Source organism: Lutra lutra, chromosome 5, assembly GCF_902655055.1.
Source record: "Lutra lutra chromosome 5, mLutLut1.2, whole genome shotgun sequence".
In the NCBI taxonomy this organism is placed as follows: Eukaryota; Metazoa; Chordata; class Mammalia; order Carnivora; family Mustelidae; genus Lutra; species Lutra lutra.
Genome location: NC_062282.1, coordinates 128,828,007 through 128,900,095, shown reverse-complemented (window position 1 = coordinate 128,900,095; position 72,089 = coordinate 128,828,007).

The following is a 72,089-nucleotide window of genomic DNA, read 5'->3' as shown; positions in this document are numbered from 1 at the left end:
TTACGTTCATCTCTAGGTCTTTGTTCTGTCTGCATATTCTGAGACATCTGACATTTGACATAGCTACCAGACTCATTGGTAGTTTGTCATTGATATCAATCTCAATGACAATACTGAGTAATGTATATGGAGTATAAATTTAAAAACTTAATAAACAGCCAAAACATAGATTCTAACACATGATTTATTCTATTTATCATTAAGACATATGCAAATATCTTACTACCCCTACTGTAAATGAATAATAATCTTACCAATTAAATATTTACATCAAAATGGGATTTAACTTTTTAAATTATTCAAAGTTGGTGGCCTATGTAGTTCCCTAAATGCCAAATACTTGAGATAAGCCATTCTGGAGATTGTTAATGTAAGATATTTTTCACACAGGTAGAAAAGTATTTCTCCTTTATCTCCCTGTCTGTGACCACAGTCAGTATAAGCAATGATCTAAAAAGCAGTAAAGATGCAGAATTAGGTAAGCTGCTCAAAATTTCTAATTTTTAATAATACAAATCAGGTGTTTTCCTTATTTCTCCATACCCATTCCTTATTCTGTCTTTTTCTCAATATGATTTTAGTCTCTGATTGTGCATTTTTATCATAATTATCCAGATTCCATGATTTATTTTATTCTCCACCTGCATATCCATGAAGTGTTTTCTCATAATACTTATAAAATTTATCTCCCTCTCCCCCACTTTCAGGCACTCATTAATTCATACCTATATTGAACATAAAATTTCCAGTTATTGTGGAGTTTTTATAATCTGTTTTCCATCAATATTTGATAAATGTTTGGATGCTATGTTGTTTGGTACACAGGGTCATCATGCCTTCTTGACCGAGTCATTGTTTTATCAGTATATGTCTCTGTTCTCTAGAAATACTTTTTTTCTCATTCTGTGCAATTTTTAACTTTTTATTTTCAATTGAAATATGGTTGACAAAGTATATCAGTTGTACAACATAGTGTTTGGACAATTATAAACATTAGTAAGTACTCACCCCTATAAGCATAGTTACTATTGTCACCATACAATGTTGATATAATATTACTGATTATGTTCTCAATGCTAAACTTCACATCCTTGTGAATTCGTTCCTTTAAAACTGGAAGTTTGTACCTCTCAATCCCTTTCATCTATTTCACCTATTGCTGCACTGTCTTCCCCTCTGGGAACTACCAGTTCTCTATATTCATTATATGGTTTCCATTGTTTTTTGTTTCTTCAATTCTTTTTTTAGAGTATACATGTATTATTTGTCTTGTTCTGACTTATTGGACTTAGCCTCAAACCCTCTATGTTGTTGTTAAGGGGAAGAAGACTTTGTTTTATTTTATTGCTGGTTAAAGTTCCATCGTTTTTATCCATTTATCTATCAATGGATGAGTAAGTTGCTTCCATATCTTGGCTATTATAAATAATGCTGCAATAACCATAGGGGCAGATATCTCTTTTTGATTTAGTGTTTTCATTTTCTTCATGTAAGTACAGAAATGGGAATAATAGGTCATATGCTATTTCCTTTAATTTTAATATTTTGAGGAAACTCCATACTGTTTTCCATAGCGGCTATATCAATTTACATTCTGACCTACAGTGCATGAGGGGTCCCTTTTTCTCACAGCCTAATCCAATAGTTGTTACTTCTTTTCTTTTTTTTTTTAATACGGGCTATTCTGACTAGCCTGAGATGATATCTTATTATGATTTTGATTTGCATTTCCCTAATGATTAGTGATGTCGAGTCTTTTTCCATATGTCTGTTGGCCATCTGTATGTCTTCTTTGGGAAAATGTCTAGTCAGATCTTGCCATTTTTTAAACTAAATTTCAACTTATGCTAATTTTTAAGTATGCATACATAATGTAAACTCACCCATGTGACATATGTACACACATACATTAGAAGAAACTTTAACAATAACAACTATTCTTTTTTTTTCCTACACTGAACATGTATCTACTCAATAATGTCTTTTTTATTAACATATAATGTATTATTTGCTTCAGGGGTACAGGTCTATGAATCATCAGGCTTACACAATTCACAGTGCTCACCATTTAGCACATACCCTCCCCAATGTCCATAACCCAGCCAGCCTCTCCCTCCTCCCCACCCCCCAGAAACCCTTAGTTTGTTTCCTGAGATTAAGAATCTGTTATGGTGGGGTGCCTGGGTGGCTCAGTGGGTTAAGCCTCTGCCTTCGGCTCAGGTCATGATCTCAGGGTCCTGGGATCGAGTCCTGCATCAGGCTCTCTGCTCAGCGGAGGACTGCTTCCTCCTCTATCTCTCTCTCTGCCTGCCTCTCTGCCTGCTTGTGATCTCTCTCTGTGAAATAAATAAATAAATAAATAAATAAATAAATAAATAAATAAAAAAAAATCTGTTATGGTTTGTCTCCATCCATGATCCCATCTTATTTCATTTTTTCCCTCCCTACCCACCATGACCTCCCACCCTGCCTCTCAAATTCCTCATATCAGAGAGATCAAAGGATAATTATCTTTCTCTGATTGACCTATTTCCTTTAGCATAATATGCTTGGGTTCCATCCATGTCATTGCAAATGGCAAGATTTTGGGTTTTTGATGATTGCATAGTATTCCATTGTATGTATGTGTGTATGTATGTATGTATATATGTGTATATATAGTATGTGTGTGTGTGTGTGTGTGTGTATAAAGAAGATGTGAGATATATATATAAAGATATATATATCTTTATACACACATATATATATATAGAGAGAGATATCTCTCTCTCTCTCTTTCTCTCTCTATATATAGATAGGTAAAGAAGTTGTGAGATATATATCTCCTTTATATCTACCCATTCATCTGTTGATGAACAACATCTAGGTTCTTTCCATAATTTGACTACTGTGGACATTTGTGCTATAAACATTCGGGTGCACATAGCCCTTCAGATCACTACATCTCTATCTTTAGGGTAAATACCCAGTAGTGCAATTGTTGGGTCATAGGTTAATTCTATTTTCAAATTTTTGAGGGACCTCCTTACTGTTTTCCAGAATGGCTACACCAGCTTGCGTTCCCACCAACAGTGTGGGAGGGTTCCCCTTTCTCCACATACTGGCAACACCTGTTGATTCCTGAATGGTTAGTTTTAGCCATTCTGACTGGCATGAGGAGGTATCTCACTGTGGTTTTGATTTGTATTTCTCTGATGCCAAGTGATATTGAACACTTTTTCATGTGTCTGTTAGCCATTTGGATGTCTTCATTGCAGAATGTCTATTCATGTCTTCTGCCCATTTCTTGATTGGATTATTTGTTCTTTGGGTGTTGAGTTTGATAAATTCTTTATAGATTTTGGATACTAGCCCCTTTATCTGATATGTCATTTGCGAATATCTTCTCCCATTCTGTCAGTCATCTTTTGGTTTTGTTGACTGTTTCCTTTGCTGTGAAAAAGCTTTTTTTTTTTTTTTAAAGATTTTATTTATTTATTTGACAGAGAGAAATCACAAGTAGGCAGAGAGGCAGGCAGAGAGAGAGGAGGAAGCAGGCTCCCTAATGAGCAGAAAGCCCGACGCGGGGCTTGAACCCAGGACCTGGGATCATGACCTGAGCCGAAGGCAGCGGCCCAACCCACTGAGCCACCCAGGGGCCCCTGAAAAAGCTTTTGGTCTTGATGAAGTCCCAGTAGTTCATTTTTGCCCTTGCTTCCCTTGCTTTTGGTGATGTTTCTAGGAAGAAGTTGCTGTGGCTGAGGTCAAAGAGGTTGCTGCCTATGTTCTCCTCATGGATTTTGATGGATTCCTGTCACATTGAGGTCTTTCATCCATTTTAAGTCTATTTTTGTGTGTGGTGTAAGGAAATGGTCCGGTTTCATTCTTCTGCATGAGGCTGTACAATTTTCCCAACACCATTTGTTGAAGGGACCGTCTTTTTTTCCTTTGGACATTCTTTCCTGCTTTGTTGAAGATTAGTTGACCATAGAGTTGGGGGTCCATTTCTGGGCTCTCTCTTCTGTTCCATTGATTGCTGTGTCTGTTTTTGTGCCAGTACCATACTGTCTTGATGATGACAGCTTTCTTTGTAATAGAGCTTGAAGTCTGGAATTGTGATGCCACCAACTTTGGCTTTCTTTTTCAACATTCCTCTGGCTATTTGGGGTCTTTTCCGATTCCATATAGATTTTAGGATTATTTGTTCCATTTCTTTGAAAACAGTTGATGGTATTTTGATAGGGATTGCATTAAATGTGTAGATTGCTTTAGGTAGCATAGACATTTTCACAGTATTTGTTCTTCCAATCCATTAGCATGGAACATTTTTCCATTTTTTTGTGTCTTATCAAGTTCATTCATAAATACTTCATATTTTTCTGAGTACAAGTTCCTTGCCTCTTTGGTTAGGTTTATTCCTAGGTATTTTGTGGGTTTGGGTGCAATTGCAAATGGGATTGACTCCTTAATCTCTCTTTCTTCTGTCTTGTTGATGTATAGAAATGCAACATATTTCTGTGCATTGATTTTATATTTTAACACTTTTCTGAATTCCTATGTGAGGTCTAGCAATTTTAGAGTGGAGTCATTTAGGTTTTCCAAATAAAGTATCATATCATCTACAAAGAGTGGGAATACGACTTTGCCAATTCAGATGCCTTTTATTTCTTTTTGCTGTCTGATTGTTGAAACTAGGACTTCTATACTATGTTGAATAGCAATGGTGATAATGGACATTCCTACCATGTTCCTGACCTTAATGGAAAAGCTCTCAATTTTTTCCCATTTAGAATGATATTCACTGTAGGTTTTTCATAGATGGCTTTGATGATATTGAGGTATGTACCCTCTAGCCCTACACTGTGAAGAGTTTGTTTTGTTTTTTTCTGTGAAGAGTTTTGATCAAGAAAGGATGCCTTACTTTGTCAAATGCTTTTTCTGCATCTATTCAGACTATCATATGGTTCTTGTTCTTTCTTTTTTTAATGTATTGTATCACAGTGATTGATTTACAGATGTTGAACCAAACTTCCATCCCAGGAATAAATCCCACTTGGTCGTGGTGAATAATCTTTTTAATGTGCTGTTGGATCCTATTGGCTAATATTTTGGTGAGAATTTTTGAATTCATGTTCATTGGGGATATTGATCTATAATTGTCCTTTTTGATGGGGTCTTTGATTTGGGGATCAAGGTAATGCTGGCCTCATAAAATGAATTTGGAAGTTTTCCTTCAACTTCTATTTTTTGGAACAGTTTCTGGACAATACGTATTAATTCTTCTTTAACTGTTTGGTAGAATTCCCCTGGGAAGTCATCTGGCCTTGGGCTCTTGTTTGTTGGGAGATTTTTGATGACTGCTTCAATCTCCTTACTGGTTATGGGTCTGTTCATGTTTTCTATTTGTTCCTAGTTCAGTTTTGGTGGTTTATATATCACTAGGAATGCATCCATTTCTTCCACATTGTCAAAGTTGCTGCTATATAGTTGCTTATAATATGTTCTTATAATTGTTTGTATTTCTTTGGTGTTGGTTATGATCTTTCCTCTTTCATTCATGATTTTATTAATTTGGGTCCTTTCTCTTTTTGATAAGTCTAGCCAGGGGTTTATCAATCTTATTAATTCTTTTAAAGACCAGCTCCTAGTTTCATTGATTTGTTCTACTGTTCTTTTGGTTTCTCTTTCATTGATTTCTGTTCTGATCTTTATTATTTCTCTTCTCATGCTGGGTTTAGGCTTTCTCTGCTCTTCTTTCTCCAACTCTTTTAGGTGTAGAGTTAGGTTCTGTACTTGAGACCTTTCTTGTTTCTTGAGAAAGGCTTGTATCTCTATATAGTTTCCTCTCAAGACTGCCTCTGCTACATCCCAAATATTTTTAACTGTTGTGTTTTCATTTACATTTGTTTCCATGATTTTTAAAAAAATTATTCTTTAATTTCCTGGTTGACCCATTCATTCTTTAGTAAGATGCTCTTTAGCCTCCATGTATTTGAGTTCTTTCAAACTTTCCTCTTGGGGTTGAGTTCTAGTTTCAAAACATTGTGGTCTGGGGCACCTGGGTGGCTCAGTGGGTTAAAGCCTCTGCCTTCAGCTCAGGTCATGGTCCCAGTGTCCTGGGATCGAGCCCCACATCAGGCTCTGGCTCTGCAGGGAGCCTGCTTCCCCCTCTCTCTCTATCTGTCTGCCTCTCTGCCTACTTGTGATCTCTGTCTGTCAAATAAATAAATAAAAAAAATCTTTAAAAAAACAAAAAAAAAAAAAAAAAAAAACATTGTGGTCTGAAAATATGCAGGGAATGATCCTAGTCTTTTGGTACCAGTTAAGACCTAACTTGTGACTCAGGATGTGATGTATTCTGGAGAATGTTCCATGTGCACTAGAGAAGAATGTATATTCTGTTGCTTTGGGATGGAATGTTCTGAATATACCTGTGATGTCCGTCTGGTCCAATGTGTCATTTAAAACCTTTATTTCCTGGTTGATCTTTTGCATGTATGATCTGTCCATATCAGTGAGGTGATGTTAAAGTCCCTTATGATTATTGTATTATTGTTGATGTGTTTCTTTGATTTTGTTATTAATTGGTTTATATAGTTGGCTGCTCCCATGGTAGGGGCATAGATATTTAAAATTGTTAGATCTTCTTGTTGGACAGACCCTTTGAGTACGATATAGTGTCCTTCCTCATCTCTTATTATAGTCTTTGGCTTAAAATCTAATTGATCTGATATAAGGATTGCCACCCCAGCTTTCTTTTGATGTCCATTAGCATGGTAAATTGTTTTCCACCCCCTCACTTTAAATCTGAAGGTGTCTTTGGGTATAAAATGAGTTTCTTGTAGACGGCCTATTGATGGGTTTTGGTTTTTTTTTTTAATCCATTCTGATACACTGTGTGTTTTGACTGGGGCATTTAGCCTATTTACATTCAGGGTAACTATTGAAAGATATGAATTTACTGCCCTTGCATTGCCTGAAAGGTGAGTGTTACTATGTATTGTCTCTGTTACTTACTGGTCTATTACTTTTAGGCTCTCTCTGCTTAGAGGAACAATTTCAATATTTCCTGTAGGGCTGGTTTAGTGTTTGTGAATTCTTTTAGTTTTTGTTTGTCCTGGAAGCTTTTTATCTCTCCTTCTATGTTCAGTGATAGCCTACATGGATATAGTATTCTTTACTGCATATTTTTCTCATTTAATGCTCTGAACATATCATGCCAGTCCTTTCTGGCCTGTCAGGTCTCTGCGGATAGGTTTACTGTCAATCTAATATTTCTAACCTTGTATGTTACCAACCTCTTGTCCTGAGCTGCTTTCAGGATTTTCTCTTTGTCACTGAGACTTGTACATTTTACTGTTAGGTGACAGGGTGTGGACCTATTTTTTCTGATTTTATGGGGGGGGTTCCCTCTGGGCCTCCTGGATTTTAATGCTTGTTTCATTCACCAAATTAGGGAAATTCTCTGCTATAATTTGCTCCAATATACCTTCTGCCCTGCTATCTTTTTCTTCTTCTTCTGGGATCCCAATTATTCTAATATTGTTTCATCTTATGATATCACTCATCTCTAGATTTCTCCCCTTATGTTCCAGTAGTTGTTTCTCTCTCTTTTTCTCACCTTTTTTATTCTCCATCATTTGGTCTTCTATATCAGTAATTCTCTCTTCTGCCTCATTTATCATAGCAGTAAGAGCCTCCATCTTTTATTGCACCTCATTAATAGCTTTTTTTATTTCAACTTGTTTAGATTTAGTTACTTTATTTCCCTGGAAAGGGATTCTCTACTATCTTCCTGCCTTTTTAGAGCCCAGCTAGTATCTTGATAATCAACATTCTGAACTCTAGTTCTGACATCTTACTAATGTCTGTATTGATTAGGTCCCTAGCCATTGGTACTGCCTCTTGGTTTTGTTTTGTTTTGTCTTTTGAGGTGAGTTTTTCCACTGTGTCATTTTATCCAGATAAGAATAGATGAATGAGGGAACAGAATACTAAAAGGGTAGCAATGACCCCAGAAAAATATACACTAACCAAATCGGAAGAGACCCAAAACAGTGGAGAAGAAAGGAGAAAAAAAAATAAAAGGAAAAAAATATATATGTTAAACCCGTGAGCAGAACAGGACCACACACTTATATTTTGGTCTCTTAGAAGAATCTGCCTCCTAACATTTTAAAGAAAGAAAAAACTTATATATGTATATACAAAAATAAAGGTAAACATGATGAAGGGATGGAATATGACTAAAGATGAAAATTTTAAAAAGATTCTAAGAAAGGAATTGATAAGAAGTTGGTCGAAAAAAGAAAGAGGAAAGAATGTGATTAGGCTGAAGACTAGAACAAAGCCGTGTGCTAGATTTAGGGTATATTTTGATCTGTTAGAAGAAACTGTACCCAAAATTTTAAAGAAAGAGAAACCTATATGTATACAAAAAATAAGGTTAAATACAATGAAAGGATAGAATATGACTACATGAATAGAATACAAAAATTTAAAAAGAATTTTTTAAAGGTATTGATAAAAGTTAAAAAAACATTAAAATAAGAAAGAGGAAAAATTTTAAAAATAAGAAAAAAATTTAAAACATTTAACTTTGAAAGACTAAGGAATCATGGGGAAAAAGGCATGACTTCTATGTGCGGTTTTCCTGTGGTTCTGAAGTTTTGCAGTTTTCATTGATCGGTGAACTTGATCTTGTCTGAATGTTCTTACTGATCTTCTGGGGGAGGGGGCTGTTGCAGTGATTCTCAAATGTCTGCCTGAGATGGAACTGTACCACCCTTGCCTGGGGCCAGGCTAAGTAATCTGCCCATGTTTGTTCTCAGTAGCTTTTGTTCCCTGATGCTTTCTGTACAGCTTTGGAGGAGCAGAGTGAAAATGGCAGCCTCCCAATGTCTGGCCCTGTAGGAGCCGAGATCTCAGGGCTCCCAACCTCATGCACCCTCAGAGAAAAGCAGTCAATCACTCCCATGTCCCTGGTCTCCTGCTGCAATCTGTGCTTACCCAGCCTGTGACTGAGTGTTTCTATCTCTGGTGCATGGCCCAGTTTGGAGTCTCCAAACCCAACAGATTCCTGCAGCATGTTCCTGTGCTGTTCCTTCCAGAGGAGGAAGGAGGGGATCTCCCTGGATCTGCCACTTGTGGGGTCCTTGCTCAAAAGCAGTGGCCTGACTGTGCTTTGGATCGTGGTTTAAGGTAATTCCGAGCTGAGAGCCCACTCCTCAGCTCTGTCTCTGCAGCCAGCTTATGCACTGATATCTGGGAGCTCTGCCACACTCAGACAACCCTGGTCTTTTTGTGACCCTGCTGGTCCTGAAACCACATTGTCCCCACATGGGCTCCACTTCCACTTACCTCTGGAGCAACATCCCTCAGTGGAGCAGACTTCTAAAAGTTCCGATTTTGTGCTCCACTGCTCTACTGCATGTAGTGAGCCAGCCCCTCCCCCGGCAGTTTCTCTTCCTGTATGTCACCTTGATTCCCTTCTCCTGCACATCCTACTTTCCAGAAAGTGGTTGCTTTTCTGTCCCTAGAATTGCTACTCTTCTTCTCTTTGATCTCCTGTTGAGTTTGTAGGTATTCAGAATGGTTTGATAACTATCTAGCTGAACCCCTGGGACCTGATGATATTTAGGTCTCCTACTCCTCTGCCATGTTGCTCCTCCCTCAGATCTTGCTATTTTTTAACCAAGTTATTTGGGTATTCTGGTATTTTATGAGCTCCTCGTGTATTTCAGTTATTGATACATTATCAGATACATTATTTGCAAATATCTTCTCCTATTCAGAAGGTTGCCTTTTCATTTTGTTGATGGTTTCCTTTGTTGTGCAAATGTTTTTTAGTTTGGTAAGTCATATTTGTTTATTTTTTCTTTTTCCTTTCGTGGAGAGACAGATTCAGAAAAATTTGCTAAAGACAATGTCCAAAAGACTACTGACTGTTTTCCTAAAAAACAGACTCTCTTTGTCCATTGTATATTCTTGCCTCCTTTGTCATAGTTTATTAGAGTATATAACTGTGGGCTTATGTCTGGACTCTCTACTCTATTCCATTGGTGTTTATGTCTGTCTTTGTGCTGGCATCATTCTGTGTTGATTACTATAGCTTCTTTTTTTTTTTTTTTTTAAAGATTTTATTTATTTATTTGACAGACAGAGGTCACAAGCAGGCAGAGAGGCAGGCAGAGAGAGAGGAGGAAGCAGGCTCCCTGCTGAGCAGAGAGCCCGATGCGGGGCTTGATCCCAGGACCCTGAGATCATGACCCGAGCCGAAGGCAGCGGCTTAACCCACTGAGCCACCCAGGCGCCCCACTATAGCTTCTTATTATACTTTTAATCTGGGATTGTGAAACCTCCAGATTTGTTCATTGTTTACAAGATTGCTTTGGTTCTTTGGGATACTTTCTGGTGCTATAAAATTTTGGGATTATTTGTTCTAGTTCTGTGAAAAAATACCATTGGAATTTTGACAGGGATTGCACTGAATCTGTAGATTTCTTTGGGTACTATGGACATTTTAATACTAATTCTTTAAATCATTGAGTATGGCATATCTGCACTTGTTTGTGTACTTTTCAATTTTTTTTTCATCAGTGTTTTATAGTTTTCAGAGTGCAGGTCTTTCACTTACCTGGTTAAATTTATTCCTTGGTATTTTATTCTTTCTAACACAATCATAAATAAGATTGTTTTATTTTATTTTTTCAAGCTAATTATTAGCTTATAGAAATGCAACATATTTCTATATATTGTATCCTACAATTTTACTGAATTTATTCTAATTTTTTTTTTGGTGGAGGTTTATTGTTTTCTATATATAGTACCATATAATCTGCAAATACTGACAGTTTTACTTCTTCTTTACTCCTTTGAATGACTTTTATTTTATATCTTGTCTGATTACTGTGACTAGGGCTTCCACTACTATATTGAATGAAAAGGGTGACAGTGGACATCTCTGTCTTGTTCCTGATCCTAGAGAAAAAGTTTACAGTGATATTACCTGTGAGAGTGATATTACCTGTGATAAATGATATGTGTGATATATGTCATATATAGCCTTTATTATGTTGAGTATGTTCCCTCCATATGCACTTTGTTGATAATTTTTATCATGAATGTGTGTTGAATTATGCAAGGTGTTTTTCTGCATCAATTGAGGTGATCATATGATTTTTATCTTTACTTTTGTTAATACAGTATATTATGCTGATTTATTTGCTTATATTGAATTATGCTTCCATCCTTGGAATAAATCCTCTTGATTGTAGTAAATGATCCTTTTAATGTATTGTTGTATTTGACTTGCTTGTATATATTTTTTAAAGATTTCATTTATTTATTTGTCAGAACACAAGCAGGAGGAGCAGTAGGCAGAGGGAAAAAAGGAGGCTCCCAGTTGAGCAAGGAACCTGATGTGGGACTCAATCCCAGGACCCTGGAATCATGACCTAAGCCAAAGGCAGATGCTTAACCAACTGAGCCTTCAGGTCTCCTCCTGGCTTATAGTTTGTCAAGGATTTTTAATCTGTGTATCAAGGATATTGATTGGTCTTTTTCTTTTTTTTTTTTTTTTTTTTTTTTTGTAATTTCTTTGTGTGGTTTTGTTTATCAGGATAATGCTGGTCTTGTATAATGAGTTTGGAAGCATTCATTCCTCTTCTGTATTTTGGAATAGTTCGAGAAGAATAGGTTTTAACTCTTTTCAATTTTTGTTAGGCTTCACCTCTGAAGCCATGTGGTCCTGGACTTATGTTTCTTATGAGTCTTTTTGATCGCATACTTTATAAGGAATTAATCTGTTACCTTTACTATATGTTTGTCTTTACCTGTGAAAAATTTTCCTTCATTATTTTTTACTTCTGGCCTTTTCTTTTCCATTTAAAGGAGTCTCTCTAGGGCACCTGGGTGGCTCAGTTGGCTAAGCAACTAAGCAACTGACTTCAGCTCAGGTCATAATTCTGGTGTCCCAGGATCGAGTCCCACATTGGGCTCCCTGCTTGGCAGGGAGTCTGCTCCTCCCTATGACCCTCCCCCCTCTCAGGCTCTCTCTTTCTCATTCTATCAAATAAATAAATAAAAATCGTAAAAAAAAAGTCCCTCTAACATTTTATGTAAGAATTATTGTGTAGTGACAAATTCCTTTAAGTTTTGCCTTTCTAAGAAACTATCTCCCCTTCAGTTCTAAATGATAACCTTTATAAGGTAAATATTCTCTTTTTTAAAAGATTTTATTTATCCATTTGACAGAGAGCACAAGCAGGAAGAGTGGCAGGGAGAGGGAGAAGCAGACTCCCCACTGAGCAGAGCACCCAACATGGGGCTCAATCCCAGGTCCAGGACCATGATCTGAGCTGAAGGCAGGTGCTTAACTGACACAGCTACCCAGCTGCCCCCCAACAAGGATAAGTATTCTTTTTTTTTTTTAAGATTTTATTTATTTATTTGACAGACAGAGATCATAAGTAGGCAGAGAGGCAGGCAGAGAGAGAGGGGGAAGCAGGCTCCCCGCTGAGCAGAGAGCGCAATGTGGGTCTCAATCCCAGGACCCTGGGATCATGACCTGAGCTGAAAGCAGAGGCTTTAACCCGCTGAGCCACCCAGGCACCCCAAGGATAAGTATTCTTGATTGTAGAATTTCCTTTCACCACTTTGGATATATCTTACTATTTCTTCTGGCCTTCAAATTTCTGCTGAAAACTCAGGTGGTAGTCTTAGGGGGCTTACCTTGTATATAATTTTGCTTTTCTCTTGTTGCTTCTAAGAATCTTTCTTTCTCTTTAATCTTTGCCATTTTAATTATTTTTGTCTTGATGTGTATCTCCTTGGCTTAATCTCTTAGGGACTCTGTGCTTCCTGGGCCTGGCGGTCTGTTTCCTTTCCTAGATTAGGATTTTAAAGGCAGTAGACTTATGTAGAGAGTGTCCTGTGGGGCCTAATAACACAATCCCTCCTAGTCACCAGAACCAGGTCCTCCAGGGATGTTCCATGTGTGGACTACATGCACCCACTTTTGCTACTGGGCCACAATTGCTGTGGGCACCCTATGGGACAGGGCTGTCCCACATTGTGCCTGGCAGTAGGCTTAGCTGTAGTTTCGCTGGAAGTGCCTGGGCTTGCGCCTAACCCAGGTGCATGTAGTAAACAGCTGTTGTTCTGTTGGGTTGCTGATGGGTTGAGATATCTCCTCCTATAGCTGGCAGAGTGTCTGATGTAGCTGCTGTGGGTGTGCTAGTAGGCAGGGCTGTCCCTCAACCAGGACGGGGTGACTTTGGGAGTGTGCGGAGGGGGCTCTGGTTCTAGCTAGGGCTGCCTGCTGGGTGTGGAGGGAGGTGTGGTCGTCATTTTGGAGGGATGCTAGTCCTGACCAAGTCTGCTCATCATGTGTAGCTGAGCAGGAAAAACTTTGTAGGGGTGCTTGCAATGGGGGGAAGGATGAGTGGGCTGGGTCTGCATGGGAACCAGGGGACAGGGCAAGCATTGCTAGAAAGGTAGATGGAAAATGTCAGAACCAGCATCTACAAGCAGGCTGAAGGAGGACAAGAAAAATGGCACTACTGGCACTTTTGTTTTTTGAATGAAGCTCCTGTAATACCTCCTTCTCTGGCATACATCCTCAAATTAGTCTATAAATCTCCTTAAAATATCACCGAGGTACTTTTGAAACTGCTGATTCTGTGCTGGGTCTCCAATAGACAGATACAGCATAGCGGCCCTCTAAGAATAGTCTTAGTTTTGTAAAGCCTTTCCATTCTCTCAGAGTTAAGCCCCACTGATTTTTAAAGCCACGTATTATGGGGCCTTATATTCCCAGTGTAATATTTTAATGGTTAATAAGATATCTGTTAGTTTTTTTTTATTAATTCTATTCAAATGATAACTAAGTACTTTACAAACAGTGTAATAACTTTACAAGAGTACAATTAGTTTCACTTTTTGTCTTATTAACTTGTCTTATATTTTATCCTATAAACTTAAAATAAATGGTCATTGTTTCTACTTTAAAGGTGCTATAAACTTTTTTAAACATTGATACAATATTGCATTTTTCTGGTTCTCTTCATTTCTTTTTGCAGTTTTACAGTTTATGTGATATCATTTTACATCAGTGTGAGTAACTTCTGTTAGTTTTCATTGTAGCTTAGTGTTCCTGATGACACATTGTCTCAGTTTATGTCTCTGAAAATATCTTCATCTCTCTTATAGTAAGAAATTATAGTTGAATATAGAACTCTAGACACAGTTTTCATGTTTGAGAACTTTCAAAATAACTCTATTATTTTCTGCACTCTTTCTGTTCAAAATTGGCCTTTGTTTTATTGTTTAACATATTTATTTTTTCTCTAACTGCATACAAAAATATGCACTTTATGTTGTGATTTGATTTTTATTTTTTCAGCAATTGAGATACAATATGCCGATATGATTGGATGTGATTCTTAAGTGACCCATTAAGTTTTTATTTCATTGACTCTTTGTCTATGAGTATAGACTCATTGTATATGACTTTGTATTGTATAGTCATTGTATATGACTCTTTGTCTTTTATTATGACTCTTTGTCTATATCTATCTACAAATTTGGAAAACTTATGGTCAGCAAATCTGTAATATATTTTCTGATGTAATAATTCTGCAATATATTTTGATTTATTTTCTTTCCCTTTTCCTTCTGAGATTTAAATTGCACTCATTTTGGACCATATACTATTACTCTATGTATCTTGGACACATTGTTTTATTTTCTATTTTATTCACTTCCTTTTCATTCCAATTTTAGTTATGTGTGCCGCTGAAGTGAACACATTAAGTCTACCTTTTCAAACACCTTTTGTAGCTATTTTTATCATAGTTATTTTAAAACACTATCTGAAAAAATTAAAAAAAATCTGATAAAACCATCTGGTCAATCTCTGGGTCTATTTGTATCAACTATTCCTTTTCTTGATGATGAGACACAGCTTTTTCATTTATATATTTTTTCTAAATTTTACACTATATATTTTATGTAAAAGACTACTAGATATCAAAGTAAATAATATATATCCTTAGACAACATTACATCAATTTTTGGGTTTTGATGCTACAGTGGGGTACTGAATGAATCTAATCTGCAATCGAACTTGCTCAGGCTTTGTTAAAACCTTAGGTTGATTCAGTTTACTACTGACTTAAAATGTTTGGATGCTTATTTTGGACTATTTCTTCAACAGGTTTTGTCTTCTTTGAACTGTCAAGGTTTGAGGAATATCGTTAAGCTTTATAAGATATCCATCAGCTTTTTACATAATGAGAGATCTCTACTTTGGATTCTGGCTGTCAGTTTTATGGGTTGTTGGCAAATTCTCTCTGCTTTCTATTCTCATCCGTGTCTTTGTGTCTTTTGGGCCATCTCTCTGTGCTCTGTTATTAGCCTCCCACCTTATATTTTGTAAGGGCCCAGAATGGCTTAGAGAGTACTTTCTCAGCAGTCCTAGCTCATTTTCCATAGTTAAAAGCCTGATGTGTCTAAAGGAGTTTTTCTTTCAGATATCCTGACTTGACCCCAGTCTTCTATAGGTGGACTGTAGGATTACACAGGACTATAAGACTTACATAGATTTATTTCAGCTCCCTCTTCTGTTCTATCTTTTAGTAGGTAAAAACTTTTTTTTATAAGTTAAATCATCACCCACTTTTGCTTTTCCTCATCTAGGGCAGATTTCTCTTTGTCTGGACCTGCCACCACAGATAAGGGGAGTTGTACTTTTTTTCTCTTTTATGAAGGGCTTGCCCTTTTCTGGAATTCAGTTTGTTTATTTGTTTATATATTTAGTCACATCTTCATGGTGAAGTTGAAATCTATAACTTTTAGTGTTTCTATCTTGATTTGAGTGAGAATCAAAGTTTCTTTTTATTTTCCTCACAGTAATCGGGCATGAAAGTCACCTGGACATTAGAGTTTGCAAATGTGTTTCAGACATTTTAATTTACCTCCTTCAGTGAAAATGACAGATCAACATGTCTTTAATTGCAAAACCAACATCTTAAGTCCATGTTTATTCTGGGACTTAAATCCTGTTTCTGCAATTCTTTATTGGGCAAATCTACCTATCTATCTATCTATCTATCTATCATCTGTCATCATCTGTCATCTATCTGCCATCATCTGTCATCTATCTAACATCTATCATCTTTTATCTGTCATCTATTTATCTATATATAAATATATATTATATATATTATATATATCTATTTATGGTACATAAATAGATAGATGATAGATGGTATCATCTGTCATCTATTTATCTATATATAAATATAGATAATATAATATATAATAATAATATAATATATATAATTTATATTAATTTATAATATAATATATATTATATATATAATATAAATATCATTATTTGAGGAACCATATACTGTCTTTGAATATTCAAATTAGAAGTAACCAATAATCTACAAACAGGATTTGTAAATTAGCCACAATAGCCACAGTTGGCTTTGGCTATATGCAAATACATTTTAGAATTTAAGTATATATTCTCTCACCATATGTTTGAACAACATTTACGTTTTAAACAATGTCACAATTAATTTCATAAGTCATGAGTTAACATTAATTTTATGGAGCTACCATTCTTGATAATTTTAAACTTTTCTGTGGTTAAATATAGTTTTTAGTCAAACATTTGTTATTACTACTTTCAATAACATTTAAAAAATTCAGTTTTGAGTTCACCTGCAACAAAAATACAGGGCTACATGTATCTCTTTGTACAAACAGACCAGCTAGAAGAACCAAGTATACTGTTAAAAATCCTCAAATAATGATAGTCTTGGGCAAATATTTACTTTTTATCCAAATTTTTGTGTGAGTAAAAATGGTAGTGTTGGCATCTAAAAGAATGATTTGATAATTAGATGAAATAATACATGGAAAGTGTATAGTCTAATATCTGAAACATAATTGGGTATTTATATTTGTATATTTTATATTATAGTACTATAAAAAGTCTTCACTTGTCCTTTTTACCTAGAGAAATTTATTTCCAGTTAAATTAGTAACAACAGATTCTTAAAATTACAGACAGGAGCACATATATTATAATTACATATAAAGAGAATAAGTGATTGCTCATAGATACAGAACTACTTTGTCTCAGAGTTGGCACATCAATCTCAGTCTTTAAATTCCATGGTTAATGTAGTTTCTGCCTTGTTTCAAACAATGAAAATATTCCATTCTTCTCTGTCCTATTATTTTTTTTATCATTTTAAGCTATATGTATTTGAAAAGTAAAATAATTATTTTTATGTTTCAACCAAATAGAATAAAACATTATAGATTCAATACCACCTTCAAATAATTTAAATTCACACAGTTCAATAAGAATTAATTTTTTTAAAATGGCATGGTGATACTATATATATATACACATATGTGTGTATATATATTTATGAAATGTATATGTGTATAAATATATATACATACACATATATAAATTTAATGTATCTCTAGGAAAACTACTGTAGTTTTAAGATAGGATTCAAATTATGTGGGTTCTTTTGCAAACATTTTAATCTAATACATCTCTAGGAAAATTACTGTACTTTTAAGACAGGATTCAAATTAAATGGGTTATTTTGTGAACTCTTCCTTACCTTTGATGGAATATACAATTTTCTTTTATTACTATTGAAAAAAATATCAGTGTGTAGATTTAAAATTACTACCAACTTCAACATGCATTTCTTCATGTTTTTCTTGCATGACTTCTAGGTTTAAGGTATTGTGTTATAAATTATTACATGCTATCAAGGATGTGAAAATAGAAATGTACTTGTGACTATTGTCCTTTTACTTAATTAAAATCCTTTAATTATGATCTTTATATAACATATACTGTTTTCTGGATAACATTAAACATTGAAACTTGTTAGCTGAAGGACACATTTACCATGAGGTTAGTGAAACTTAAGACACTGAGTTGTTTATTCTCCTTTCAAGAACCTGAAAAAGGTCCTAATATTATCTTTACCTAGTCATATGCATTTTTGTAAAATTTGTCTCAGTAAACTATTGAAACATTTAGTTGGTAAGCCATTTACATTTCACCTTACTCTCTGACAAAAGTCACATTTCATTTTGGGTGCTTTGTAGTGACCATATTTGGCAATTTGGGGTTGTAGTTAAAACTTGATTTGGGAATATATTAAGCTATTAGCTCTAGAATTGGAGAGAAGGTGTACATTATGACATTTGAGATGATATTGTGAAAAAATATTCTTAAAAGAAAAAAATATATATATATTCTTTAAAAAAAATATGTGAAATTCCTTGGGCTTCTCTCAGAGCTTTGTGCAAGTTAGGAGTCCTAAAAAATTTAGGCTTTATAAGTTCAATGTTAAATTCACTTCCCTTGAGATATAAGTATATAGCCTGCAATCACAACGCTGTTTAGTTAATCTTGCTAGAAGGTTTTCTAGGATAGTAAGCAATAAATCTTACTAAGGCTAATCATCTTAAAATTACAGAATAATGTACACCTTTGTATTCAATGTATCACCAGGCTTTTGCTTTTGTAATCCCAAAACACAGTAGTCTACGTTTACTTATTTTTTTTTTAAGATTTTATTTATTTATTTGACAAAGACACAGTGAGAGAGGGAACGTGGCAGGGGGAGCGGCAGAGGGAAAAGCAGGTTTCCCGTGGAACAAGGAGCCCAATGCGGGGTTTGATCCCAGGACCCTGGAATCATGCCCTGGGCCAAGAGTAGACACTGAACAACTGAGCCACCCAGGCACCCCAGTAGTCTACCTTTAGTCAATGTTGAGAACTGGACACAATTTACCATTTTTTCTCTTCAAGTCCCGAACTTCTTATGGTGACAAAGTCTCAATACATGTACTTTTGCTCTGTAATAGCCTTGTCTAATTATAACAGTACAGGTTCTTACTAATTTTTAACAAATATAACATAAAATACTAAAGCACCAAAGATAAATTCACAGTATGCCATTCCAAGAAGGATATTGATGGTAAACATGTAGAGTCAGTTCGAAGATTAAGATTACTACTTACACAAGATGAATTGAAATATCCTGAAATCTTTCATCCACATATAAAGAAATTTGGTGGCTTTCTCTTCTCAAATTTGGAAAAAAATTCTGAAATTTTGTGATATTGTGAATAATAACTTAGGAATTAGAAAATCTGTTGTAAACCATTGTTTTGTTTTGTTTTTTAAGCCATTAACTATGTTAGGGACACCTGGGTGACTGCATCAGTTAAGCATCTAACTTTTGGTTTTCGCTCAGGTCATGATCTTGTGGGTCATGGGGTCAAGCCCCAGGTCAGGCTCCACCACTGGGGGGAGTCTGCTTGAAGATTCTTTCCCACTGCCCCTCCTCCCACTTGCACAGGCATGTTCTCTCTCTCTCTCTCTCTCTTTAAAATAAACAAATCTTTTTTTTAGAAGCCATTAACTGTGCTAGAGAAAGAATGGAAATTTCCATTATCTCTATAGACAATGACACTACAAAATAGTTGTTACATAAAAGACAAAAGCATGCATCCAAAAACTACATATAATTTCAGAGAAAATTATTAGGTATTGACTAAAGGAAAAATAAAGTTGTTTTTCTGCTTTTGTTTTTGAGTATTTGCCAAGTTTTAAAAATTTGTATTTTGTTGTGACTTCAGTTATTCTGAATATCCCCTTTTATATGTAATTTTATATTTTACATGTGTGCTTCAAACCATACAAAACATGGATGTGTCCATTCTTTCTAGAATGACATTCTATACCCTGAATGATGTAGCTTCTCTATCTACCAGACTCATATATCAAATTCCTCTGCAAGACTTTGCTTATTGTTGCCACATCCTGTGTCTCTGTAGTTCGAGTTAGGTGACCATTCACATTCTCAGAGGAGCATTTGTTCATAATAATTACTCTTTACTCAATATTTGTGTGTTGTCCCTCTCTTGAGTATAATATCTACATATCTTATCAATGTGTAGTTTGCTACTTGGAACTTATTTATTGAGGATTTGCTCTCTACAAATATATTTTGTATTAAAAATTATTACATAAGTGTTATATACATATTATTAATAAATATTACATTTATTAAGTTTAATTTTCAGAACAAACAGCTGTTATTATTCACAGATAGTAGATAAGGAAATTAGGACTTAAGTAAACTGATCAAAGTCACACAGCAATTAAAAATTGGAGTTAGAATTCCAGTTTAAGTGTGGAATTGTGTATACATGTTTTTGACCATCTGCTTGGTGATTTTTAGGTTAACATTTCATAATTAATGTACATTCTAGAGAATAAGAATAAATTTCCATATCCCTATCAAATGCCATTGTTTTTCTAAGGGTATTCACTATTGTAGTGTATACCCTTCTAGTGCATATTTTTAAAAATTAATGGCATATGTAATAGTATTCCTTCTCATTCTTAATATATTTCATTTATTCAGCCTCTACTTTTGTCCAAACTTGCTGGGAATTTTTCAATTTATTGACCTCTTTTCCCAAAGAACCAGGGTTCATCATGTCTTGCCTTTTTGTCTTCTACATCAATAATTTGTGCTTTTAATGGTGTTCATTCTTGTACTTTTATTGGGTTACTACTCTTGCTTTTTCTGTAGGTTATTAAAGTGAATGATTCACTGCTTTTCTACCAAGAATAATCTCACACTCATGAGATTCACAACTGAAACTTCCTTGATAATTCTCAAGTTTGCAGTCCTAGAGGCCCATGGAAGACTTGTACCAACATGCTGTACATTAGAGGGTGGAATTGCCTTTCTTATTTTTTCATTTGTTAAAAAAAAAAATTGAATTTCCTTTATTTCACCCAATTCCCCCAATACACACACGCACACCTCTCCTCCACTAACCACCAGTTTGCTCTCTGTATTTGAATCTATTTTTCTCTTTTCTTTCATTCTTTCTTGACTTGATTCTTAAATTCCACATGAGTGAAATCATATAGTATTTGTCTTTCTCTGACTCAGTTAACTTAGCATAATATCCTTCAGTTCCATATATGTGTATATATATGAGATGTATATGCCACTTCCTCTTTATCCACTCATCTATTGATGGATGCCTGGGTTGTTTCCGTATCTTAGCTATTGTACATAATGTTGCAATAAATATAGGGGTACATATATCTTTTCAAATTAGTGTTTTTGTATTTTTTGGGCAAATACTCAGGTGTGGAATTACTGAATCTTAGGATATTTCTTTTTTGTTTTTTATTTTTTAAATATTTTTTATAGATTTATGTATTTATTTATTTGAGAGAGTTGGGGGAGGGGCACAGCAAGAGAATCTCATGCAGACTCCCTACTGAGCACAGAGCACAATGAGGGGCTCAAACCCACAACCATGAGAGCAAGACCTGAGACAAAATCAAGAGTCAGACACTTAACCTACTAAGCCATCCAGATGCCCCTCTCTCTTTTTTTTTTTTTTAATTTTTTGAGGAACCTCCATACTGTTTGCCGCAAAAAAATAGGCTACACCAACTTACATGTGCAACAGAGCACAAAGATTCTTTTTTCTCCACATCCTCACCAGCACTTGTTACTTCTTGTCTTTTTGAGGCTAGCCATTCTGACAGGTGTAAGGTGTTACCTTATTATGGTTTTGATTTGCATTTCTTTGATTAGTGATGTTAAGCATCTATTCATATATCTGTTTATCATTTATATATCTTCTTTGGGAAAATGTCTATTTAGGCCCTCTTCCCATTTTTTAAATCATTTTTTTTTTGCATTGCATAAGTTCTTTATAAATTTGGATATTAGTCCATTTATTGATAATTGTTGAATACATTCTCCCATTCTAACTGTTTACTTTTAATATAAAAATTTAATTGATTTTTGTATATTGAATTTTAACATCTTTGCTGAATTCATTTATTAGGAGAATCTTCCTAGACAATTATGTCATCCACAAATTATGGCACTTTTATTACCTTTTTGTTAATATGTTTATTTTTTGTTAGGTTACACTCTTAAATCCAGAAGAATGGTGAATTGAAATAGACATAGCGTATTACATCATTATGTGTTCCTCCGGTTCAAGAATATTTATTGGTAAATGGTGATTAAAGTTTCTGGGAAGAAGGAAGCAGTCACTACTGGGGAAGGTTCTCAGTCATGTTCATTTATTTTCAGGCATAAAAAGCCACTTTTTAAGATTTATTCTTATTAAAAGATAATAAAGATAGAAAAGGTCTCACTCAGAGACATTACAGGATAGTAAAAATAAAAGTCCGTCAGTCACATTCTTGTAAAAAATATGCTATGTGTTAGTGTAAGAAATATAATGTCTTTTCTCAAAGGAAATAATCAGATTTAAAGTAGTCCTTGTAAAAAATGGGGGAGGGATATATCCTGAGTTGAGTGTTCTTTAGCTGTGACACCGAGGCATGTTGTGTACAGCACCCACCTGGTCTGCCTTTGTATCACCCTGATTGAAAATAGGAGCAAGGGAGACTGAGATAAAAACAGGATCTTTGGCTACTATAATGTCTGTAAGTAATAAAAGGACTAATTTCATTTGGGCTTATTTTCTCCTTACTGACTACCTATGTAAAAATATGGCAGGACAAGCTAGCAATAGCCACCACCAGAACTGTTTGATCACTTGACAACCATAGAACCAAAAACACAATTTATGATCCATCTTTCCCTTTTATCAATCCTAATGGCAAAAAATAGCAACTTTAGAAGCTATTTGTTTTGGTATTTCTAATTAAGTTTAATATACTGCTCTTATTTCATAAATTTAAGATACGTTTGTTTATACTTCATTATGTCAGAAATTTTAACTCATACTATTACCTAAGAATTCACTGATTAGTCAGAATTTTATACTATGATTATATTTTCTTTCATTTACGACTTTCATTCCACCACTGGAATTAATAATGTACTCACTGCTTCATTAGTTTAATTCCTCCACCTCCTCCTCTTCTTCTACTTCTTTCTTTTAATTTGACTCAGTCTCTTCAACCTTAACAGAACATACATTAACATTATTTTCTTAAAGTCAAGTTAAAGAGATAATAGATATTTTCCCCTTGAGATGTCTCTACTGGATTTCCTATCAGTCTTCTTCATTCTAGATTAATAATTATTTAGGCATCCTGATTAACTCTGCAACTTTCTGTTACTTTGCTAATTGTCTTTACCTTTCTCTTATGTTTGCTTCCTGTCTTCTGAAATATTTATCTTCTGCTTTCTTGTTATATCACTGTGTAAACTATGCAATCTTTAAAAAATCTTTTTATAACCTATTTTGACTCTAACAGTGATTTTTCTTTTAATGGGTACGTTTAATTCATTACTTTTATGTGCAAGAATAAGTGGTGATAATAAAAAGTAGACACTATTTTAAGGGCTTCAATCTTCACAAAATACATTAAATCATCAAAAAAACCAAATAAGTATATTTTATTACCACTTGTATTTTATATGAGGAAATTGAAGCATGGGGATATTAAATCACTTATCCAAGACTATACATTTAGGAAACCAAGGTAGATTTCAAATCATGGTGGTCAGACCCTAGAGCTTATGTTCTTGAACATTATATTATACTGTTTCACAAAACAAGTATATTGTCTTTTTTGTATATGGTTGTTTTTTCTCAGACCTTATGCTTCTTATTTATTTCCTTGTGTTCCATTTCTTGCTCCATAACTGTATTTTCTTCAGTGTTTTTCTCCAGTAATTTGGAAAGCACATAGGTTATTTTTTGATAAAATAGTTGATGCTTAAAAATTTTTCCTACAGTAAAGATGGAATCAATTTTTCTAATCATCAAAAAATCATCAGCATCAGTCCATGGCAACCTATGTAAGATGAAAAAATTAGGGGAGCCTGGGTGGCTCAGTGGGTTAAAGCCTCTGCCTTTGGCTCAGGTCATGATCCCAGGGTCCTGGGATTGAGCCCCACATCGGGCTCTCTGCTCAACAAGGAGCCTGCTTGTCTTCCTCTCTCTGCCTACTTTATATAAAGTCTTACATAAATTTTATATGAGGTAATCATTTTCCTTGAATCCTCATTTTAACTCCCAATATGCAATAATATAGGAAGAAACCCATTCATAATGGTTATTTTGGATAATATATGTATTCAATTCTTAGTTGCTCTGAACACAATATTTAGAATATCCCAGCTGCATAATGAGTTCAATCTTTTATTTACTTATCATTTATTTATTATTTATTTATTTATTTTATATTGGGAGATACCTACTCCAACATTTTAGGAATTAGATTATCCAAAATATAGGTGTGCATTTTCTTAAGATGTATGTGCCCTTTACTATTCTATCAGATTTCATTTGCACCAAATCTGTGTATGTGCAATATTCAGTCTTCATCATCATTAACATCATCCACTGTAGTATCAGACTTCCAGGTAAAGATTTGGCAAATATTATTAAATTTATCATATCAAGTCTGAAGGGCTTGCATAATTTTATCCAAATAAAATAGTTAAATCCTTTATCTTCAGCTTCCGTGAATCATTATGTAGCAAATCCAGATATAGATTGTTACTAAGCAAATAAATGTGAGACATAATCTGCACTACTATAGAGGATTTCCAAAGGACCAGTCTTCCTTCAGTCTCAAAGGGGTCATATGAATTTGCCACACAATATTTAAAAAGCAATCGCAGGAAATGTTTCAAAATAACTTTCACTTATATGAAAGATTAATGGTCATATTAGCCTAGAAATTAAAGTGGAATGGTCAGTAATCAAAATGTGAAAAAGAAAAGGGAAGTGAAATTAGTTGAGTTTCTAAAATATGCTAGACAAAATACATTATCTATATTATTCTTACAATGACACTTTGAGGTTGGTATTTATATCACCATTTCACAAATAAAAGTAATGGAAACTAGGTATCTTATAGTTTTGGGTGCAATTGTAAATGGAATGGACTCTTTAATTTCTCTTTCTTCTGTCTTGTTGTTGGTGTAGAGAAATGCAACTGATTTCTGTGCATTGATTTTATATCCTGACACTTTACTGAATTCCTGTACAAGTTCTAGCAGTTTTGGAGTGGAGTCTTTTGGGTTTTCCACATATAGTATCATATCATCTGCAAAGAGTGATAGTTTGACTTCTTCTTTGCCGATTTGGATGCCTTTAATTTCCTTTTGTTGTCTGATTGCTGAGGCAAGGACTTCTAGTACTATGTTGAATAGCAGTGGTGATAACGGACATCCCTGCCGTGTTCCTGACCTTAGCGGAAAAGCTTTCAGTTTTTCTCCATTGAGAATGATATTTGCAGTGGGTTTTTCATAGATGGCTTTGATAATATTGAGGTATGTGCCGTCTATCCCTACACTTTGAAGAGTTTTGATCAGGAAGGGATGCTGTACTTTGTCAAATGCTTTTTCAGCATCTATGGAGAGTATCATATGGTTCTTGTTCTTTCTTTTATTAATGTGTTGTATCACATTGATTGATTTGCGGATGTTGAACCAGCCTTGCAGCCCTGGAATAAATCCCACTTGGTCGTGGTGAATAATCCTTTTAATGTACTGTTGAATCCTATTGGCTAGTATTTTGGTGAGAATTTTTGCATCTGTGTTCATCAAGGATATTGGTCTGTAGTTCTCTTTTTTGTTGGGATCCTTGTCTGGTTTTGGGATCAAGGTGATGCTGGCCTCATAAAATGAGTTTGGAAGTTTTCCTTCCATTTCTATTTTTTGGAACAGTTTCAGGAGAATAAACCTAACCAAAGAGACTAAGCATCTATACTCAGAAAACTATAAAGTACTCATGAAAGAAATTGAGGAAGACACAAAGAAATGGAAAAATGTTCCATGCTCCTGGATTGGAAGAATAAATATTGTGAAAATGTCTATGCTACCTAAAGCAATCTACACATTTAATGCAATTCCTATCAAAGTACCATCCATTTTTTTCAAAGAAATGGAACAAATAATCCTAAAATTCATATGGAACCAGAAAAGACCTCGAATAGCCAAAGGAATATTGAAAAAGAAAGCCAAAGTTGGTGGCATCACAATTCCGGACTTCAAGCTCTATTACAAAGCTGTCATCATCAAGACCGCATGGTACTGGCACAAAAACAGACACATAGATCAATGGAACAGAATAGAGAGCCCAGAAATGGACCCTCAACTCTATGGTCAACTCATCTTCGACAAAGCAGGAAAGAATGTCCAATGGAAAAAAAGACAGCCTCTTCAATAAATGGTGTTGGGAAAATTGGACAGCCACATGCAGAAAAATGAAATTGGATCATTTTCTTACACCACACACGAAAATAGACTCAAAATGGATGAAGGATCTCAATGTGAGAAAGGAATCCATCAAAATCCTCGAGGAGAACACAGACAGCAAGCTCTTCGATGTCAGCCGCAGCAACATCTTCCTAGGAACATCACCAAAGGCAAGGGAAGCAAGGGCAAAAATGAACTTTTGGGATTTTATCAAGATCAAAAGCTTTTGCACAGCAAAGGAAACAGTTAAAAAAACCAAAAGACAACTGACAGAATGGGAGAAGATATTTGCAAATGACATACCAGATAAAGGGCTAGTGTCCAAAATCTAGAAAGAACTTAGCAAACTCAATACCCAAAGAACAAATAATCCAATCAAGAAATGGGCAGAGGACATGAACAGACATTTCTGCAAAGAAGACATCCAGATGGCCCACAGACACATGAAAAAGTGCTCCATATCACTCGGCATCAGGGAAATACAAATCAAAACCACCATGAGATATCACCTCACACCAGTCAGAATGGCTAAAATGAACAAGTCAGGAAATGACAGATGCTGGCGAGGATGCGGAGAAAGGGGAACCCTCCTACACTGTTGGTGGGAATGCAAGCTGGTGCAACCACTCTGGAAAACAGCATGGAGGTTCCTCAAAATGTTGAAAATAGAACTACCCTATGACCCTGCAATTGCACTGCTGGGTATTTACCCTAAAGATACAAACGTAGTGATCCGAAGGGGCACGTGCACCCGAATGTTTATAGCAGCAATGTCTACAATAGCCAAACTATGGAAAGAACCTAGATGTCCATCTACAGACGAATGGATAAAGAAGATGTGGTATATATACACAATGGAATACTATGCAGCCATCAAAAGAAATGAAATCTTGCCATTTGCGACGACGTGGATGGAACTAGAGGGTATCATGCTTAGCGAAATAAGTCAATCGGAGAAAGACAACTATCATATGATCTCCCTGATATGAGGGAGAGGAGATGCAACATGGGGGGTTGAGGGGGTAGGAGAAGAGTAAATGAAACAAGATGGGATTGGGAGCGAGACAAACCATAAGTGACTCTTAATCTCACAAAACAAACTGAGGGTTGATGGGGGGAGGGGGTTGGGAGAGGGGGTGGGGTTATGGATATTGGGGAGGGTATGTGCTATGGTGAGTGTTGTGAAGTGTGTAAACCTGGCGATTCGCAGACCTGTACCCCTGGGGATAAAAATATATGTTTATAAAGCTGTAAAAAAAAAAAAAAAAAAAAGTAATGGAAACTTAGGTTGATTTTAAAACTCACCTAAATTCATATAGATAGGAGTAAATTCAGTACATGTACCTTGGCATATAAAGCCAAGTAAATTTATCTTGGCAGATAAAGCAGATAAAGTAATCTGCTTTATCAAACAGTAGAGAAGATGTATGTGGAATGGGAGTATGTTGTTATAAACAGTAATTCATAGATATCTTTTGGGATATTCTAGTTACCAACATCAGTTCATTAGTAAAACTTAAAAAATACAAATTTTTAAAAAAAAACTTTTAAAGTTTTAAAACACATTTGAAGACCTTTAATGATTTATTATATTGTTTTTTCTATAGTTCAGTTTTTATTTATTGGCTGCTTCAAGGTCTGTTTTTAGAATGAAATAATTCTTTTTTTTTTTTTAAGATTTCATTTATTAGTCAGAGAGAGAGAGAGGGAGCACAAGCACAAGCAGGCAGCGGCAGAGAGAGAAGCAGGCTCCCTGCTGAGCAAGGAGCCCAATGAGGGACTCAATCTCAGGACCCTGGAATCATGACCTGAGCCGAAGGCAACGGCTTAACCAACTGAGCCACACAGGTGTCCCTAGAATGAAATAATTCTATTGGATATTCTTTCCTGCTTTGTCAAAGGTTAGTTGACCATAGAGTTGAGGGTCCATTTCTGTGTTCTCTATTTTGTTCTATTGATCTATGTGTCTGTTTTTGTGTCAATACCATACTGTCTTGGTGATCACAGCTTTGTAATAAAGCTTGAAGTCAGGCAACATGATGCCCCAGCTTTGGTTTTCTTTTTCAACATTTTTCTGGTGATTTAGGGTTTTTTCTGGTTCCATATAAATTTTAGGATTATCAGTTCCAGTCCTGTGAAAAATGCCAATGAATTTTCATAGGGATGGCATTAAAATTGTAGATCACTCTAGCCAGCATAGACATTTTAACAATGTTTATTCTTCCAATCCATGAGCATGGAATGTTTTTCTTTCTCTTTATCTCTCTCCATTTTTTTTCATAAGTGTTCTGTAGTTTCTAGAGTATAGATCCTTTATCTCTTTGGTTAGGTTTATTCCTGGGTATCTTATGGTTTTTGGAGTAAATGGAATTGATTCCCTAATTTCTCTTTCTTCATTTACATTGTTAGTTTGTAGAAAGGCAGCTGATTTCTGTGCATTGATTTTTTATCCTGCCACATTGCTGAATTGTATGAAACCCAATAACTTGGGGGTTGAGTCTTTTGGGTTTTCCCACATGTGATCTGCAAAGAAAGAGAGTCTCTCTCTCTCTCTCTCTCTCTCTCAGGTCTCACATTTAGGTCTGTAATGCATTTTGAGTTTATTTTGTGTATGCCGAAAGAAAGTGGTCCAGTTTCACTCTTTTGCATATAGCTGGCCAGTTTTCCCAACACCGTATTTTTTAATTAATTAATTAATTTATTTATTTTCCAACACCGTATTTTAAAAAGATTTTATTTATTTGAGAGAGTCAAGTGGAAGGGAGAGGCAGAGCAAGAGGGAGAAGCAGGTTCTCCACTGGGAGTCCAAGCAGGGCTCAATGCCAGGACCCTGAGATCATGACCTGAACCAAAAGCAGATACTTAACTGACTGAGCCACCCAGGCACCCCTCCCAATGCCATTTGTTTTGCTTTGTTTTTAAAAGATTTTATTTGTTTATTTGAGAGCAGGAGAGAAATCAAGAGTGAGAAGAGCATGAGTAGGGGGATGGGCAGAGGGAGAAGCAGACACTCCACTGAGCAGGGAGCCCCATTTGTTAAAGAGACATTCTTTTTCCCATTGTATATTCATTCTTGCTTCACTGAGGATTGACCATAAATTGTGGATATATTTCTGGGTTTTCCATTCTGTTCTATTGATTTATGTCTCTAATTTTATGCCCGGATCATACTGTTTTGATCACTACAGCTTTGTTTTATAACTTGAAATCTGGAATTGTAATGGCTCCAGTTTTATTTTTCTTTTTCAAGATAGTTTTGGCTATTCAGAGTCTTCTGTGGCCCCATACAAATTTAAGGATTATTTATTCTGGTTCTGTGAAAAAAAAATGCTGTTGGTATTTTGATAGGGATTGCGTTAAATCCATACATTGCTTTGGGTAATACAAACATTTAACAATATTTGCTCTCCCAACCCATGAGCATAGAATGTCTTTCTGTTTCTTTGGATCATCTTCAGTTTTTTTCACCAACATTTTATAGTTTTCAGAGTACAAGTCTCTCACCTCTTTGTTTAGGTTTATTCATAGGTATTTTACTGGTTTTGGTGAGTTGTAAATGGATAGATTTTTTAATTTCTCTTTCTGCTTCTTCATTAATGCTGTATAGAAATGCAAAAGCTTTCTGCATGTTGATTTTGTATCCTGGGACTTTACAAATTCATTTATCAGTTCTAGTAGTTTTTTGGTGGATTTTTATGTATAATATGTTTTTTAGGGATTTTTATGTATAATATCATGTAACCTGCAAATAATGAGAGTTTTACTTCTTCCTTATCAATTTGGATGCCTTTTATTTCATTTTGTTGCTGTGGTCAGAACTTCCAGTACTATACTGAATAAAAATGGTGAGGGTAGACATCCTTGACATGTTCTTGATCTTAGGGGAAAAGCTCTCAGGTTGTTTTTGTTTTTGTTGTTTTTACCATTGACTATGATATTGGCTGTGGGTTTTTCATACAAGGCCTTTCTTATGTTGAGGTATGTTCCCCCTAGATCTACTTAGTAAAGGTTTTTATCATGAATGCATTTTGTACTTTATCAAATGCTTTTTCTGCTTCTATTAAAATGACCATATGGTTTTTATTCTTTCTCTTATTGATGTGTTGTATCATGTTGACTGATTTGTGACTATGGCACCAACCTTGTAGTGTTGGAGTAAATCCCACTTGATCATGGTGTACTTTTTTTAATGTATTGATGGATTCAGTTTGCTGGTATTTTGTTGAGAATTTTTGCATCTATGTTCACCAGAGATATTGGCTTGTATATTTCTCTTTTTTTATAGTGTCTTTATTGGGTGAAACTGGCTTCATAGAATGCATTTAGAAGTTTTTCCTTCCATTTCTAGGTTTTGGAATAGTTTGAATCAGTATTAACTTTTCCTTAAATGTCTGGTGGAATTTTCCTGTAAGCCAGGTGGCTCTGGACTTTCATTTTTGGGGATTTTTTAAATTATTGATTCAATTTCATTGCTGGTTATCAGTTTGTTCAAATTTTCTCTTTTTTACTGTGTCAGTTTTAGTAGGTTATATGTTTCTAGGAATTTATATATTCTAAGTTGTCCATGTTGTTGGTATATAATTTTTCTTTTTTTTTTTTTTAAAGATTTTATTTATTTATTTGACAGAGAGAAATCACAAGTAAGCATAGAGGCAGGCAGAGAGAGAGGAGGAAGCAGGCTCCCTGCTGAGCAGAAAGCCCTATGTGGGGCTCGAACCCAGGACCTGGGATCATGACCTGAGCCGAAGGCAGCGGCTTAACCCACTGAGCCACCCAGGCGCCCCAGTATATAATTTTTCATAATAATCTCTTAAAATTGTGTTTCTGTGGTATTGGTTGTTATTTCTCATCTTTATGATTTTAGTTGGGTCCTCTCTCTCCTTTTTTTGAGGAGCCTTCTAGATGTTGATCATTTTGGGTTTTTTTCATTTTCAAAAAACCATCTCACAATTTAATTGATCTGTTTTTTGTTTTTGTTTCTTTTAGTTTCTATATCATTTATATCTGCTCTAATTTTGATTATTTCTTTCCTTCTGTTGATTTTGTTTTGTTTGTTGCTCATTTTCTACTTTGTTTTAGGTGTAAGGTTAGTTTGGAATTTTTCTGCTTCTTGAGGTATACCTGTATTGCTATAAACTTCCCTCTTATATTTGCTTTTGCTGCCTCCAAAAGATTTTGGATCATTGTGTTTAGATTTTCACTTGTTTCTATATAATTTTTTATTTCTTCTTTGATGTCTTTGTTGACCCATTCATTGTTTAGTAGCATGTTATTTAACCTCCATGTATTCGTGCTCCTTCTAGATTTTTTCTTGTAGTTGATTTCTAGTTTTGTAATGTGGTCAGAAAAGGTGCATGGTACAAAAATTATCTTTTTGCATTTGTTGAGACTGTGTTTTATGATCTCTTCTGGGAAATGTTCCATGTACACTTGAATAGAATGTGTATTATGCTGTTTTAGGATGGAATGTTCTGAATGTATCTTTTAAGTACATCTGGTCTAGTGTGTCACTCAAAGCCATGATTTTTTTGTTGATTTTCTGTTTGGGTTATTTGTCCATTGATGTAAATGAGGTGTTAAAATACTCTACTCATATTGTATTGCCACTGATTATTTCCTGTAGTTTTGTTAGAAACTTTTTTTTTTTTTTAATGTAGTTAGGTGCTTCCATGTTGGGTGCATAAATATTTACAGCTGTTATATCCTCTTGTTGGGTTGTCCCTTTTATTATTATATAGTGTCCTTCTTTGTCTCTTGTTACAGTCTGTTGTGAAGCCTATTTTGTCTGGTATAATTATTGCTACCTTGGCTTTCTTCTGATAGCCATTGCATGATAAATATTTCTCTATCCCCTCACTTTCAACCTGCATGTGTCTTTAGGAAAGAAATGACTTTCCTACAGGCAGCAAATAGATGGATTTTTTTTTAATCCACTCTGTCGTCAAATGTCTTTTGATTGGAGCATTTAGTCCATTTACAGTCAAAGTTCAAAGTAATTATTGATGGGTATGTATTTATTGCCATTTTATTACTTGTTTTTTGTAGTTTTTCTCTGATCCTTCTCATGCTCTCTTTCACGGTTTGTCGGCTTTCTTTACTGATATTCTTGAATTATTTCTCTTTATTCTTTGCATATATTACTGGTTTTTGATTTGTGGTTCGTATATAACATCTTCCGCATATAGCAGTCTGTGTTAAGGTGACGGACACTTAAGTTTGAGTCCATTCTTTACTCTTCTCCTCCCTGTATCTTAGGGATATGAAGTCATATCTTACATCTTTTTAGTTTATTAATTTCTTAGCTGATTTTTATAGAAATACTTATTTTTATACTCAGAGTCTCCTTTGATCTTTAACTAGCAATTCACAAGCTTACAATGGTGCAATTTATAATCTGTGCAAGTACAGGGTAATCTCGTAACAGTTAAATGTACAATCCAGTTTTGCCTCTTAATACATGTAGGCAGTCACGTCAGCTAGTCTTAGGGTCCATAGCTCAGGCTCTTTCTCAAGCGCAACTCAACTGATATTCAGGAGGTACGAGTCAGGGCCTGGTTTGATCCCTCGCCTCTAGCTGGGTCCGTGGCTGCCTACATAAAATACTCTTACTCCTGTATGCTCCTGCTATTCTTCAAACCACCATTTTACAGCTATGTCTGCAAGGGTTTTTTGTTTTGCTACCTCTTTAAGGGTGAGAAGTAAGTTAACTGTATCCTTCAGACTCTCCCACAGCCAAGCCTGCCAATTTTTAAAATTCCAGGGCTTAAGTCCCACTGCTTATAAGCACTCACAAAATTCAAACTTCTCACCTTCAAAGCCAAATGTTATGGGGATTTGTCTTCCATATCTGGGATCCCCACTTTGAAAGTCTGTTTTTGTCCTTTTCCATGGCATTAGCTCTCTCCCCACAACAGACAACTAGGGTCTGTTTCACTCATAAAGCATATCTTTACCCTTCTCACCTTCTTTAGTGTGGCCTCTTCTGTACCTTTAGTTTTAGGGTTTCTCTGGCAGTCTTTGGATAATTTTCTGGGTTATTTACACTTATGTGAGTGTTATCTAGCCATATACCTTTGAAGAGATTAGCTTTAGGTCCTCCTACTCTTTCATCTTCATAGCCTCCTTCTCTCAACTCTTTCGTTCTTGCTGATTTTCTATCTACACATTCTAGCAGTAGTTGATACAGGGGTATTGACATCATCAACAAAATTGAATTTTTGTCTGTTTTTCTTCTGGTTCTACCAATTTTTGCTTCAAATATTTTGAATCTGTTATCCAAGTACATCAATTATAAGATTTCTAAAACCTCTTAAAGAATTGACCTTTTTATCATTACAAAAATAAGCTTCTTACTCCTGGAAATAATTTTTGCTCTGAAGTCAGATTTATCTCATTTTAATATAGACATTTCAGCTTCCTATTGACTACTGTTAGCATCACATATCTTTCCCAAACATTTTACTTCTAACTTAATTTTTTTTATTGAACCATTTTTTTTAAGATTTTATTTATTCATTTGACAGAGAGAGATCACAAGCAGGCAGAGAGTCAGGCAGAGAAAGAGGGGGAAGCAGTCTCCCCCCGAGCAGAGTCTGATGCGGGGCTCGATTCCAGGACCCTGAGATCATGATCTGAGCCGAAGGCAGAGGCTTTAACCCACTGAGCCACCAGGCGCCTCTGAACCATATTTCTTAATAGCAGCATATAACTAGGTCTTGGTTTTAATCTATACTGATAATATTCGACTTTTAATTGAGGTATTTAGTCCTTTTTAATTAATGTGACCATTCATAAGGCCAAGTTTATCATCTGCTTTTTAAAAACTATTTATGCTTCCTGTTTTTTTTTTCCTGCTATCATTTGTAATTTTATGATCAGTTTTGTCTCCTTTGTTGGCTTATTAGCTATTATTATTTTTGTTAAGTTAGTGGCTATGTTAACCTCTATAATGTATATTTTAACTTACTACAATATATTTTCAAGTTGTATTATCTCACTTTTACTTGCAGTATGATCATCTTACAGTATTAAAATTCCCATTTCTCCCTTCTAGCCATTATGATATTTTCATATATTTTACTTGTTCAGATGTTATAAAGTATATGATAAATTGTTGCCTTTTTAAGAACAGTTATTTCAAAAATATATTTAAATAAAAAGGAATAATTTATTTACTTATGCGCTCTTTCTGGTCCTCTTTGTTCTTCTGTGTTGATTCCTATTTACTGTCATTTTCTTTCTGCCTAGAAGACTTTACCACTTCTTAAAGGGTGGGTTTGGTAGTAATTAAATTTTCAGCTTTTGTATGTCTGAAAAGATTTTTATTTTATCATCATTTTTGGATGATCTCATATGAACTCATTGAGGTTCATAATAATTTTCTGTTTTTCATTTCTTGAAAAATGTTGCACTACAGTATTCTTCCTTGGATAACTTTCAAGAATGATTCTGCTGGCATCTTTATTTTTGGTCTTTTGAAAATACATTGGATAAATTTATAATGTTACATTTGTCATATGATTTGGATGATTTGGTTAGACTGCACATTGATGTAGTTTTCTTCATGTTGCTTGTGCTCTAAGTTTGCTGGACTTCTTGGATCTGTAGGTTTATAGTATTCATCAAATTTTGGCCATATTTTCTTCATTTTTTGGTCATTTTTCTCTCCTTTGAAGTCTCCAATTACATACATATTAGGTCTCCAGGCCACTCAGTGTATAATTTTTTTTTAATTTTTTTTTTAAATTTTTATTCATTTGACAGAGAGAGAGAGAGATCACAAGTAGGCAGAGAGGCAGGCAGAGAGAGAGGGAAGCAGGCTCACCACTGAGCAGAGAGCCCGATGTGGGACTTGATCCCAGGACCCTGAGACCATGACCTGAGCTGAAGGCAGAGGCTTAACCCACTGAGCCACCCAGGTGCCCCTCAGTGTATAATTTTTAATTTTTTTCTTTTTTTCTGTCTTTATTTTCTAAATTCCTAATCCCAATAACTTCAAGTTCACTATTTTTTCCTTAAAATATCTAATCTGCCATTAATATTATCTGGTGTATTTTTCATCAGAGACAGTATAGTTTTAATCTCTGGATTTTAATCTTGAATCTTTTAAAACATTTTTTCATGTCTCTATAAATTTTTTTATTATATGGAATACAAATTCAGTACTTTTAGTGTCATTGCCTGCTAATTTTAACATCTGGTTTAGTTTTGTGTCAGTTTCACTTCATTGACTTTTCTCCTCATAATTGGTCAAATTTTCTTAATCTTTGCTTCACTGACAATCTTATTAGATTCTATTCTACTTGGTGAATATTACCCTAGTCTTTCCTCAATTTGTTTTTTTTCTCTTGTAGATCTTTATCACCTTTGTTCTGAGATGCAGTTAAATTATCTAAAAATGGTTTATTATTTTTTATTTTTGCTTTTACTATTTGGTGGAAGGACCAGAGCTGTGCTTTACCCAGTGCTAATTATTCTCTGTTCTTGAGACAAAACCTTTTTATGTACTTCATCCACTGCTCCATGAATTATGAGATTTCCAAATCTTTCTTCTATTTTAATTTTTTAAATTTTAATTACAATATATTTAACATACAGTGTTAAATTAGTTTCAGCTGTACAATATAGTGATTCAACAATTCTATACATTACTCAGTGCTCATCAAGATAAGTGTGTTCTCTAGTCCTCATCACTTATTTCAGCCACCCTCCCAACATCCTCCCTTCCCCCAACTCCCAGTAACCATCAGTTTGTTCTCTAGAGTTAAGAGTCTATTTCTTGTTTTTTTTTTCTCTCTCTGTCTCTTTTGCTCTTTTAAGTTCCACATATGGGTGAAATCATATGGTATTTGGCTTTCTCTGACTCACTTATTTTGCCTAGCATTATACTTTGTAGCTCCATCCATGTTGTTGGAAGTGATAAGATTTCATCCTATTTTATGGCTGAATAATATTCCATTGTGTATATATATATACATACCACTTCCTCATCTATTCATCTATAGGTGGATGCTTGTACTACTTCCATATCTTGGCTATTATAAATAATGCTGGAATAAAAATAGGAGTGCATGTATCTGTTTGAATTACTGTTTTTGTATTCTTGGGCTAAATACCCAGTAGAGTGATGGCTGGATCGTAGGATAGTTCTAGTTTTAACTTTTCGAGGAACTTCCATTCTTTTTACCACTGCGGTTTCACCATTTTCCATTCCCACTAGCAGTGTAAGAAGGTTCACCTTTTTACATCCTCCCCAACACCTGTTGTTTCTTGTGTTGTTGATTTTAGCCATTTTGATAAGTGTGAGATGTTATCTCATTGTAATTTCCTAGTTTTTCAATAGGATTATGCCACATTCTCAGCCCCATATAAGCACTGGACAATTTACATCTGTCTCTCTCTCTCTCAAACATTTATTTACCTGTCCTTTGTTACTTTTCTCTTATGTATACAACAATCAGTACTCTGCTGGATAGTGGAGGTAAGCCCTTCACATTTATCTAGAGCTCTGTATTTGTACAACACTTTATTCTCCTGTATTTATTCTACAAATTTTATTTGTCTCCACCCAGAATTTCAACTTCATCTGTTATCTCAATGATTCTTTCCAGCCTAAGGTGGGTATCATGTTCCTGTGCCTAGAAATTCTCTCAGGGCTATAAGTAAGAGAGATCATAGTATTTACTTTATTCCCTTTTCTGCTCTCCATGATCATTCTCCCCTTTTTGTCTTCAATTTTTGGTTGTTTTCTTTTTTCTTTTTTTTTTTTAAAGATTTTATTTATTTATTTGACAGACAGAGATCACAAGTAGGCAGAGAGGCAGGTAGAGAGAGAGAGAGAGGGGAAAGTAGGCTCCCTGTTGAGCAGAGAGCCAGACGCGGGGCTCGATCCCAGGACCCTGGGATCATGACCTGAGCCGAATGCAGAGGCTTTAACCCACTGAGCCACCTAAGCGCCCCTTTGGTTGTTTTCAATGAAAGTGTGAATCCTGTACATTTTACTGTATCTTGGCTAGAAGCAGAGGTCCTCAGGGTATTGTTGAGAGTCTAATTTTGCTATGAAAGTAACAGTTATTAAAATTATTGAAGCAAAACTTGGTATTCCTCTTCCATTAAATGTACAGAAATATTGACACATTGATATTAATTTAGAAAGTTTCAAAAAGCCCCCAAAGTATTGTGTCATTGTCCTCAGTTTGTGTTTACTCACAATCATTTTTTTTTTTTTAAGATTTTATTTATTTATTTGACAGAGAGAGAGATCACAAGTAGGCAGAGAGGCAGGCAGAGAGAGAGAGAGGAGGAAGCAGACTCCCTGCTGAGCAGAGAGCCCGATGTGGGGCTCGATCCCAGGACCCTGAGATCATGACCCGAGCCGAAGGCAGTGGCTTAATCCACTGAGCCACCCAGGCGCCCACTCACAATCATTTTTATACAACATTGCTAACATTCTGATTTGCTCCTTAAAACTTTGTAAACTTCTTGTGAGAGGAAAACTTCTACCCTATAAACTTCAATGGGTTGTAACTATTTTTTCTATTAAGACTAAGTCACTCATATATCAGAAAAGAAACCCAGAACCCTGGCATGTTGAACAAATGAAAATTTTTATCTCTAGACCTGACAATTTACAAATCATTTGATTTCTCTGAGCTTGCATTGCTATATGAAAAATAGCTATAAGATCAAAAGTGCTATGACTACTAGTGTAGATTCTTGTATAGCAAGTGTTGTTCCAAAATTTTTATATAAGAACTAACAAGAGTTGGATTATAAAAGGAAACTTTGGAATAAATTGGAGGTGTCTCTGGCAAAATTATGACAGATTGATATGGTTGAAAAACAGTGAGTAACTTCATGACTGAGATATGCTGAGAGTGGACTGTAATAGTACAATGTGTAAGAATTTATACTGAATTCTATATTCATAGAATATACGATAAATATATTATCATATATTGTATGTGCTGAAATATATAATAAGACTTATATTAACACTGAGGATTAACCTTGAAACCCAGGTACTCTCAATACATAAAAAGCATCTCAGTCCTGAGACACAGAGAAAACATTCCAGAAATGAGAATAACAATAAGAAAAATCTAGAAAAAGTTGTATATGTACAACTTTTGTTTTAAATTTAGTTACTACCTTAAAGACTAAACACATTATATAATAATATGCTTTAAAAAATTATTGTCATATGTTTGAGTACGTCACTTTAAGTGCAAGATACCAGGGAACTGAGTTTCTACCTTAAGTGCTGTATTTAATTTTGGATTTTTTGATATGTAAGACAAAGAAGGAAGCGTGTTAATTGATATTTCTTTTATTTAAATAAAATCAAGTTTATATAAGATACTTATTGCCTGATACTAAATATTGTTTCTTTACAAGAAAATGTGTGTATAAGTATGTGATATTGTACACATATACACCTAATATGAAATGATATAATGATATAATAATGTAATACATGTAATTCATAACTTGGATAGATAGTAGAATCAACTTTACATTTTTAGTAATAAGAATGTCCTTACTTCATCTTTTATTTTTTAAGGTGAAATGTTTGTTGATATTCTTTCACTTATTCAGTCTTTCAAGTTATAAAAAGATTTCTCAAATATCAGATTAATAAAACCTATGACAGCTGGTCACAGTTTCTATTGTTGGTTACAGATATAGACAAATAAGATAAATTGATAAAATATATTTCAAAGGCCTTCCCATTTTTTTGGTCATTTTATGAACTTGGTCATTTAAAAATCATTCCAGAATTTCAGGAGATTTTTTTCTTAAATATGGAAGGTACTGTATAAATTAAGAAATCAAAGTCAGTTCCACTCTAATTTTATTCTTTCACTCTGCTCTTTGAACCTGCATATCTAAACTTCCTAAAAAAAAAACCCCAAAAAACATTATTGAATTTAGGCTGTTACAGTTGGGGAGAATAACTGGCAAAACTTAGGTCTCAGTTGGAAAGTTATGGGGTGCTCAGGGCCAAGTTTTAATGATCTGTGTTTGTATTTCCTACCCCCACAGTTACAAAACCTAGTATTTGTTAATCTTCTAAAATTTAATACATTGTGAGGATTATTTCATTTACATTTGTAGGGATTTTCCATGTTAACCTTAATATCAAACTTTTAAAAATGTATTTTGTTCTGAATTTGAGATATCCATATTATACAATCACACACATATTTCTTTATATAGTTATATGGAACAAATGAGTGTATAGGAGTATGAGATTGATTTAACATTTGCATGAGGTTCAAATTTGAGTTTAATTTTAAATATGAATTCAAGTAATATTAAATGTAGTGTTGATAGGAATTGAGTTTTTTTAAAAATAAAACTACACTTTCTACTTTTTGATTTGGTCCTAATGGTATGTTATGCAACTGAAAATGATGTCATTAAAACTTTAAAACTGTGATATTAAAATACAATATCCTGTTAAAGTCTATTTCATCTTGGAAGAAGTTAAAAATGAGGCAAAGTTTGTCAAAAAAGATACACCAAAGTTGATTAAAAAAATTGCTTTTCTCTATTTATAAATGAAGAAAAAAGCCAATATAGCAAGTATCAGTTTGTATCCCTCCTTTAGCTAACTCATAATATTTTTTTGGATGGAAAACCATCAACTTTTTGTCTAAAAATCTATGTTCCTAGTTGATAAAACGAGCTATGTATCGAAAACCTCCCAACTATCCTGAACTACTCAGAACAGCCTCCTGGGCAGTACTGCATTTTTTACCAATGTGATTTGTCCTGCACAAGGAATGCTGACATTTTAACTGAGGAAACATCAAGGAATGGGGATGAGAAATATCAGAAACTCTTGAAGTTAGAAGCTGGGTCTGATATAAATTTGTAAAATATAATTATTGTGGCCCAATTCTTTTTCTCATATCTTTAAAATGTACCAAACTACAGAGAGCGCAGGATACTATTTAAATTACCCAGACCCTGATTCTGGGATACTTAATAAATAGCAGTACTACAACAGTAAAAAAAAAAAAAAAAAAAAAAAATCAGTATTTTTTTCCCCAGGGTGCCCAGGGTTTCTGGAGAAGGAAAAGGTCATCATTTAGTTGGCAACCAATTTTCTTTTTTCTTCTTTCTATTCCTTAGCACAATTTATTAATTGAATTTAAATCTAGGCAATTCTATTGTCCTTGAAAGATAAACAAATACTGGAATTTTTTTACATGCATATAAAAAGGTATTATGTGTAGTATGTATTGGTTAAATAAATAAGTGGTATTTGAAATTCATATGGGGTCTTCTACTCAGAGGTTTGTTTAATAATTCAAAGTAAACCAGTGATAAAGAGAGCAATGCATTGGGTGAATTGCTTATTAATTGTGTTAATAGAATTTAATGAAAGGATTTGGTTGTATAATATATAACATGTTTCTTAATGAAAGTGGTTTTATCTGTGTAATTAAAGTTTGAGTTATCTAATACAATATGATGGATTGTTTATCTTCAGATTGTGTACCAATTTATAAATGTTGTCTCTGTGCTTTAAGCAGCTAAATAAGAAATATGGTTTGTCCCTGGAGATATTAAAAATTAGAAATTTGTACAAGTAGAAAAAAATTGGTACAGCTCACAGTCCTCAGTAACCCTGATAGTTCATTAACAACATACTAAAAAAAGATGAGACAAAAATGTGTCTGTCGTGGTGCCTGGATGGCTCAATTGTTAAACACCTGCCTTCGGCTCAGATCATGATCCCAAGGACCTGGGATTGAGCCACGCATGGGCTCCCTGCTCAGCAGGAAGCATGCTTCTCCCTCTTCCACTTTCCCTGCTGGTATTCTCTGGTCTTGCTATCTCTCTGCCAAATAAATGAATAAAATCTTTAAAAAAAAAAAATGTGTCTATCTATATCTCTACAGCTATTGGTTGTTAGGATTTTTATATTTAAAATATTAAACTTGAGAATAATGTCCTCCACTTATTTTACATATCAAATACAATTTTCCCCTAGAAAAGTTTGTTCAAATATTAAAAATAAGTTTTTATTGATAAGGAGATCCTCTTAAACACATCTGAAATTTTTCTTATAGAAAATTTCAGCCATTGAAGGCAATGTTATCTGTTTCCAATTAGGTCATAAAGCCATCAGTTGTACTCCTAACAACCAGAGTTATTTATTTTCTTAATTAAATAATGATTCAGGTATGTGATGTTATTTATTCATGAAAATAAGCAATGAAATTGTTAATATGCATCATATATTTATTGGAGATGAGACAACTCTGATCTGATAATTTTTTCAACCATTTTGCTGTTAGGCCTAGTGCTTGTTTCTCTAGGTTAAAAAAAAAAAAAAAAAAAAAAAGTCCCAGTTTTTTTCTTGTGCAACAGACCCAAGCTGACTTCAAGAGAATTTTTGCTGCCTTGTTGCCTTAATTCAGGTGGCCACAGACTGTGCTATAGCTCAGAGCTTCTTAATACGTGTTGAATGATCAGTTTACTTATATTGTATTTTTTTCATTTCCAGTCTGTTAGGAACTGAAAAGAGATTTATTTTCCTTTTTTTTTTTTTTTTTTTTTTTTGGAGAGAGAGCATGCATGAATGAGCAGGGGATGGAGAGGGGCAGAAGAAGAGAAAGAGAGACAGAATCTGAAGCATGCCTGACCCAGGGCTCCATCTCATAACCCTGAGATCATGACCTGAGCCAAAGCTGCATCAGTTGCTTACTGTTGAACATAATTCAACAAAGAACAGAATAGAATGTTTACTTAAGTTTTATTCAAGAAGTACTCAGTGTTGTTACATTTCACAATCCATCTTCAATTTTTTTTTTAAAGATTTTGTTTATTTTGGCAGAGACACAGTGAGAGAGGGAACACAAGCAGGGGGAGTGGGAGAAACAGGCTTCCCGCTGAGCAGGAAGCCTGATGTGGGACTGGAGCCTGATGTGGGGCTCAAACGCAGGATACTGGGATCATGGCCTGAAAAGCAGACGCTTAATGACTGAGCCACCCAGGCACCCCCCCCCCCATCTTCAATCTTTGATCAGTTATTAAACTTAGAGTTACATTTAAACTATCTTTCTATGAAATAATTATTTGAATTCTTTTTTTCTTTTTCTTTTTTTCACATTTGGCAAACTAATCTTAAAGCATCATATTTTGTAAAATGGTCCTAGCACATAGCTTCTGCACTTGTGACTTTGACAGCACACTAACTGGTCTATATCTAGCCCACTGATCCCATTCCAGGTTATTGGACCAATGTCAAATTGCTTTAACAGATTCTAAATACTTACTTTAGTTTCTGTACTTAAGTCATCATGGACTAAAAACAAACATTTTGTGGTCACTAAAACATGAGTGATGTTTTGTATGACAGTTTTCTAGGGAGCAATAGCTCTTAAAAGATTTAGAAAAACTTTGGGGGAAATCACATATTTTAAAGTAGTATCACTCTTCTATGATTAATACAGAAAGTTCTTATGATCTCATAATGCTTGAAGAAAATTAATACCTCTGTTTATATGGATATTTAAAATTTTTAAACTTGCTTGTTAATATAGGTTGAATTCATAACAGTACTACTCTCATGAGATGCTACTTTCTATGTATGTCCATGTTTGCCAAAGTTTACTAACTCTATTTGCTAAAGTAAAATACTTTTTATAAGTAATTTGTGCCATTAGTCTCTTAATCTTAACTCTCTTCAGCAAAGAGAGAGGATAGAAATTAAGGAAGAAATCATTAAAATTATTAACAGCTTATGTTAATTAAAAAGAATACATCAAAAGAGTGGATATCAAAACGGTAGACTCCTAATTTACCATGTTTGGATTCCTTTTATATAGTAAAGGCCATAAGGAAAATAGTTGAGAAACGAAATGAGGATTCATGTATACCTGTTTTGTTACTGCTGGTTGCAGAACCTTAGGATGTTGATAGATATTTGAAACACACATGATACTGTCAGTCGTGCAAGGTAAGCACACATTTTTTATTTTAATGCTTATCCCAGTGTCATCTTATTCTTTAATCTCTAATGAAATATCTTCACCCAAGTCCCTTTCCAAGATGAAACACTTTTGTCCCAGTTACCTTCTTGCATTGGTTTAGTTCATCTGCATTCCATTAGCAAGAGAGGGATGGGGACTTAGACTTCAAAAATGTCCTTGCCACATTTCATTTTTAAGTTGCAAATATGTAAAATCTTCAAAATTTTTCCTTACTTATATCTGTCGGAATGTACATTCTCAAACATCTACTTATTATATTTCACTAATGATACCTATCTACTCATGATATAAAATATAGGTATATATTATGTGTATATACTTTATATACACTTAATAGATATCTTTGTACATACACACACATACATATATGTAGAAACATTTGTAGAGACAAAATATATAGATATAAATACAAATATTGATAAGTATGAATAAATAAAGATACTTAATCTGATAAATTTCCCTACACTAGTATAATAAACTGTCATTCTAATTAATAATATGTATCAACACACATTATTGAGAGGTATCCTCACTTGGTGTGGAAATCATGTATCATGAGTGAGAAGACAATTTAATTTTCAAATGAGACTCACACAAATCAATGATCTTATGTATCAAGAATACAAGTATTTACAAGTCATTAGTGAAGCAGGGAGAAAGGACAGACGACCAACCATAGCTATGCAGGTCCTTCTGTGCTACATCTAAATGTACACTGGCCAAGATTTATGTCTATGTTTTCTAACTAAGCCTGCATATAAATTACTTAAGAGGAAAGCGCTATTTTGATCATGCAACTTGTACATTTTATAAATATATAATTGCATAGCTTTTATGACATTTTCTAAAGAGCTATGTTCCATAAATCTATACATTCCAGTTGGCCATAAGCAATCTTAGACTAGGTACATCCCACTAATAGCATTTCATACAAAAATTTTCTTACCAGCGAATACCATTAATGTGTTTGCCAGGAGACCTATTATCTTGTACGGATTTGTAAATATATTATGTCACCTTTCTTTCTTTCCCAGAGGGAAATCTCCAATATGGAAAAGAATAGTTTGCAGACCTCTGACATAACTATTCCCTTCTAACTGAGAAAGTAAGAAAAATTTGAACAAAACAATGTATTTTAAAAGATATTCAGTGCATGTAAATTAAATCTACTTGGAAGAGATATGGAAACAATTGAGGAAGTGAACAACTTTCATTTCTGTTGCTCAGATAAAGACAATTCATATACACACACAGATATACATACACACATACACATACACCACTACACCAGTTAAATCATCTAAGATAAACACATGAGAATCTCAAAGAATGCAAAATCAATCTGATGAAGTTTTTCCAGGATGTATGTAAAGAAATTACATAATGAATTCGTATTTAAAAAGTGAGTATCTTTATTTTGACTGATAAAAGCTGAAATTTAAAATTATAATATTGAGTCTTAGGACAAAAAGACTAGTAGAGAATAAAAGTCACATTTACATTTTCTTTCAAATATGTCTTATTTGAAAGAAATTAAAAATACTTTTATTAGGGGCACCTGGGTGGCTCAATTGGTTAAGCAACTGCCTTTGGCTCAGGTCATGATCCTGGAGTCCCAGGATCAAGACCCACATCAGGCTCCCTGCTCAGCAGGGAGTCTGCTTCTCCCTCTGACCCTCCCCCTTCTCATGCTCTCTCTCTCAAATAAATAAATAAAATCTTAAGAAATACTTTTATTAAAGTATGTGTAACATTAAGGAGTATAAATACTACAGAGAACATTGAGAAATATATAAGATTATGGATTATACATATACTATTATTTGTACTTGATTTAAATCCTATAGAGAACTGGTGAACTAATTCATCTTAAAATTATTTCCTATAGAACTGTTTTCCTTTAGAGCTGGTTAGAAATTCATCTGCTTCAGAATCACCTGGGGTCAAATAAAAAATACATATATTTAAGTTCCAGAGATATGAGTTAAATCTCTTGATGGATTTAGAAAGTTTTTGTTTTAGCAAGTTTTGATGTGAGGTTTTTGTTTTTTGTTTTTGTTTTATTGTTTTACATTCCAAACTATGAAGACTACTATTATACACTCTAATAATAAATGGGAATACTATCATGAGATGGCCAGCTAATATAATAGTCGAGTTCTGAGAACTGAATAAAGTAGTGCATGTAAATTGCTTATCATGCACCTAACTATTAGTGGGCACTCAAAAAAAAAAGCATTCATATAGTGTTTTCAACAGTATTAATATTTTCTCAAAAAATTTTAGAAATAAAAAGTACATGAGTTGAAGTATCAGACATAAATTGTACATTTTGTCAAAGTTAAATTAATAGAACAGTGATGTCATTCTTTAATTGGGGAGCTGGGAAAGATTACACTACAAACCCATTTTTTAACCATGTCTCAAAATGTAGACCTGAAATATGAAGTATAACAGAGGGCATAAATAGGAAATACAATTTTGTTTAAAAAATAATTTTGTTTAAAAAATAATCTGATCCTTGTTCAAGCATTTGGTTAGTCTGAAACTTTTTACCAAAACATTTAAGAAAGAAGAAATGTAACTAGAGAAAATACACAAAAGAAATGAAAGTGATGCAGATTATAGTTATAATTTTAAATATCAAAATCTTTGTAAGATTAAGACAAGGCTAGAAGAGATGACAATTAAGTGGGCACATAATTTAAGTTGTACTAATAAGACAGAGACTCTTATCACCAAGAAATAACCAGAATACTGGAAAAGAGTATAATTTATTAAAATGAAAACACAGTATTAGATCAAATAAAATAAGCCTATCAATAATAAACATATAGAATATATATTTTCTATATTAAAATACCAAATATGATATCACTTGATGAATTTATAGAAATTTATGGTTTTCATAATGTGAGTAGGAATTTAAAGGTATTAATTATGTGCCTTTAGTTCTTAACTGTCAGGTCAGCATACTTTAGGAATATCTTAATAATAAATTATGATAAATAAATAAGTGACTTAAATTTCACATTGTTACTCTCAAAGGGAAATATCAATGAATTGGTGATAGCATAAGTTTGGAATGATCTGTATTGTCTGTATTGTCTGTATTGTCTTTTTGCTTTTTAATAAAATAGTCAAAATTCTAAAAGTCCTATTTTCTTTAATATTCACTTTCTATAGCTTTCTAATCAAATAAGAATTTCCCAGTCAATTACTGCTATATTTCTACATGATTAGTGAGCAAGATGTTGTGGTATTAGCATTCCCTTAACTGGACTAAATTTTAGGTTTCTTCTTGACTCTTGGCCCCGACCTTTGTTTTGTTACACCAGTTACTTCAGAAAATTTGCAACTATAGATTCTTTCTCTGTCCCTTTGAGATGTAAATCTCCCAGTCTCTTGTTTTTTGTTTTTTTTTTTAAAGATTTTATTTATTTATTCGACAGACAAGTAGGCAGAGAGGCAGGCAGAGACAGAGAGAGGAGGAAGCAGGCTCTCTGCTGAGCAGAGAGCCCGATACGGGGCTCGATCCCAGGACCCTGAGATCATGACCTGAGCCGAAGGCAGAGGCTTTAACCCACTGAGCCACCCAGGTGCCCCAGTCTCTTGTTTTATACACTGGAATGTCAGAGCCCAGATCCATCCCTTTGAAATACAGTCATAAGGAAAAATAAAGCCTCTATCTCCTGGTCTTTGTGGATAGGTAAGGCCCTAATTCAATAAAGGCCAATTAGCAAATGCAGATCTAGTCACACTGATGAACTTTTCACAGAATCCTCTAGTACTTCCCACTAGCTCACTACTGCTTTGAAAGAAACTCCCACGTCTTATTTCAGGACAGTTGAGATCAATCTCTCTCTCCTATTGCATTTCGATATGTTATCATTTGCTTGTTTGGTATCAAGTAGACTAAATATAATTTAACAACCTAGTGTTTTAAAGAAATGTCCGTAATAAAAAATGGTTCTTAATGGCTACATAATATTCCATTTTGTGTGTGTACCTTATCCTCTTTATCCATTCATCTGTCAGTGGGCATCTGGACTCTTTCCATAGTTCATAGTTTGGCTGTTGTGGAAATTGTTGCTATAAACATTGGGGTGAGGGCATCCCCCCGCAAAAAAAGAAAAAAAATATTGCCATTTGCAATGACATGGATGGAACTAGACAGTATTATACTAAGCAAAATAAGTTAATCAGAGAAAGACAATTATCATGATCTCACTGATATGTGGAATTTGAGAAACAAAGCAGAGGATCATAGGGGAATAGAGAAACAAGAAGAAACCAGAGAGGGAGACAAACATGAGAGACTGTTAATCTCAGGAAACAAACAGGGTTCCTGGAGGGGATGGAGATGGGAGGGATGGGGTGGCTGGGTGATGGACACTGGGGAGGGTATGTGTTGTGGTAAGCACTGTACATTGGATAAGAATGATGAATCACAGACCTGTACTCCTGAAATAAATAATACATTATATGTTAATAATTTAAAAAAAGAAAAAAAACTGGTTCTTAAAGTAAAAAAGAATATGGTCAGTCACTTAACGTCATTTAAATTTTGCCTATGTTTACAAAAGTTTGTATTAAACTGTGTCATATCGATAAAAGCAATCTTGTTTATTTTAAATGCTCATCATTTAAAGCACATAGTTAGGAGTGTGTTAATTTCATATGTTAGTAGGAATAATCTAACATTATGGACTCCTTTGCTCTTTTTGTCCTCTATAATAGAAGTACATAATCTTGAATTCTGTGTAATTAATATCAGAGGAGCCCCCCACACACACATTATTTTAGATGTAGGAAAGTTAAAAAAAAAATTGCAACTCCATACCTGCTTGCTTACTTTTAGAAAACTGGAATGTTCTAAAAATTGTAGCATAGCATATATCATTTTCTAATACCCAGAGCTATTAGATAAAATGATTAAATCCCCATCAATCACTCCATGTGGCAGCAATAACAATGCAGTGGAACAGAGCATTGTTACAAGATTAGTGCCTCCTGCTTTGAGAGTACACATCTAGGCTTTACCTCATTTATTTTTCATAACTTCCCTACCTTTGACTCAGCATTTTGGAAACAGTAGGAGATTATTTTCTGATGACATTCAATGTCATTTAAGCATTCTATTTAGAGGTGAAAAAATGCATAATAATTGTGAGTCATATTTAAAATTCTAAAATACTAAAGTATGTGAAGAGTTTAACAAATTAGAAGCAGTTTGGGAAATTATGAAAGGATTTTGATTAATCACTGTTATTTATGCATTTGAAGATCACTCTTAAATCCACAGAAGTCCTTTTATCATAAAATATGTTCAGATTTAGTTTACTCCCTGGTGTTAGTCCTTGGGGAACATCCATAATCTCTGTGTCATCTTACCTATTTTAATACAGAGCCATGCAACTATGGACAATATACAAGGAAATAAACAAAGATACAAAGATCACTTTAAGATCTTTGAAAGGTGCATCTGCTTGCAAATGTTACAGAACATTCTATCAGTCAGGACTGCTCAGAAAATAAAAATTTTCCAAGGTACTTCTAGCAGAAAATGACTGAACCCAGGGACTCAAATGCTTACCTATCTTTGGGGTAGAGGGATAGAGGAGTGCAATTTAGTACATTGCCATCAGGCCTTCGGTTTTCAGACCTCACCACTAGCACTGCTACTACCTGAAGGTCAGGGTTACCAGAGTCTCACTCAAGAAACTGCTGTTTGGGCATTAGGATATACAGGCCATTTCTGGTCACCACTCTCTTCTCCCAGAGGATGTATGTCTTCCTGGAGCATCTGAAAGTTACTATCAGCGGTTGCATTGTCTAATTTTCACACAAGTACAGCCAATTGGCAAATCTTAATTTTAGGTATATCCTAGCTACAAATTAATCTGGTATTTATTTTAACTCTTGTTTTTAAATGGATTTGGGGAAGGCTTTCAAAGTGGGGTTGCATTTTATACAAGGTCACAAAGACATGTGAGAGAGAACAAATTTCAAAGGTAAGAGGGCCAGAAAAAGTAACAGCACATTAAATTCCTTCTCCCTTTGAACCATTTCTTCCTAGTCCCTAAGCATGGAGTATGGGAAATTTTACTCATTCTTTATTTCTCATGATAAAAAAAAAAAATTTCTGCAAGGAGATTTTTTTCCCTAAAGTCTAAAACTAGTTTATATTCCCATGTCAAAATTTTTGAATCACCCTATTCTAGTTTTCAAAAGCTTTCATGTTTATCTACGTCTTAGTGCATGGTTTGTTAGACCTTAAGCTCTTCGAAGGTATGGATGGGGTTTACATTTTCTGGATCCCCAGCCCCCAAACATCATGGCATGCTTCATAAACTCATTTAAGAAATACTTGGCAAAATAGGGAATAGAATGGTAAGGTGGCAGCAGGAGATCTGAAAGGAAAGTGGATTGCAGAAATGTTTTAAATACCTTGTGAAGTGAGGACTTGAAATTTTAGTAGGGGAAGGAAGACTTACAAGATTGTTAAGTAGTAGGAAGTGATTCTATGTGATATATGTATAACTAGGTGGCTGGTGAGAAACACATTGATTTATTAACTTCTTTGTATGTTCAAATTGAGGGAAATGGCATTTATGAATTGTTGGCAGTTTCACCGTCTGGAGGTAGAGAATAAATTACTTCTGGAAGAGAATTCCTAGGTTTTGGAAAAAATGACCACGGTGGGCCTTTTTTAGACTAATTTAAAGCAAGTGCCTGCCTATTATTCTTGGGGAAAAGTGAGATGTCACTATAAATCTGAATTCAGAAGCTGAAGACTGGAAGATATTAATGTGGTTTGTTGAGAAACATATTTTAAGTTTGTCTTTAGGTAGGCTGTGCCCTTGAAGAATCAGAAATGCATTTTTCATCACTATGAATTAGGCCAGATATTATTTAAAATCTAATTGATGTAAATGATTCTATTTAAAATACAAAAATATAGACCTTGGGAAATGGCACCATCAATTACTCTGATTATTTCGTTCTGGTCTTTGGAAGTCAACCACATGATGGGTGTCGGGTATTTTCTCAGGAGAACAAGATTTTCCTCTTGAGGAAACTTGGAGACCCTCTGATATTGAATGTAAATGCTTTATCTGAAGAAGAAAGGATGCTCTTGCTTTTGAGGTCCAAATAATTTGGAAGTTTGGTCTCTGAAAGTAATGATGTAGAAATTTCTCTTGGTTCCTGTCATAAAACTATCTAAGTGGATTCAGTATGAGGCCCTGAGGTACATTTATTAGGACCTGTTAATCCTATGGGGCCCTGAACACAGCATTAGCTGGAATTTATTAATAACTATAGTCTTGGCCTTTACTGGGCCTTCAGGAAATTAAGGGGGTGGCTTGTGTTCCACACTTAGACTAGATTAAAAAAAAAAACAGTAGCTGGATGAGAGAGTCTGAAGTTTTATCAAAGATAGTAAAAATGCACAGTAGTCAGATGTGATACTGCTTTAAGTTTGGATCTGCATATAATAAAATCCTACCAGAGGGCACGTGGGTGGCTGTCAATTATGCATCAGACTCTTGATTGCAGCTCAGGTCATGATTTCAGAGTAATGGGATTGAGCCCTGCGTTGGGCTCTGTGCTCAGCCCAGAATCTGCTTGTCCCTCTTCTTCTACTACTCTACTGCACTCTCTTTCAAGTAAAAAAATAAAATCTTAAAAAAAAAATAAATACAAGCATACCAGGAAGAACTACCAGAAACTATGAGATGAAGGGAACCTCAGCATAACAGATGTGTCTTTTGCCAATAGAGACACATAGGCACAATGGAATTCATTCTTCTACTGAACACATGAGCATTGGCGATAGAGCCATGAGCAAGGAAAGAATTGTTGTTATCTTCAATGAGCCTCCTTTCCAATGGAAATTGCAGAAAATAAGAAAACACGTGAATAAATAACAGTTTCAAGTGATGGTAGAGTCTATGAAAGAGAATGAAAATGAGTAAGGGACACAAAATGGAAAAAAGTCTTCATACTGAAAATTGAGGAGCATTATTCTCTGAGGAGGAATCATAGTAAGAAGTTGGCTTGCATTTAAAGTGTGATGGGAGTTTTCAAGCGGGTTTGAGAAGAATGAAGTTAATTCAAGCTGTTGTGTGATGAGTAAATGGATCTTGGAATATATGTGGAAACTGAGAATCAGTTTTGGCAGTAGCTAAGGTAAGAATTGTTGACTCTTGTAGGATGGTAGCCATGATGGTGGTAAAGAATGGTAGAATTTAAGAATTATTTTGAAGTTAAGAGTCTATATTTACACTCACACACAAATTTTTGAGCCAAAGCAGTTGAATTCATACATTATTTTTCTTCCTTTTTTTAAACCAAAGCATTTAGCTAGCAATCAGTTAAATCATGCATTGTTATTAAATTCCTATAATAACTTTATTTTTTTCCTCTAATAACTTTAAAGAGGTATTCTTCTTAGCTTTTAATATTTTTATCTTTATTCTTTGCAAGCTATTCTTCTTTATTTATTAAATGTCTGTGTTACTTATGGTTTTGTTTTCAGCCCACATTCTCTTCTACTGGAAACAATCTTCCTAAGAAGCATTATATCAATAAATTCAATAACCACCGAAGTGCCTATGGCTTCTAAAATGTATGTGTTCTGTCCAGTTTTCTTTTCTGCATTCCATATACTTACATTCACATACCTATTAGCGTTCTGAAATTTGTGCTGGCATTTTGTTTATTTGCCCCTACAAATCCAGGCTCCATTCTTTTCCATCATACTCCTTGTCCTGGGAAGAAGTTTAATTCTGTGGATTCAGTATCATTCTGGGTTCCCTTGCCCCTTGACTCTCTGATGTGTTAGGCCAATGGGAGGCATTGTGAGAGACTGAAAAAAAAACAAAACAAAAACAGTTCAAGGTATCATTTCTGTGGATGTGTCAGGGGACTTACTCTTCCTTGCTGTGAAGAGGTTTCCCAGAATCTGAGTTCATTAAGTTCATGGCTTCTGTGTGGTAGGCTTATTTCTGGGACTGCATCTCCAACAGAGTGCCAATAAAATCTCTTTCTTCTTCCCCCTTAGGTCCATGAGATGATGATGAGTTTCTCTGTTTCATAATCCCTGAGCGCTTTATGTTCCCTGTTAGTCCTATTAATCTTGCCCATAACTGTGTTAATAGTCCTTTAATTAAATATTTTAATTTTCCCTTAGAGAAAGTGTCAGCAAACTTTTTCTGTAAAGTGCCAAATAGTAAGTAGTTTAGGAATTTTTATTAAAAATATATATTTTGATGGTGTTCAAAATATAGTAATAATTGAATATAATATATATATATAGTATATATATAAAATATAGTATAGTAATTGTTAATAAGAATGAGATTTTTTTTTTTACTTTTTTTTTTCAGGGGCGGAGAAGATAACATACTGCTTAATTGAATTTTACAGTTAGTGTTTCTTATCACCAAATTAAATGGAAATGCTCATCTATAAAAACCATTCTCAGCTCATGGTCCATACAAAACAGAGAGCCAGCCTAATTTGGCATAAAGGCCATGGTTGACCAATCCTTTCCCCAGGGTGGGCCATAGGTGATTGTCTGAGGCCAGAGTAATAATCAAGATATCCAACAGATATGTCAAACCTGTTCCTCCTTTCATAGTCCTTCTCTTGATAACCAATAACCACATCTACATGGTAATTACAGCCAGGATGTTTTCTTCAGATGTTCTCCATTCTATACCCCAGTGCATTCGGTTTAAAATACAAATTGAATTATGTCCCTATTCCATTTAATTTCTTCACCAGCTGATCAAGATCTTCAGAACAAACAAAAAAAAAGATTATTTAGTACCCAAGTTCCCTCTCTCAAGCCTGCACCCCAATTGTTCTCCAACATGTACCCTTTGTTCTAGTTAAACTGATTCATTTGCAGTTCTTTCATATGACCACTTCCTTTACTTACCATACTTCTGAATCATCCGTTGTCCCCTTCCTTCCTCTTTTCTGCTTCATGCTTCATGGATGTTTTTGAGGTTACTTCATCCACAGCTAAAATAGATAATCCTTTTTGAAAATGCCATTATACCTGTGTATACCTCCATCATAGATTCTTAAGACTCTATCACAGATGGTGACTTACATATATTATCCTTCAGTTAGACAGTAAACTCCCCAACATTTGGGATAATTCCAGATGCATAGTGGCAACTTAATACATGCTCATAGAATTAACAAATGAGTGAACAGAATAAATGATTTTTAGTCTAGATCTCAATAATGTGCAAAGATGCTGGTGTAATTTAAAAAATATTTTCTTCACAAAATGTTCCTACTCTATCTTAAAATTCAGTCTACAATATAATATAGTTTAACTGATTTTTTATGAACCTGAGAAAAAATGTCACATGCACAAAGAAAAATGTTGCAGTAAGACTAGAAGACTATCTCAAAGACCTCATCTTCTGCAGTTTAAAAGTAAAAAGGTGTCGATCAGACATGTAGACTTTATAATTGGCCCCTGTATATAAGCAACTTTGATCCTGAACACATTTTGGTGCTCATTCATTATACATAATGGTTCAGAGCTACTCATCAGGAGTTAGAAGTGCCCTGGTTCCTTCCCATCTGATTCTCACCTGCTTTGTGAACTTGGGCAAATTTCTCACTCTTCCACTGTCCTCTTCTCTTTTAAATATGGAATGGGAATAAAAATAGAACTTGCATAATAGGATAAGAGACCCTTATTCAACCAGCAAAATGTTAAGCTTACAATTTATTTTTAAGTACAATTATTGTGTTAGTATTGTTGATATTAATATCATCAAGCACCTATTGAGGGAGAGAAACTATGCCAAGCTCTGTAGATACAGAAATAACATAACACTCACCTCAGTGTGTTAGAAGAGAAATCTTAATAAATAAATAAGAGCAGATCAGAGTGAAAGCTATAATTTAAGGAGATAATAAAGAGCAATAGTTAGAATTTCAAGGTGCAGTAGAATTTTAAAACAGATCTTAAAGAATATGAATTTAGATGAGAACAAATAATATTTCAGGCAACATCATAATATGCGAAAAGGCCATATACTTAAAAAAGTCTAGTAAGGAAAAAAAAAAGGAAAGAAAAAAATTAATAAATAATCAAAAGCTAGAGTAGAAAAGTGAACTTCTACTTGAGGTCTACTTTATCCAGGAAATCTCTTACTGCCAGACTAGTTTAGACCCCCAAGTGCTTCTTTATCATTACTGTTAAGCCTTTCTGCCACATTGCAATGTCCAGTGAACTAAAGAGCATGTACTGGGTTATATTCAGTGTTGCATCCTCCAAAGTCAACACAGAATAGATGAACCATACTTATTTAAATTGGTGCCAGGCAGCTCAAATGGAAAGCTGGTGTAAAAGACCTAGTCAGAACTAATACTCAGGGTGCAGAGAAGGGTCTTGATATGTAACTCATTTTTTGAAGCAGAACCCAACAGCATTTTCATATTGTGAAAGTTGGAATAAAAAGGAAGAATCAATAATTACTTTAATGTAGAGGTTAAAACAATGACTACAAGGGTCTGAGAGGTAATGTTTCTTGAAGTTAGATAATGGTTGGTTGTTTCTGTCAATTTGAAAATGACTATGGGTCATATGTCAAGCAGGTAGTCTGGTGGTGGGAAAGTGATAAATTTTGGATGCTGTCTACTTAATAAGATATATCATACCAGAATTCATGATATTTCTGAGAAAGTGTCAGTGAAAATTAAAGAAGAGGTTGAGTCCTCTGTAAATACTGATATTTAAAGAATGAGGGGCAGAAAAAAATGAATGTGGACAAGGGGTTCTAAATTTGTTGAAAATCTTAATTGCAGTGATACCAGAACAATAAGTTTACATCATCTAATTTTAACAGCATTCTAAATATTATTGTAAAAATTATGACATTGCAAGTTAGAAAGGTTATGTAACTTAGCCCGAAAGAAAGCCTGATGCCTCAGTCAAACCAAAGAGTGTGACACCAAAAACTCTATTATTCATTCTGCCATGCTGTCCATAGGTTTCTCTGCTGTATAATTAAGTTGTATGTGTTCTTTGGGAAAATGTCTCTTTAGGTTCATTTTCAGTCAGATTATTTTGGGGGTTATTGGTGTTGAGTTATATGGGTTGCTTATATTATCTTCAATATTACCATTCATCAGGTATATCATTTGCAAAATCCTTCTCCAGTTTAGTAGTCTTCCTTTTCATTTTGTTTGAGCACCTTATGTTTGCTTTCAGTGCTACTTCTGGTTTTTTGTGTCCACCATCTGGAATAATAGAGTAAAAAATTTCCTATAATGATCACTTCAATTGTATTCTACAAATTTTGATATGTGATCCTTCTCTTGCTTTGTCATCCCTAACTTTTTAAATTTGCCTTGGGATTTTCTCTATAATGCATGGTTTGGTTAAACTTATGTCTTCCCTTATAAATATATACAATATCTTCCTTTATATTTTCATTTTTACTTTCCAATTTTTCATTTTAATCCATTCACATTTTTATGGTTATGTTTGGAGTTATTTCTAATACTATTAGATACTTTCTATATCTTTATTCTTTATTCTTTAATTTATTTTTATCTTTATTCTTTATTCTTGCTACTCCCACTCTGCTTTCTTGATTTCATAATTTGTATTTGTTTTTTCATTTGCATATACATTTTTATTGACTCCTTAATTGTGTCTTTTAAAATTTTGATAAGCTTATGGTGGAATGTGAATGATATTCTTGATCATTAAATCATATATCACTTTAAAGAATATAAAATGAATAAATATATGATGATTTTTGCATATTGCAAGTAAAAAGTATGCAAAATATAACAAAATTTGGGTAAAAATGATTGACATCTCAGAAAAATTAACAAAAATTGGAGGGGGTATGTCTTCCTTGGAGATATATTACATTGTCTTTTGTGGTTTAATTCTGTGGTCTTGTAAGTCTAATCATTTTTCATAAAAATTACCATGATAATTATTTTTTAAAGATCTACTTAAATAATAATGAATTTGTTGTAAATGAAAAAATTAACCATTTGAAAGCTTCATAACAATATATTAAGGGAGGAAAAATAAGCAGAATCATAATTAAGTTTGAAGTGTTTTATTTTGATTCTTAATAATTATTTAAATTAGGTTCCCATTAAAGTGGTTGTTTGGATTATCTTTTTAAAATCTCATTTTAGGTAACATTTTAAAAAGTATCTATTTATTTACTTTAGAGACTGTGCACATGAGTGAGGGAAGGGGCAGAGGGAGAGAATCTTCAAGCAGACTGCCCACTGAACCATGGAACTCCATGCAGGGCTTGATCTCATGACCCATGAGATCATGACCTGAGCCAAAACCAAGAGCTAGATGCAAAACTGACTGAGCCACCCTAGGGCGCCTCATTTTACACAACTTTAAACATAATTTTTTATCATCTTTTGCTATAATGAAATAACCAGGGATGCATTTGCTTGGCTGCACTTTGTAGAGATTGCTTTATTTGAGAGACTTAATAAAGTTCTTGAAATGAGTTTGGAAACTAATGTTTCTTTAAATGTTCAGTAGTAATATTTCAAATAGAATAGGGTTGAAAATGTAATAATCTGTAAAGAACAAACTCTGTATGCCATAATTTGACATGCAGTTACAAGTGATAAAGAAAAATCATCTTAAGTTATACTAGACTGAGATACTAAATTTTCAAAATCTGCCATTGAATAAAATTAATTTATTCACAAACCAGTTTTCATCAGCAGCACATGAAATGCAGTACAAAGCATGTAAACATTTAGCAAATCCCCAAAGTGAAGTGTTGTAGAGATTTCATTGAAAAAATAAAAATTCAATATTTATTATTTATTTTCTACAAAGCACATTTACCACTTTTCTGTGGGAAATAGAGCAATGTAAAACATAAAATTTCTATCAATTTAAAATCTAATAAACTATAAAATTATCACAAATTTAAAATGTTATAGAATGGATATGTTATATAATGTACCTGGTATTATATATAGCATTATATTTATAGTATGTAACATATATCTGTTGTACAGCATGTGTAATATATTTGTGTTATATCAGTATAATGTGTAGTATAATAAAAATGAAATTTTATAACATTTTGTAAAACATATCTGTAATATACTTGTTTTAAATTTTTGATAATTTTATAGTTAAGTTTTTCTGTCTCATTAGACTTTAAATTATTAGAGTTACTATGTGGGGAGCTTCAGATGTAATGGTAATACTCATTTCTTGATCTGCTTACTGGGTAAATGGATATGTTCAGTTAGTAAAAATTAAGTTGTTCATTTGTGATTTATGCACTTTTATAAGTGTATATTTTACTTAAAAAATAATTTACTTAATCCATTTATATCACTGAAGGTAATTCAAAAAGTACAACTTATTTGAAATGATGTCAAATACTAGCTGGACAAAGTTACCTATGTGAGTTTGTTGCCTGGTGTAAGTAGTTTATGATATTCATGGTCAAAGACTAGGGTCAGGAGGGAAACATGTATTGTATTCTCTTAAGAGGAAAGAGAAAGATTTAATTTTCACATTGAACCCAGAAGTTCTCTTGTAGTATTTTTTAAGTATTTCATTGGATGATGTAATTAAAAAGGTCTATTTTTTTTCTTCATGGCTCAAAGGATTTCACTGCATGCTAAAATCCAACTGTATCAGCTCTATATGCTCTGCTTTACTTTCTTTTAATATTTTGTATGGACCATTTAGAAAGAAAATTCAGACATAATATAAGCATAGATATTTTGTGAGGCAAAGTGATCATTTGCTACTATAAATCTAAATGAGAAAAGCTTGACTGAACCATTATAGAGGAAAATCAAAGTGTAGTATCTTTCATTTCCTCTTTCCAGATATTTTTCTTTATTTCTTAAATTATGATGTTACCTAATTTATCCTTTGAGTTTAGATGAATTCCAATAATAACAGAAATCAGTTCTGCTCTCAGTGTTTTCCCTTAGGATCTTTGAGCCATGAAACATTCCCTTGGGATATGTGAATCAGCAAATATCAAATACATGGAGTAGAAAATAGGTCACATAGAAATTTTTAAAAGTGATATGTCAGTGTAGACTCCTCACCAGGGATGGGATTGGATTTAAGACGGTTAGGATTTTGGTATGCAGAGAAAAATAGAAGATGTGAAAAGATAGCTTTAAAGAGAACTATAATTTTAGCAGAAGCTGAAAATCTTAAGAGAGCTCACCAGGATTCCAAGTTTCACAAAATTTGGTAACCATTTTGGTCATCTCCAAAATCTGAGATTTTTGATAAGTGACATGAATTTCTTCTATAATTTTGTATCAGACAGAGACACCATGGAAGGCCAAATCCATAGGTTATTAAAACAAACAAAAAACAAAACAACAGCAACAACAACGAAAAACAATACTTCAACTACCTCTAAGCAGATTTAAGTTGGTTTTAAAATCACATCTTGAAGATTTTTTTTTAATCTTTAAATTTTATTATTTTTATTTCTAAAGATTTTTATTTATTTATTTGACAGAGAGAGAGATATCACAAGTAGGCAGAGAGGCAGGCACAGATGGGGTGGAAGCAGGCTCCCCACTGAGCAGAGAGCCTGATGCGGGGCTGAATCCCAGGACCCTGAGACCATGACCTGAGCTGAAGGCAAAGAATAACCCACTGAGCCACCCATGTGCCCCTTGAAGATGTTTTGTTAAGGAAAATCTTCTACCAGCAATTTAGAAATGCTGTGATTTATCATGAACATTTGTCCTGTGAAATGAGAAGATTCCTATTTTTAGGAAAGGCAGAGAATTCTATCAGAAGTTTCTATCAGAAATGATGCAACTCCATCCACAACCATAAATTATAGTAAAAATTATGTGTTTTTAGAAGCTGCATTATTTATGTTTCTATATATCACACTACCCACTGATGCCACACATATTTATTAGATGAATAAGCTAAATAATTGTGATTTCTTGTAAAGTCTCATCAACTTTTATAGGGTAAAATTAATAGTCTTTATCTCAGCATTTAGAATCCACTTTAATTTGATACCAAGTTATACTGTTCTGTGTGAGGAAACAACATGTATTTTGAAGTAGAACAGGCATGTATTGAAGTTTGCTGCTAATGGCTGTTTTTGTAACGCATAGACTAAATTGTGCAGGAACTTAGATTAGAAGCTTTACACTTAGTAAAAAATTATTTTTTTGCTTTGGCATTGCTGAAACTATTACACAAAAAATTTCATAAAGGAAGTATCTAACATACCAAAAAATGTATGTATAAATATAATCTTAAAACTTCTTCCATTTAGTTTATTTGAAGAGCTAATCTACTTGAAGAAGCAATTAAAATGCTTTCATTTTAAGTGTATATTAAATAAATCAAATATGATGATGTTGTAAACATTCATTATAGATTTATTTTGATATTTGTTCTGCATAAATTACAGATATATGCATAATTTTATCTTTAACGATCTAATAGCATTTGATAATCAAGACACACAACCATGTACTACTTACAAGTGATGATGTTTAGCTAATAAGATGACTGTTTCATTGCCTAATTTATAAATAAACCAGAGATGTATTAGCAAAGCTATTCTTTAGCTTTCTTGCCTATGAATATCTTATCTTTATTAACTTCATTATGTTTAGTATTTATATTATTGATAATTTTTCCATCACTTTCACAATCCAAATGTCCTAGACTGTATGAGAAATTCCTTTTATTTTTAATTTAACTATGTTTATTTAAACTGCCAAAAATATATACTTTGTGTTTTCCAAGTCAATGCCAGGAATTACTTGGGCCCTCAATCTTAGTGTGTGATCTAATTTCAAAATAAGAAGGGCATGTGCAATATATCTTATTAGCACCTTTTGGCCAATGAAATAGAAAAAGTCTTCTGAAGGGGTGTAGTATAAAGAAAATAAATCAAATTGAGGAAGATTTTAGACTCTGCCTCTGTTGCTTTATGTGCTAGAATAGGGGTGTGGTAATGGACCCAAAGTGACTATATTTTACCCACTATGGGGAAAGAAGGTGATAAAGCAATTATAAATGTAATTTTAGTGACATGATAATATCAAGTTATTGGGGAAAAAAAAACAACCTGGAACTGCCTACCTCTAGGATTTTGTGACAGAAAATACATATAGACATACCTCAGAGGTACTGTGGGTTTGGTTCCAGACCAGTGCAATAAAGCAAATATTTCTATAAAATGAGTCAAATTAATTTTTTGGTTTCCCAGTGCCTTTAAAAGTTATGTTTACACTATACTGTAGTTTATGCAGTGTGCAATATGATTATATCTTAAAAATATACATAAAAATCTTAAAAATGTACATACTAAAATTAAAAAATAATTTCTAGCTAAAAAATGTTCCCCACCAACTGAGCTTTAAGTGAGTCATAATGTTCTTGCTGGTAGGGGGTCTTGCCTCAAATTTGATGACTGCTGACTGATCAGGTAGTGGTTGATGATGGTTGGGTGGCTGTGGTAGTTTCTTAAAATAACATAACAATGAAGTTGTCCTCATTGGCTGCCTCTTCCTTTCATGGATGATTTTTCTGTAGCATATGATGCTGTTTGATAACATTTTATCCACAATAAAATTTTTCTTTATAAAATTTATTTAAAAATTGGAGTCCTCTCAACCCTTGCTGCTGCTTCAGCAAGTAAATTTATGTAATATTCTAAATCATTTGTTGTCATTTCAATGATCTTCCCAGGGTCTTTACTAGGAGTAGAGTCCATTTCAAAAAACCACTTTTTTTTTTTTTTTTGTCATCCATAAGAAGCAACTCCTCATGTATTATAATTTTATCATGAGACCGTAGTAGTTGAGTCACATTTTCAAGCTCCACTTTTAATTCTAGTTTTTTTGCTATTTCTGCCACATCTGCAGTTACTGTCTCCATTGAAGTCTTAAACCCCTCAAAGTCATCTGTGGGGGTTGGAATCAATTTCTTCCAAACTTCTATTGATACTGATATATTGAGCTCTTCCACTGAATCATGAATGGCCTAAATGGTATCTAGAATGGTGAATCCCTCCCCAAATATTTTCAATTAACTTTGCCCAGATCCATCACAGAAATCCTATCTATGACAGGTAGAGCATTACAAATAGTATTTCTTACTATTTCTTAAATAGTAAGAAGTGAAAGTAGAAATTACTCCTTGGATTTATGGGCTGCAGAATGAATATTGTGTTAGCACGCATGGAAATATCATTAATCTGATTGTATATTTCCATCAGAGTTCTTGGACATTCAGGTGAATTGTCAATGAGCAGTAATACAGTAATATTTTGAAAGGCATCTTTTTTTTTTTGAGCATTAAGTCTCAGCAATAGTCTTAAAATATTCAATAAACCATGTTGTAAACAGATATGCTGTCATCCAAGCTTTGTTGTTCTATTTATAGAGCACAGGCAGAGTAGACCTAGCATAATTCTTAAGCACCTCAGGATTTTTACAATGGTAAATGAACATTGACTTCAAGTAAGGTCACCAGCTGCATTAAACCCTAAGAAGAGAGTCAACCTGTCCTTTGAAGCTTTGAAGCCAGATACTGTGACTTCTCCTCTGTAGCTATGAAAGTTCTAGATGGCATCATCTTCCAATAAAAGGCTTCATATACACTGAAAATCTGTTGCTTAATGTATCCCCTTCATGAATTATCTTAGGTTTTCTAGATACCTTGCTGCATCTTTTAAATCAGAACTCACTGTTTCACCTTGCAGTTTTACGCTACTGAGATGGTTTCTTAAACCTCAGGAATGAGCCTCTGCTAGCTTTAAGCTTTTCTTCTACAGCTTCCTTACCTCTCTCAGACTTCATAGAGTTGAAGAGTGGCAGGCAACTTGCTTTGCATTAGGATTTGGCTTAAAGGGATGTTGTGTCTGGTTTGATCTTCTATCCAGACTGCTCAAACTTCCTCCATATCGAAAATAAGGCTCTTTTTCTTTTTTAATTTCTTTCAAAACCTTTTCCTTTGCATTCATAACTTGGCTGTTTGGCACCAGAGTCCTACTTTCAGCGTTTCTTGGCTTTGAAAATATCTTCCTCCCTAAGGTTAATCATTTCTTTTGAAGTTTCTTAACTATGTTCATTGATATCCTTTATGTTTATTCAGTCAAATCTTTGTTTCAAATTTTTGGCATTAATTCCCTGAAAGACTGGCAAAAGTATTTTTACATACATGGTTGATTTTCACATTACATAGTTAATATTTATAAATTTTATGTTTCTTTTGCACATCTTTATAGCTTTAAACTTTTTTTTTTAAAGATTTTATTTATTTATTTGAAACAGAGAGAGAGATCACAAGTATGCAGAGAGGCAGGCATAGAGAGAGAGAGGAGAAAGCAGGCTCCCCGCTGAGCAGAGAGCCCAACGCGGGGCTCGATCCCAGGACCCTGAGATCATGACCTGAGCCGAAGGCAGAGGCTTAACCCACTGAGCCACCCAGGCGCCCTAAACTTTTTTTTTTTAAAGGTTTTATTTATTTATTTGACAGAGATCATAAGTAGGCAGAGAGGGAAGCAGAGAGAGAGAGAGGGGGAAGCAGTCTCCCCACCGAGCAGAGAGCCCGATGTGGGGCTCGATCCCAGGACTCTGAGATCATGACCTGAGCTGAAAGCAGAGGCTTTAACCCACTGAGCCACCCAGGTGCCCCTAGCTTTAAACTTTTAAGAGCGAAATCACATACAGAAATACATACTATTCAAAACGTAAAAGTCAACAGTTGCCTAGAATGTAGTTTACAATATAGAGTTTACAGACAATATGGACTCTACATAATCCACCTGTCAGTATACAGAAAATAGTGTATCATACTGAACTCCGGTGAGAAGCATTTCAGCCCAGGAAAACCCATTTTCAATTCTTCTCTATGTGTAGAGAATAGACACCAAACCATTTTCCATATATCTGTATATATTTTTAACCAAATTCTGGTTTAAAAATCACAAACTGGGGTGCCTGGGTGGCTCAGTGGGTTAAGCCGCTGCCTTCGGCTCGGGTCATGATCTCAGAGTCCTGGGATTGAGCCCCGCATCGGGCTCTCTGCTCAGCAGGGAGCCTGCTTCCTCCTCTCTCTCTGCCTGCCTCTCTGCCTGCTTGTGATCTCTCTGTCAAGTAAATAAATAAAATCTTTAAAAAAAAAATCACAAACTGACCACATGTAAATGCAAATACAAATATTAGGAAAGTTTTAACATATATAGGGGAAAACATGTATTATGCACTGTGATGAGTTTTTTTTAAATTTTATTTATTTATTTGACAGAGAGAGATATCACAAGCAGGCAGAGAGGCAGGCAGAGAGAGAGGAAGGGAAGCAGACTCCTTGCTGAGCAGAGAGCCTGATGTGGGGCTCGATTCCAGGACCCTGAGATCATGACCTGAGCCGAAGGCAGAGGCTTAACCCACTGAGCCACCCAGGTGCCCCTGCACTGTGATGAGTTTTTACAGTCTAGCTTAAAGGCAAAGGTGGTTTTATGTCCAAGTTAGAACTTTATGGTATCATCCTTTTACTGGTCCTGAGCTCTGCTAACTCTTTTAGGTTAATAATTTCCAACTTTTGATTTGAAGTGAGAGACCTTGAACTTTTGCTTTCACTTGAACATTTACAGGCCATTCTAGATTTATAAATTGGCTTAATTTCAATATTGTTGTGTCTCTAGGAATAGAGAGGTCCAAGGAGAGGGAGAGAGATGGGGGAAATGGCAGGTTGGTAGAGCAGTTAGAACACATACAACATGTATCAGTTAAATTTGCCATCATTTATGGGCATGGTTCATGGCACCCCCTAACAATTACAATAGTTACATCAAAGATGACTGATTATAGATCTTGATGACAAATATAAAAATAGTGAAAATGTTTGAAATATTGTGAAAATTAACAAAGTGAGCAAATACTATTGGAAAATTTATGCTGATAGATTTGCTTGACATAGGTTTGCCACAAACCTTCAATTTGTAAAACACAGTATCTGTGAAGCACAATAAAGCAAAATAAAATAAGATATGTCTATATCTGGAATAGAGCCTGAAGAAGTTCATGCCTAATGATATTTTCAAAAACAAAGGGTATCTTGGTGAGCAATTAAAAGGTACTGATAGTGCTATTTTTAATGATATAACAACAATCAAAATGGCAGAATAGTTAGAAAGAACTGGGAAAGGGAAAGCCAATAAGATACTTTTCTGGTATCACATTATTACCTGGGAGTCTGGCAGTTGTGATAGTATATTAGCTATACTGTACCCACTCAGGAGCAATCAGATTTCCCACAGTAGAAAGACTGTAAAATGTTCCCCATGCCAGTCACCATTTCAACAGCAAAACACAAGGGGCTCAAGTGGGCTTACATACTCTCAACAAATACTGGGTGAACAATAGATTATTCTGACTCAGGATAAATCCTGAGTCCAGGATTAAAAATAAAATCACACTAATTTTTGGTAGCCTGGAAGACTGTTCACATGCTCAAGTCTGCACACTCTTAGAATGTCTGGAGAGATAATCTCTGATCTACTAGTCTCTGGGTGAACATAGGAACAAAACTGTAAACTCCATCAACTGCAAGCCACACCTACATACAATTGTAAAGGGTAAAAATGTAATTGCCTGTGTGGTTTAAGTACAGCCTTTGATTAATAAGTAGTTTATGTAGACCATGGAAAGCCAGATTAGGATAAAAATAAAGGAAAAATTCTGAGCAGGGCCATTAAAGGTTGTATAGTGTGGAAGAAATAGACTTCAAGGAATTTATCTAACCAAGTCTAAATAAAGACCAAATAAAGGCAAGTCCCAAGAAAAGAGGGGTGGAATTTCAGGATCCAGAGATGTTACAATAGGTTACATAAAACTATATTCTATGCAATGTAGAAAATTATATATTTAACTTATATAAAATAGAGTATATTTTATAAAATGTTAAATTTTTAACAAAAGTTATGAGACCCACAAACCCAAAATTTGACCTGTATGTAGGGGAAAAAAAGGCAAAAGAGACTAATTTTAGGGATTAGTTCTTGCCCTGATGCTGGACCAGGAAGACCAAAAGTTCAAAGCACCTAGTATAAATATGTTCAAAGAACTAAAACCACTTTATAAAAATTACAGGATATAATAATGCTAATAATAATGAAAAGAAGTTTTCAAAGGCAATTCTGGAGGTGAAAACTACAATGACCAGATGAAAATTTCGTAAAAGCATCTGAGGAGTGTAATTGAGTTGCAGAACAGATTTGATCTGAAGTGGACCAACCAAGATGGTATATTCTAGGCAAGAAAAAAACATGAGGAAAAATGAACAGTCTCCAACATGTGGGATACCACCAAGAATATCAACATATGTATAATGGGAATATCAGGAAGGGTAGGATAGAAAGGAGTGGGAAAAAAATGTGAAGAAATATGGTTTAAAATGTCCCAACTTAGAGGATGAAAACCATTACATTACACATATAAGCTCAATGAAACTGAAGAAGGATAAACACAAAGGGACTCAAACCCAGAAATATCAGTCAAATGTTGAAAAACAAAGATAAAATTTTGAAGGCAGTAGAGGAAAATGACTCAACCATATGGAGGAACCATGAAAAAAATTTTAAAAAACTTTTCATCTGACATGGAGGTCAGAAGATACATTCAACACACTGGAAGAAATAATGTAATTCATCCAAGAATCCTATATTCAGCAAAATTATCTTTCAAAAAATGTCAAGTAAATATTCCTATATAAACAAAACTGACAGGTTCCATTGGTAGAGACCAGTCTTAAAAGAAATACTGAAGGAAATTAATTAGACTGAAAGGAAGTGGCCCCAGACATTGATAACAATTCATGAGAAAAAGCCAAAGCACTACAATAAAAGAAATTATGTAGGGAATTATAAAAAAGAGTGTAAACACACATTTCTTTTCTCCTTATTCTTTTAACTGATTTAAAAATACTTGCACCTTAAAATGACCGTGTTTTGAAAATGTCAGTATGAATTTTTCCCTCTTGAAGATGTGCCTGGTAGTGGAGAACAGAGTGAATGTGAAGAGTAGAATAGACTGAAGACTTTTTTACTTTTAGAGAACTAGGGTGGGAGAGAGCTTGAAACAGTTCAGATCAGAAAAAGTGAGAAACATTGAGGCCATGTTCTTTCTAGAATCCATGATGACAGGTGTGAAGAGCATTTAGTAAACATGTGACTTGAGGTTTGAGTGGAGTAGAAGTCCAAGGATAGATTCCTAGAAGCACTGTGAAACGTGAACTTCTTTGATTCATTTCTTTTTACCTACTCTCTGGTAGTCTGGTAGTTGGGGTTTTAGCTAGGCTTATGTCCAATAATTTGAATCTTAGAGATTTATAGAGCTAGAAGCTTGGTCTGTCTTGGCAAGTAATTTGTTGCCTTTATACAGTTTATATAAGGTTCAATAGAATCAGAAGAGTGAATTTGGAGGGAGATGGGGTTTATTTAACACTGAGAGAAAAATTCATCTGTGTGAATTTATAATTGGAAAACTAAAATATTCCTGCAACAAGAAAATAAACTCAGAGTTCAATTTAACTTATCAAAAATACTGTTTGATTCTATGCTAGGCATTATATTATGGATATCTCATCAAAGTGCTTTGAGGTAAATGTTTTGTTGGATAATTTTTTGGAGAAAGTTCAGAAGTCCCAGTTTTTAATTGTTTTAAACTTTGCTTTGTTTGTATGGGAAAGCATATGTATAATAATGGGTGATAGAAAATTTGACAAGTTAGCTAAGAGTTGTTTTTAATTACTTGATTTTCAATTTTTCTCTGACAGTTCCTATGCACTTATATTCTCCCATTATAGTATTAATGTCAAAAGAGAGAAATTCCATCAAGAATACTTTTCCTACATATTCCATAGTCACTATAGTATTGATTTAACAAAGCCTCCTTGATGATGTTACAAAATTATGACATTTAAAACATTTCCATGGAATTATCCTGATATACCTGATCATAAATGACCATCACACTTTTTAATATACAGCATGATTTTTGTTTGCTTACTGGGAAATTTGAAGTTAATTAATGGTTACTTTAAAATTTATTTCCCAGACAAAACCAATACCCTCCACGCATGTTATAAAGGTGCTACAGCTCGGATGTGTGCACCATATTTGGATGTAGTGGCTTTTACTTAATAATAAACAGCCATGTTTACCCATCTGGAATAATTGATCTCGATTTCATTTTTTTTCTTTTTTCTTGTTTTTTTCCATCAAAATTTTATACATACTGCCAGGTGGACTCAAACTGTCAGAGCCTTCATAAAATGAGAGTGAAGAACATGTTTATTTTGTTTGCTAGACTTTCACAGCAAATTATAGTAATGTGGGACTACCTTTAGGATTTATTTTATAATGACTCCCACTGATTTAGGACAAACAGAAATTGGGTACTATTAATAGGCCAACTGCAACTAGATAATTGGAACAAAGACAATGGCTAGTCTTCAAGCCACTGTTTAGCTGTTAATGAATATACATGCTTTAAACAAAAGGAAAGGGAATCATCTTCAAAAAATGTGTGCAACCCCAATATTTTCATGATGGAACATTTTCTTAATATGCTAGTATTTATTTCCTAAGGACTTAATACAGTCTTCCTGCCATCTTGTCTAGTAATGTCTTCTCCCTGGAAGTCAGGCCTTCCCTGGGACAATTACTCTGAATTGGAGCCGTTTAGTTCAAAATTTGTATATCCCAGTATTTAAAACAGTTGGATCCTCAGAATAATACTTTTTCTTCATGCTTTTGTACTTATTGTTCTCTTTTTGTTTCATTGTTGGGAAGAACTGCAGTGATGTTTTCCTAATTAGGAGTGTATTTTTCAGCACATTTTTGAGGCCTTGCTTCATTATGAGATGAATGAATAAGCTCGGGGTCAGTAGTAAAGACTGAATACCAAACAGTTAAGATCACCAGTATGAAGTAGCTGTAATCGTGCACCAGGCTTTAGTATCCCCTGCAATTTCTCACTTTAGTTTACTATAAAACTCAAGGCAAACAAATGGCAAAGCAGCAAAGAGAATCAGATCCCGAGGGTCTTGCAGTGCATCACTGCAGTTTAGTTTAGCTGCTAACAGCTAACATTGAAAACCAAAACAACAAAAAATACGCATTGAAAAAATTGTGCAGACTTGCTGCAACCCTCTGTACTCATTGGCTTTTAACCTAACTTATATACATCTGATTGTGCCCCCCAAAATTTTAGAGTTTCCACTGTAGTAAATTGGAATTTGTTTTGTTTAATAAAAATATCGCCAGATAGCAACTGTCAGTTAGAAAATTAGATTTAATTTCCCTTTATGAGTAATTAGCTGTTAGCATCTCAGCTCTTCATATGCATATAATTAACTTTTCTAATCAAATATAACTTCTTTGGTGTTGAAGATAATACTATGAGCTTTGTCATCAAATATTACACTTCCTTTTCATGATGGATTTAAGTTAAACAAATTGTTTACTCTATTGTACTCATGGGATTTTTACATGTAAATGGGAAGCAAACAGGAAAGAATGTAAAGAGTTTCTAATGTCAAGTTTTCTTTGTTTGGAAAGACACTTCAGTTCTAAATTTCTATTTTAAAGATGCGATTGAGACTGAAATTGCAATCAGGTATGTGAAGCTTTGGATATGAGCAGGTACTTGGTTGCTGCATTCTACACTGTGCCTCAGGTCACCCAGAGCATCATTTACATCAAAATGATTCAATGCAAGTCCGGCTCATTGCCCATTATTCTGGGCGAGATCTCAGAGATAGAGCTACATGATCTAAACCTAACAGTTTAAGAAGTGACAAATCCGGCTACATTACTTAATTTGGCAATATATAATTTTAAAAGGTAATTGAATATTTGATTGAACTTATAAATTTAATTTGTAGAGAGGCATGATCTTTTAAACAGAAATTTAATTAATGCTTATTTCTGAATTAACTATGTAATCACTCTCAAATGGTGGTTTGCTTTGGATATTAGGAACCCAGACATGGCCTCTAAGAAAGATGGGAAGTACCGAATGACTGTTATATATTTGATATTGCAAAAGCAGTAAATGTGGGAACATCTTTACAAAATGGTTGCTCATTGAAAACGTGCCAATCCTATTAACATTATATGTATAGATTTTGTTCAACTAAGAAAAATCCTTGCTGGCTCAAACAGTTTAAGAAAGGAAAGGGTTATTACAGTAAATCCAGGTATTCTTCCCTTGACTTGTTAAATAATTCCAAATATTCTAAGGTGCTTTTTCCAGGACCACTACTGAATTATGGCTCTTAGCTACCTATACTGGAAAAGAAAAGTATATATATATATGTATATATATATATATATATTTTTTTTAAAGATTTTATTTATTTATTTGACAGAGAGAGATCACAAGTAGACGGAGAGGCAGGCAGAGAGAGAGAGAGAGAGAGGGAAGCAGGCTCCCTGCTGAGCAGAGAGCCCGATGCGGGACTCGATCCCAGGACCCCGAGATCATGACCTGAGCCGAAGGCAGTGGCTTAACCCACTGAGCCACCCAGGCGCCCAGAAAAGTATATTTTTAAGACAGTATTTGATCTTGCAGAATTTCTAATTTTACCTGAAACAAATCATACTAAATTTTTTTCCTTCGATACTGAGAGAAAAATTTACTCTTCTTTTAGAATAAGAATAAGGGAAAAACCTGAATCTCTCTGAAAAAATTATATAAAACCCATAAAATTAATATATGTTCACTTTTTCCTTAGAATCACAAAATATTTTACCCAATATTAATTGATCACCCCTATAGCAGCATCTTATTTATTTGCTGGTTTTACTATAAAAGATAAACTATCATCAAAAGCTTGTTACTTGTGCACAGTCCATTCCAAAAGCAAAAGCAAAAAATAGCTATCATTAAGTTTTGTGTATTTGTTAAATGTTCTGAGCATGCATTAATTTTAATGGATATGAATATCTAAACATGAGGAAAAATGCATTGCTACTAAACTGATGTTTATTTTTTGCTTTCACATTGTGAATTATTTATTCATACATAGAATATGTTCTGTAGATGTGTACCCAGGGAGTATTAACTCATTTTAATAGGAGTGTTAATATAATTAGTAAATGGAGTCTTCTCTGTTAAACTTATAGCATTTTCCAAACCCATAGAAATTATTAGGTAATACACATGGTTACCTTCCCCTCATGCAGAAAATTCACAATTCTTTGAGTGTGTATATATAGATCTCATTATAAATCAGTTATACTCGATCACCTCCTTTAAATAGATGCATAAAGTAACACAGTTTTAAATTCTCTTTAAAAAATAACATTTCTGGGTGTGCTGGGGTGGCTCAGCTGGTTAAGCATTTGATTCTTGATTTCGCTCAGGTCATGATCTCAGGATTGTGAGATCAGGCTCCATGCTTAGCATGGAGTCTGCTTGTCCCTCTCCCTCTGCTCTTCCCTCCCTCTGCTCTCCCCTCCTTCTACCCCACTCATGTGCCCCTTCCTTTCTCTCTAATTACTAAACAAAATCCTAAAAAAAAAAAAATTCTGGATATATGGCATAACAGATATCTGAGTTAAGACAGAAGATACCTGATTTTATGCTTGTAGTATCTGCATTGTACCAATAGGGAGAGATGAAATTTGCTTCAGCTTTCTAACAAATAAATTACTCTTAATGTATTAATTATACACATTAATGGGGTGAACTTGAATTTTAATACTGGTAAACTAATAACTTTAATTGCCATGGGGTATCTAGTTCTCAAATCAAGAGATACACACACACACATAGACTCACAAACTTGGACACTTTTATGCTCATCTCATTTCCACAAATAAAGAAAAACAAAACAAAGTTCAATGGTGATAGTCAATGAGAGTCCTGGTCCTTTCAAATATAATTGACAGGATGTAGTATAGTCATTTAAATTATATAACTCTCTCAATCTAGTTTTCTTAGCTGTTTATTGACAGTGTTCATATTCTCCAAAAGCCAGTTACTAGAATGAGGCACTGCAGAGCTGTAAATTGTGATCTGTTTTTATAAATTATGCCATGACATATTTTCACATCCTCTATAAACTGTATGAAAATTCATAGAAAGGACAGCATCAAAACTGTATTTTTCAGTTGCTTGTTTATCATAGATAAAATTATATATTTGTGCTCAAAATTGTTTTGCTTAGAAATGGCCTTTAAATTTACTAAACAGTTATAGATTATCTACCAGACTAGAAATGTTGGAAGTGTGAGTACTATAAAATAAAATTTTGGCTTAGAGGAGTCTGTGGTCTTGGTTGGGGACATATTATATTCCTGAAAATACTAAATGGTAGAAAGTGGTGGACAGCATAATTACTGGAAAGATGAATCTTATATTATGCAGACAGCATATGAGACAGCAGGCTTGGGGTTCAAGAAAAGAATAATGTAGAATATGAGAGTTAAGCTGAATTTTTAGGAAAAATGGAAAAGATTTGGAGTGAAGAGAGTAGTGGCAGAAATTACAGAGAGTGCAACATAGAAGTAAATTAAAAAAAATCAGGATTTCATAAAGCATCTGGTTTCACGGGAAAGGAGTATCTTGTTGGGAAGTGGTAGCAGGTAAATTGCATTGTACATTAAGAAGATTTTGAAAAGTCAGTTTTAAAAGTTGGATATCTTCCTCTTAAGAATATGTATTCTTCATCATTCTGATCAGAGGGATGACAGTGATAGTCTGTTTTAGGGGGCATTGTTTGGTG